The sequence below is a fragment of the Hemiscyllium ocellatum genome, chromosome 9 (assembly GCF_020745735.1).
Source record: "Hemiscyllium ocellatum isolate sHemOce1 chromosome 9, sHemOce1.pat.X.cur, whole genome shotgun sequence".
Taxonomy (NCBI): domain Eukaryota; kingdom Metazoa; phylum Chordata; class Chondrichthyes; order Orectolobiformes; family Hemiscylliidae; genus Hemiscyllium; species Hemiscyllium ocellatum.
In genome coordinates this window covers 33,826,852-33,898,940 of record NC_083409.1, presented here as the reverse complement: position 1 = coordinate 33,898,940, position 72,089 = coordinate 33,826,852, and positions in this window count along the sequence as shown.

Here is a 72,089-nt window from a genome sequence, read left to right as displayed (position 1 = left end):
AATGTAACTGTGCAATACAAATTCACCACACAAAATATATGTGTGCACGTGGGTCTTTACTGTCTGTGTGTGAGTGTCTGTCTGGGGTGGGGGTTGTGAGTGTGAGAAAGTGTGTGTGAGTGAGAAAGTGTGTGTGTGTGTGTGTGTGCGCGCATGCGCGCGCGTGTGTGTGTCGTGGGTGCAGAGTGTCTTAAGTCTGCGAGGGGGTGCATGTGTGAGCGTGGGAGCGTGTGTCTATAAGGGTGTATATGGGTGTCTGTGTGCGCGTCTGTGTGTACCTGTGTCGGTGTGTATGTTAGAGTGTGTGTGTGTAGGAATATCTGTGTGTGTGTGTGTAGTGCAATGGTGATCACCTGTAATGTGACATGAACCCAAGGTCCCGGTTGAGGCCCTCCCTATGGGTACCGCACTTAGCTATCAACCTCTGCTTGGCCACTTTCCTCTGCTGCCTGTCCCGAAGTCCACCTTGGAGGATGGTCACCCGAAGGTCCGAGGCTGAATGTCTTGGATCACTGAAGTGTTCCCCAACTGGGAGGGAACCCTCCTGTCTGTTGATTGTTGTGCGGTACCCATTCATCCATTGTCGTAGCCTTTGCTCGGTTTCCCCAATGTACCATATCACATTACAGGTGATCCCCATTGCAGTACACACACACACAAATATTCCTATTCACACACACTCTCACATACACACCGACACAGGTTCACACAGACGCGCGCACAGACACCCACACACACCCTTATAGACATGCACACCCACGCTCACACATGCACCCCCTCGCAGACTTAAGACACTCTGCACCCACTATACACATACACACCCCCACTTCAGACACACTCACAACCCCCACCCCAGACAGACACACACACACACAGACAGACAAAGACCCACATGCACACATATATTTTGTGGGGTGAATTTGTACTTGTAGAGTTACATTGCACTTTGCTCAAAAACTGCATACATTCATGTAGAAGTCTGAGCTCAAAAACCGTAGGAATTTATGTAAAACTCTGTTATCTCACTTATTAGATTAGAATCAATTTAAACATCAGGTCATAGACAGAGAACACAGGGGGCTAACGCCTTCAACATATTGTCTAGTTATCACCATTGTTAGCAGCTAACCCGAGAATGCAACTTTAAAAAGAAGGGTTTTGTGGTTTACACATGAAAGAAGTGAAACTATCACTGTATTCTAACAGATAAAAGGCTTAACAGACAATCAATTTTTCAATGTATAATTTACATCACACTGCAAATGTTTGCTATAAATTCTGTGTTACGATTGAGCCCTCCACAATCACCTAATGAAGGAGCATTGCTCCGAAAGCTAGTGTGCTTCTAATTAAACCTGTTGGACTATAACCTGGTGTTGTGTGATTTTTAACTTTGTACACCCCAGTCCAACACCGGCATCTCCAAATCATGGGGACTAAATTAGGTGAGCATACCTGGCCAGCTGAGATGAGTTGGATCAAAGGGTCTGTTTCTGTGCTCAACATCTCTATTCCTCTATGACTCTACTAATACAGATATCATGTGTATTATGACTTATTTTAAAACTTACAATCTATGCATATAATATTTTTATTAATATGCTATAGATAAATCTTCTATTCTCTGCACCTTTTAATACATGCTGGGTAACGGTGAGACAATTAGGGTAGCTGAGTCCTTAGTTACTTTTATGTATGGAGACACAGGATACACTATACCTTTTAATACATTCACCAAAAGAAATGGTTAAATGCATTCCTACATTAAAAAAAGAGAGGTGCAGCATTAGTACTGATTTTCCAGAAATTATTATTTCTGTTATGAGGAAGTTCTATTTTTTTGTAATTGGTTTTTAAATGCATTCATAAAATATTGATTGTAGAATGCAGACTGACATCTAACTGAAGAATTTGCTGATCATCCACTTCTTTGTATCCTGTGTCTCAATACATAAAAGTAATTAAGGTTTTAGCCACACTGATTGCCTCGCCTTTACCCGGGAAGTTTCTTCTCTTGTCAACATGTTGAATAATATGATCAGGTCATGCACAAGCAGAGCTTGCGTCTGCATCCTATCTATAGTAAAGCATCACAAAACATGTAACACCTGCCCTTTCACGTCCTCCCTCCACACTGCCCAAGGCCCCAAACAAACCTTTCAGGCGAAACAGCATCTTATGTGCCCTTCCTTCAATCTAGTCTATTGTATTTACTGCTCGCAATGCAATCTCCTCTACATCACTGATATCAAACATAGATGGGGTGATTGCTTTGTGGAACACATCCATTCCCTCTGCAAGAATGACCCTGACATTCTAGCTGCTTGCGATTTCAATAAACCTCTAAGTGCCCATGTGAAAATTTAAGTCCTTGGTCTGATATAATATTCCAAAGAAGCTCAACACAAGCTGGACAAACAACAACTTATTATCCACTTAGGCATTTGACATTTGTCAACCTCTAGGACTCAATATTAAGTCCCACAGCTTCTGAGTATAAATTCTGTAACCCACTTGTCTTATACCTTCCACCTTTCCCTGGCCTTGTCTTGTTCGTATTTTCTTAGCTTTGCTCTCAGCAGAGTGGACCCATTTTCTTCTTCTCACTGCTAACATTTGCATCTATTTTACATCTCTATCATTCATTTATTGTCATTATTGCTGCCTCTGTCTGAGCACCCTATAAAAAGGGTTCAGAATTAAAGTCATAGGGGAGACAAAATATTAACTCTGTCTCTCTCTCCACAGAAATTGCCAGACATGCCGAGTTTCTGCAACATTTTCTGTTTTTGTTTCATATTTCCAGTGGTCCCAGTTTTTGCTTTTACCACAGCACAGTGCCATGGTTCAGGGAGTAATCAAGAATCTACCTTTTGGCAATGAACTCAAGGAAAAAACAAAATCATCCGTGTTTTTATTATTATTGCAGCAAACTAACTAACATTAGAGGTTTCAATTTCTAATTCATTATTTCATTACAATATTGTTCTTGCACTAATGCATTGGCATCATGAAAGTAATTGGTGAAATTATTATGATGTTAAAGTCAAGGAAACTCTTTTCTCATATTCTGATTGTTAAATGAGGACTTGTTAGTCCAATTTGTTCTCTGAAGTGAACGAAGATTGGAGTCTGTGCAGATATTTCCTGTGATGTTCTGGCTTATTGGCAGGAAACTTGATCATTTATAAAGTATTGTGCGTGGTTTCCAAAATATCTTTAACATATTAATGGCAGGAAACATTTCCAGTTGTTATTCTGCAGGCGAAAACTAGTTGTAGCAAAGGGAGGAAAGGTGAGGATGTTTGACTCAGCAAAAGATTCAAAACAGTTCCCACATATATTGCCGAATTGTATTTACCCTTCGAAAAGCATATGTGCAGCAAACAGAAAACATTTCAGCTCATGTGTTACTGATGAGGTCACACACATACACTCCCAGTCTCACTCGCACTCTAACTCTCACTCTCTTACTCTTACTCACACTCACATTCTCACTTTCTCTCTCTCTCTCTCTTGGTCACACACGCTCACATCCTAATTGTTAACTAATCGGTGCTGGCTACACAATGTTTGGTAACTTCAGCAAGAAAAATGAATGACCGCCAATAAATTTGTACTCTGCTCTGTGATTCCCAGAATTATATTTCTGTTGTTGAGCCAGTGTTTAATCTAACGAAACCCAGTTTTGTTATGCAGGATAGGATCGGCCAAAGTGCACTGGGGAAAGGATGAATTTTGAAACGATGGTTTTGAAAAAGAAGAAATGTGCAATGCCAGTATTTGTATCTTGAGTATAAATGTACTGCACTGTGGTTAATGGCTCGTACAGCTAGAAGTGGAGAACTGACAGGACTTTGGTTTCATTCAATATTACTACAGATAGGAAAATAACCAGTTGAAGGGGAGGAGAATGATAACAAGCAAGAACCGTTCAGTACAAAGTGCATTCCTGGCGTCAGTGAAGAAATTCTCATCAATAGGCTATTTCCATTCCTTTCAAAGAATAGAGGTGTCATGCAGGGCACGACAAATTGTCAGAATACCTGATGAACATTTCCAAAGCAACTCTACTTTTGTGAGTTGAATGAACCTGTTTTTGTTGGATCATTATTGAAGATGTTGAGGTAAACATCTTTCTAATTAACTTTTATTCATGTGTTCAAGCATGAGGTCAGAGTCACTGCTACTTTTCTTTAATGCACCTCATTCCCATGTGTCCATGGCATCATCATGATGAAGCTCTGTACTTACATGCTCATTGAAGCGTTAGTTAACATTTCACTCTACAGTTAAGGGAAAACTTCACAGGAAGTCTAAAACGTAAACACTTCAAGGGCATCTTGAAAGCCTCACCAAAGAGTTTCAGAGCTTCAACATTGTTTCTGAGACATGAGAAATCATTACACAGTATAATCAACATGGTGCAGTCTTATCCACAAAGACACCCCGTCCTCTGAATAGAATAGAGGCCAACAGGAAATGTCAGCCTTGCAAGTCAAGAGTAACAAACATATCCTCTGCACTTGCGGTACATGTATCCAAGATGCAGCAGAGATTTTCATGATCAAACTGGACTGATCAGACATCTTCAGCACCCAGTGTCTGAAACTTAGCTCAATTAATCCTCATAGATGTTGTGGTCATCTTTGCCTTTGAAGGAGCATTCTAAGTGACATTCTTGTGCCGAGACCTATCCCAGTTATTTCCCTGACAATGAAATTGTGCAATCCTTTGAGTCTATTTATCTACTTTATAATGAATGTTACCTGAGAGTTGAATCAGATGTTCAGCAGGTTTGTTTGGAAGCACTAGCTTTTGGAGCACTGCTCCTTCATCAGGTAGTTTTGGAAGAGGATCATAAGGCACAGAATTTATAGCAAAAGATTACAGTGACATGCAACTGAAATGATATAATTGAACAATCCTAGGTTGATGTTAAGTTTATCATCTTTTGGAATGGTTTGCAGTTTTCGATTCATTGATATGTAAATCCCAGAACTTCTTTTAAGTCACATTCTCAAAATAACTTAAGGTTTTATAAAGAGCAGGTAGCATCTCAGCTCAGACAATGAATTAAAGGCGTAAGGTTAGTGTCTGTCTATATCCCAACCTTGAGACAGACTGGTTCTATTTCCAAAGTAGGAATTTATAAAATATTACATGGATTGACTACCTTCATTGACTGCCTGCAGATTGTGTACTTTTTGCGCAAAATAGAATGCACCTGCAAATGCGATTCTGCGAATGAAAATTCAACCCACAGACTTATATGTGTGCTTGTGTCCATGTGAGAGAGAGTGTGAGTGTGTGAATGTGAATGTATGTGTGTGAGTGTGAGTGCACATGAGAGAGTGTGTGTTTGCATGTGTGCATGCTTGGTAAAGTGTGTGTGTGAGTGTGATGGGACATAAACGTGTGTGTGTGTGTGTGTGTGTGTGTGTGTGTTTGTGTGTGTGTGTGTGTGTGTGTGTGTGTGTGTGCTTTTGTGTGTGTATGAGAGAGGATCTGCATGAGTACCTGAGTATGTAAGAGTGTGTGTGTATGTGTGAGAGAGTGTATAGTATAGTGGGGTCACATGATGTGACATGAACCCAAGGACCCAGCTGAGGCTATCCTCATGTGTTCCGAACTTGACTGTCAGCGTCTGCTCGGCCACTCTGCGCAGAGCTGAGATGTCACCTTTTTTCATCAAACCTTAAGTTATTTTGAGATTGTGACTTAAAAGAAGTTCTGGAATTTACTTATTGATGAACTGAAACCTGCAACCCATTCCAAAAGATGAAAGACTTAACAGCAATCTAGGTTTGTTCAATATATCATTTCAGTTGCATAACACTGAAATCTTTTGCTATAAATTCTGTGTCTTATGATCCTCTTCCAAAGCTACCTGATGAAAGAGCAACGCTCTGAAGGCTAGTGCTTCTAAATAATCCTTTTGGACTACAAGCTGGTGTTGTATGAGTTTTAACTTTGTCCACGCCAGTCCAACACCGGCACCTCCACCTCATAATCTACAACCTCAGTTATGCTGTGGAAATGATTTCACCTTATAATTCTGAACATGCCCATAAACCCTACCATGACAGATGAGAACAAAGAACAAATTACTGCCAATACTGGGAAACTGAAATATGAACCAGAGGGGGTGGAGAAAAAGTGGAAATAAAATTACCAAATATGGGTATACGCATTTTCATCTGAATCCAGAATGTCTCTAGCCCAGCTATTGCAGGACAGTTCTACAGCCATCTATCTGTGTGAAATCTCCTATCACATTCATGACCTTTGGATCATGTGTACTGCATGTGTCTAATGTTAGGCTGAGGTCAGAGAGCTCAGCTACAGTAATATTCAGTTTAAGATGAGTTGTGTTGCAGGTGAGACCCAGGCTAACAGTGATGGATGGTAAGATTACTCCAAATTTCTACTAATTGTGGTCAATTACTTGTGTCTATTTTTCTGTCCTAACCAACCCATGAAGGAAAATGTCCTGTTCATGTTTTATTGAAGTTTATTTCCATTGAATAATTTAAGCATTTGCAAACTTCTAGATAGAAAAATAAACTGATTAATAATGAATTAGCTTTAATGTCATGGCATCATGAGAAACTGCAATATTAACTTATATGTAGTAAATTTTTTATGGGGGAGAACTCAACCTCTTTCTCTTAACAAAATGGTCAAAGCTGCGCATGCTGGAAATGTAATGATAAACCTTGGAAGTGGTAACAAAGACTCAAATTAGGTCAGTCAGCAGGTTATTTAAGTAAAAAATGAGGTCTGCAGATGCTGGAGATCACAGCTGCAAATGTGTTGCTGGTCAAAGCACAGCAGGCCAGGCAGCATCTCAGGAATAGAGAATTCTCTATTCCTGAGATGCTGCCTGGCCTGCTGTGCTTTGACCAGCAACACATTTACAGCAGGTTATTTACCAAATCATGAGCATCAGGACCTATCCTATCATCTCTCCTCGCGTTCATCAATGTAGGTTGAAATGTATTTTTCTTTGAGTTTTTTTTCTTCAACCAGCAGTTTTGCTCTGTTATCTTCATCAAAATCCTCCATAAGTTAACTATCCCACTTGCCTTCCTTGCTGGTACAAAAACGCTTGGTTAGAGACAGAAAAAACTGCAGATGGGGATTTGCCTTACAATTATAGCTTCTCCCCATTGTTCAGGTGCTGAACCTACACTGCAGGCACTCTGACTTTAATGTCCTTCCTATTGTGGGGCCCAAAGTGCATACAATATTTGAATTGTAGAAGAACCAATATTTGTATTATAAACGGGTGTTAATTTTCCACTGGTTAGACAAGTGGGTGGCACAAAGAATGGGTTACATGCTTAGTACACTTCAGATGGAGAATGACAAAATCTTGTACAAGTGATACACTTTGTAGTTCAGCCCATTGATATTGTTGATGGAGAACTTGGATTACAAGAAATGAATAGATAGACTTGGTTAATATCCAATGGACAGGGAAAGATGAGAATATTTGGTGAGATGTTTGAATTTATGAAGTGATTTGATAGCATGAAGCAGTAAAGAATGGTTGAGGAGTCTTGGTACTGAGTCAACAACAAATAGTGATACATGTAAAATTATCACTAAGAAAGTGCAGAGAAAAGTTAAGGAAAAACATACTTACACAGAGGGTTGTTAGAGCATGGAAGGTTTTTCCACAGGAAAATAGCATGAATAAAGGAACGAGTCAACAGGTATGTGAAGTAGAGTGGGTGAGAGCAAACAGAACAGCATATGGAGTACTCTGGCAATGAGCTAGAACAAACATGATGGTCGAACAGGCTTAATTCTAAGTTATTGCCATCCATGATACTATTGTTTGATTTTATCTTCCAGTACCTTAACTAAGGACAAAAGCCATATTCCCATAAAAAAGACGCAGGTGGGACTCAGATTGGCAGTGTGACTAGTGGTGTCCCACAAGGATCTGTGTTACGACTCGATTATTCAAATTATTAATAAAGACTTGGATAATGGTAAAGAAAGTCTGTTATCCACGTCTGCTAATGACACAAAGTTAGGCAGCATTGTAGGCAGTGAAAACACAAAATTACAAAGGGATATTGACAGACTAAGTGAATGGGCAAATCAGTGGCAGGTGGACATCAATGTAAGCAAGTTAGACCACTTTTGGAACACTGAGTTCAATTCTGGTCTCCCTGCTTTAGCAAGACATTGTTAAAATTGAAAGGTGCAGAAAAGATTTACTGGGATGTTGCCAGGGCTGGAGGGTTTGAGCTACAGGGAGAGGCTAATTAGCCTGGGGCTATTTTCCATGCAGCATCAGAGGCTACGGGGTGACCTTATCGAGCTTCATAAAATCATGAGGGGCATGAATGGGGTGAATATCCAAGATCTCTTCCTCAGGTAGGAGAGTCCAAAACTAGAGGGTACAGGTTTAAGGTGAGAGGAGAAAGATATAAAATAGGCCTAAGGTGTAATGTTTTCACACAGAAGGTGGTGTATGGAGTGAGCTGCCAGAGGAAGTGGTAGAGATTGGTAAATTGCAACATTTAAAAGGCATCTGGATGAGTACATGAATAGAAAAGGTTTAGAGGGATGTGAGCCAAGCGCTGGCAAATGGGAGTAGATTAAGTTACAACATCAGGTCAGCATGGATGAGTTGGATTGAAGGGTCTGTTTCCATGCTGTCCAACGCTATGATTTGATGACTATAAGCGTGAGGTTATCCATTTTGGACTGAGAAAGGATAGTTCAGGGTACTTCATTGATGGAATAGATTTAAATATAGTGGATGTCCAAACAGGTTTGGGGGTGTTTAGGTGCATGGATATTTAAAATGTCACAAACATGTGCAGAATTTGTTCAAGTATGTTAATGGACTGCTGGCCTTTATAACTGGAGGATTGGAATACAAGGATACAGACATTATGCTGCAATTATACAAATCCTTGATTAGACCCCATTTGGAGTACTGTGAGCAGATCTGGGCATTGCACCTTCACAGGATTTTTTGCCCTTGGAGGGAGTACAATGGAGGTTTACAAGAATTATACCTGGATCTCAGAGGTTATGTTACATGGAGAGATTTCACAAATTGGACCTGTTTTCTCCAGATTTAGAAGGAAAATTGATTGGAAGATATTAACAGGAACGGACAGGGTAGATAAAGGTAAACTATCTCCACTGGTTGAAGATTCTAGAACAAGGAGGCATATTCTGAGATTTAGGACCAGACTGTTTAGGAGAGATGTTAGGAAACACTTCGACACACCAAAGGTGGTAGATGTTCTTGCACACATGGTAGCAGGTGCAGCATTAGTTATTAATTTTAAATGTGAAGTAGGTAATCTTTTATTAAGTAAAGGTATTAAGGGATATGGGCTGAAAGAAGATATATGTATATGCAGTTAGGCCACAGATCAGCCATGATCCTATTGAAAGCTGTGACAGGCTCAAGGGGCTGAATGGTCTGCTCCTGTTACTATAACATCTTGAATTTGAAACAACGTGATATCATTTTTTTTTGTTCTCCAAGCTAAACATAGTGTCAGCTCTGAATCAGTGGATAGCAATCTTCTCTCTGTGTCAGAAGGTCTTAAATTCAAGGCAAGCACCTCATCTAGATTGATGGCCATATTGCAGTTCTGATGGTCTGCTGTGCTATTGAATTGTCCTGTCTATCAGAACAAATATTAAACTGACATTTGCCTCTGCTGTATGTAAAAGATTCCATTGCGCTATTTGAAATAGTAAGGACATTCTCCAAAATGTCTGAGCCAATAATTATTGCTTCACCAATGTCAACCAAGCGGATTATCTATTAATTTTCAGGCTGTATTGTTTGTGAGAGCAAGCTGCATGCTAATTGATTGTCACAATTTCTACATAAGTGACTACATTTCAAAAGTGTTTCATTGGTCAAAAAGTGCTTTGTGATATCCTAAGGTTGGAACCAGTTAAATATAAATACAAGTGCCTCGTTACTTTTACGTAAGATACTCCAAAGATGCAAAGAGCATACAGCATGCTCACACTAATATTTCTAAATTTCATCCGTTACAAATATTGGACTGTTACGACAGTCATGTTTTAAACCATCTCTTTTACTTTAAAGACAGGACAAAGTACTCCAGGAGGACTCTGTGTAGAGATAGGCCTGTGTGATCTGGTTGTCATGGATGAGAAACTCAAATAGAAATCTACTGAAAGATCAAGACAGCTTGTAGACTCAGAGTTGCTGCTTTTCAAAATAAGGGGGGAAAATGGGGGAGAAAGAGAAGATACTGCTGTGAAGCAAAGGGGGGGAAGATTGTGTTGTGTTAACAAAAGTAGGATGCTTGATAGATTTGTGTATAAACATGAAGGAACATAACTAACCACACATTTGAAGGTTTCATGAAACCCCTACAATGTGGAAGCAGGCCATTTGGCCCATGAAGTCCACACTGATCCTCTGAAGGGCATCCCACTCAGACCCATCACCCCCACCATGTCCCTTTAACCCCCATGGCAAATCAGCCTAGCCTACACATCCCTGGACACTGCAGGCAATTTAGCATGGCCAATCTAACTGGTCTGCACTTATTTGGCCTGTGGGAGGAAACCAGAACACCCAGAGGAATCACAGCCAGACACGGAAAGGTTGTGCAAACGCCACACAGACAGTCACCCAAGGGTGGAATCGAACCCAGGTCCCTAACATTGTGATAAAAGCAAATTACTGCAGATGCTGGAATCTGAAACCAAAAGAGAAAATGCTGGAAAATCTCAGCAGGTCTGGCGGCATCTGTAAGGAGAGAAAAGAGCTGATGTTTCGAGTCTAACTGACCCTTTGTCAAAGCTAGAAAAAAAAGGAGAAATAGGAAGGTATTTATACTAGGCTGAGAGACGGTGAGTCATGGGTCCAGAAGCAAAGTTGGCAATAAAGAGGTGATAATGACAGTGCATCGAGAGATTATAGGGAGATTAGGAGCTGTGAATGACCAAGGCCGAAGCCAGTGCCATGTGACAAAATATGTGGGGGATGGGGGGGATGGGTGAAGCAGGGGCAAAATGGAAAACAGGGGAGAAGGGTAGCAAAGGGGGAAGAGGAGAGGAGAAAGGTGATGAGAGAGTGGGGAGCGAGAGAGAGACAATCAGATATAAGAGGTACAGAACAGTGAAAAAAAATTAAAAAGATAAATAAAATCAAATTCAACAACTTCAGATGATTATCCCAGCTCGACCTCTCTGTTTTCATTCTGCTCCATAATTTTATTTCATTTATTTTTATTTTTTAATTTTTTTTTCACTGTTCTGTACCTCTTATTTCTTGATTGTCTCTCTTTCTCTTGCTCCCCACTCTCTCATCACATTTACAAGTGATGTTGAACCAAGTTGATTTTAGTTTGTTTCTTACAGTTAAATACTTAAAGTGAGAAATCTCATCCTTCGGGAATGCCTGCCATCACTGGGAAATTCATGTCTTTTCAAATTATTAATCTTTATGAAGGTGATAACACACAGAAAGCACAAAAAAAGACAATAATGTAAAGTTGGGGAGGGTGGGGTTTTGGACTAGACTGGGAAGGATACAATTCCTCATTGTTTGATGGTATAAAATTATTGTTGATCAGAACTAGATCAGAGTACCGTAATTCAAAATCTACGTAGTAATGATTCAATTCCAGATTGAAGAAGGGCTCAGAGGGAGGAGAAATGGGAAGTGGAATAAATACCAATTGATATTCAGGCAGAATGAAAACAATGAATTATAACACAAGAAGGAAGATAGAATCGCAATCAGTGATTCTTTACACAAGCCCACTGTGTACCTTTATAAGGTAAGCAGCTAAAAAGTACAATAGTTTGCACTTCCCTGTTTGTTTTTCATCTATTTGCTGTCACTGAGCTGTTTAACTTTGTTGTTTAAACATTCATGCTGTTTCACTAAAAGTAATTTTTAAACACATGTTCACAACTGATCGACAAAGCAATTTTAATACAATGAATGGAAGATCCTCCGCTCTGAACGTTAGGCTGGAGTAATTGCTAGTCACTAGGTGACATTTGACCATTCTCTATATTCCCTACAGCCATCAGTAAAGAATTAAACATTCCTCAGAACTGCAGAATTGTTACAACAGAGAAGACCAGTGGTCCATCGCTTTGACTGATCAAAATAAGGTTCATGATTGACTTAACCGTTCGCTACCACATCAATCACGAGGTGGGGGGCTTCATTTTCACATCTAAACTAACCTCTACTTCAGGATTTTGCTGGAGAGCAATGATAATCCCCAGCTTCATGTTTGCAACCAAGCCTGAACCATCACCACATTCAATAACAAGTTCAAAGCCCTTCTGGAGTCCTTTGTCACTGAGATTAGGCCATCTGTGTAATTGCTGCTAACATTTTCCTAACCCTCCAGATCCATAAGGCACACTGGCAATGTGAGGGTGGCAAACTCACAGTGTGAGCTCGGCACAATGACAGTTGTGAGACCAGGTGGGCGGCACGGTGGCACAGTGGTTAGCACTGCTGTCTCACAGCGCCTGAGACCCGGGTTCAATTCCCGACTCAGGCGACTGACTGTGTGGAGTTTGCACGTTCACCCCGTGTCTGCGTGGGTTTCCTCCAGGTGCTCCGGTTTCCTCTCACAGTCACAAAGATGTGCGGGTCAGGTGAATTGGCCATGCTAAATTGCCCGTAGTGTTAGGTAAGGGGTAAATGTAAGGATATGGGTGGGTTTCGCTTCGACGGGTCGGTGTGGACTTGTTGGGCCGAAGGGCCTGTTTCCACACTGTAAGTAATCTAATCTAATCTAAAACAGGCCCTCTACTCCCCACCTACTCATGCATTTATCCAGATGCACCATTAAATGAATCTACCATACCTGCCTCTACCACCTCTGCTGGCAACGCATTCCAAATGCCCACCACCCTCTATGTGAAGTACTTGCCGCGTGTATCCCCATTCAACTTTCCACTTCTCACCTTGAAAGCGTGATCTCTCATTATTGAATCCTTCACCCTGGGAAAAAGCTTGTCTCTATCCATCCTGTCTATACCCTTCATGATTTTGTAAACCTCAATCAGGTCCCCCCTCAATCTCCTTTTTTCAAATGAAAATAAACCTAACCTACTCAACCTCTCTTCATAGCTAGCACCTTCCATACCAGGCAACCTCCTCATAAACCTTCTCTGCACCCTCTCCAAAGCATCCACATCCTTTTGATAATGTGGCAACCAGAACTGTACACAGTATCCTAATGCACTCGAACCAATGTCTTGTACAATGTCAGCATGACTTGCCAGCTCTTATACTCAATACCCCATCCAATGAAGGCAAGCATACTATATGCCTTCTTGACCACTCTATCCACCTGTGCAGCAACTTTCAGGGTACAATGGACCTGCACTCCCAAATCTCTCTGCCCATCAACTTTTCTCAAGGCTCTTCCATTCATTGTATAATTCGCTCTAGAATTAATCTTGCCGCACTACCGCACATTTGTCTGGATTGAAATCCATCTGCTACTTTTCTGCCCAACTCTCCAGTCTATCTATATCCTCCTGTATTCTCTGACAGTCCCTTATGCTTTCAGCTACTCCACCAATCTTTGTGTCATCTGCAAATTTGCTGATCATACTAATAGTGCCCTCTTTGAGATCATTTATGTATATTATAAACAACAGTGATCCCAACACTGACCCCTGTGGAACACCACTGGTCGCTTTTCTTCATTTCGAGAAACTCCCTTCAACTAGTACTCTCTATCTCCTGTTGCTCAACCAGTTTTTTTATCCACTTAGCTAGAACACCCTGCATACCATATGACTTCACTTTCTCCATTAGTCTACCATGGGGAACCTTATCAAATGCCTTACTAAAGTCCATTTATATGACATCAACAGCCCTTCCTTCATCTGTCAACTTGGTCACTTTCTCAAAGAACTCTATTAAGTTGGTATGGCACGATCTCCCCCGCACAAAACCATGTTGTCTATCACTGATAAGCCCATTCTTTTCTAAATATAGATAGATCCTATCCCTTAGTACCTTCTCCACAACTTTCCCACCACTGACGTCAGGCAATACCTGGTCTGGAGATACCTGGAATATCCCTACTACCCTTCTTGTGCAGAGGGACAACATAAGCTACCCTCCAGTCCTTCAGCAGCTCACCTGTGTTTAAGGATGCCACAAAGATATCTGTCAGGGCCCCGGCTATTTCCACTCTGACCTCCCTCAGCAACCTGGGATAGATCCCATCCAGTCCTGGGGATTTGTCCACCTTAATAACCTCTAGCCTACCCAACACATCTTCCCTGCTAATTTCAACATGATCCAGACTAATTAAACTTCTATCCCTAATCTCAACATTCATCATCTTCCTCTCCTCACTGAACACTGATGCAAAGTAATCATTCAGAATCTCACCCATTCTCTCAGGTTCAACACACAGCCTTCCTTCATTATCCTTTAGTTGACCAATCCTTTCTCTAGTTAGCCGCTTACTTCTTATATAAGAATAAAATGCTTTGGGATTCTCCTTAATTCTGCTTGCTAAAGCTATTTCATGACCCCTTTTAGCCCACTTGATTCCTCATTTAAGACTTGTTCTACTCTTCCGATATTCTTTATAGTCATTCAAGCGGGCATTAGATAAGCATATGGAGGTTATTGGGCTAGTGTAGGTTAGGTAGGCTTCGGTCGGCGCAACATCGAGGGCCGAAGGGCCTGTACTGCGCTGAATTTTTCTATGTTCTATGTTCTATGTTCTTCCAGGGCCAGTTCTGTTCTTAGCTGCCTAGACCTTATGTACACTTCCCTTTTCCTCTTGGCTCATCGTACAATTTCTCCTGTCATCCACGGTTCATGAATCTTGCCCTTCCTATCCTTTGCCTTCAACGGGACATGTCTGTCCTGCACTACCTTTAACATATCTTTGAAAGCCTCCCACATCTCAAATGTGGACTTCCCTTCAAGTAGCTGTGTCCAATTCACACTTCCAAGCTCCTGCCTCATTTTGATATAATTGGCCTTGGCCCAGTTTAGTACTCTTCCCTTAGGACCACTCTCTTCTTTACCTATGACTATTCTAAAACTTACAGAATTGTGGTCACAGTTCCCAAAGAAATCCCCCACTGCAACTTCTACCACCTTTCCTGGCTCGTTCCCCAGTACCAGGTCCAATATGGCCCCTTCCCTCGTCGGACTATTGACATACTGCTCTAGAAACCTCTCCTGGATGCTTCTTACAAATTCTATCCCATCCAGACCTCTAACATTAAGTGTATCCCAGTCAATGTTGGGAAAATTAAGATGTACCATCACCACTACCCTATTGCCTCTACATCTTTACATAATCTGTTTACCTATTTGCTCCTCTCCCTCACACTCATAGTTGGATGGCCTATTATACAGCCTCAAAAATGTAACAGCACCCTTCTTATTTCTCAGCTCCACCCATAACGCCTCACTACTCAAGCTCTCCATAGTCTCCCTTAGCACAGCCGTGATATCATTCCTGACCAGCAATGCAACTCCATCCCCCCTTTTACTTCCCTCCCTGTCCTGTCTGAAGCGTCTATATCCTGGAACATTTAATTGCCAATCATCATGCCCTTCCTTCAACCAAGTCTCTGTGATTGCAATGACATCATACTCCCAGGCACCAATCCAAGCCCTAAGTTCATCTGCCTTACACACTATACTCCTTGCATTAAAGTAGATGCATTTCATGCTGCCAGTTTGTTTGCGCTCATCTGTTGTCTGCCTACTCTTCCCCTTATTAATGTTATCTTCATGAATCTTACAGTCTCCAGTCTCCACCTCACTGCCTACTTGTTTTATCTTCTCGTTCCCAGCCCCCTGCCACATTAGTTTAAAACATCCTCAACAGCAGTGGCAAAAATGCTCCCAAGGACATTGGTTCTGGACTGGTTCAGATATAGACTGTCCATTTTGTAATAGTTCCACCTTCCCCAGAACCAGTCCTAATGTCCAACAAATCTGGACCCCTCCCTCCTACACCATCTCTCAAGGCACGTGATCATCCTGACTATTTTTTCATTTCTACACATGACACTGGTAGTAATCCTGAGATCACTACCTTTGAAGTCCTTTTTTTTAGATTAGATTAGTTACAGTGTGGAAACAGTCCATACCGACCCACCGAAGTGCAACCCACCCATTCCCCTACATTTACCCCTTTACCAAACATTATGGGCAACTTAGCATGGCCAATTCACCTGACCTGCACATCTTTGGACTGTGGGAGGAAACCGGAGGAAACCCACACAGACATGCATCTGAGTCGGGAATTGAACCCGGGTCTCTGACACTGTGAGGCAGCAGTGCTAACCACTGTGCCACCGTGCCACCCACTGTGCCACCATGCCGTCCTTCTCTTTAACTTCTCTCCTAGCTCCCTGAATTCTTCTTTCAGGGCCTCATCTCGTTTTCTACTTATATCGTTGGTGCCTATATGCACCAAGACAACTGGCTGTTCATCCTCACTTTTTAGAATGTTCTGCAGCCGATCAGTGACATCCCTGATCTGAGCACCTGGGAGGCAACATACCATCTGGGAGTCCTGTTTCCAGCCACAGAACCGCCTATCTACTCCCCTTACAATAGGATCCCCATGACAATGGCCCTACGAGTCTTTTTCCCGCCCTCTGAACAGCAGTGCCCGCCATGGTGCCATGATCCTGGCAACTGCTACCCTCCCCTGGTGAGCCATCTCCCCCAACAGTATCTGCTTTGGAGGGAGATGACCACAAGACACGCCTGCACTGCATTCCTACTCTTTTTCTGTCTTTTGGTCACCCATTCACTGTCTCCCTCAGCAACCCTAAACTGCGCTGTGGCCAGTTCACTAAATGTGCTGTCCACGACCTCCTCAGCATCGCGGATGCTCCAACAGTGAGCCCATCTGCGGCTCCAGAGCTGTCATGCGGTCAAACAACAGCTGCAGCTGGGCACACTTCTTGCAAGTATAAGAGACAGGGACATCAGACATGTTCCTAAGCTCTCACATCAAGCAAGAGGCATGTGCCATGGGTCTGAAGTCCCCTGCTATTGTAAGCTTAGCTTTATATGAACTAACTAAACCCAACCAATGCACTTAAATATATGAAAAAGAAAGATAAAGAAAAAATAAAAGCCTTACTTTACAGAGTCTTTTTCTTCTGATTAGAGGAGGGGGTCGGGAGGGAGATACTACACGTGTAGTATCTCGGGTATAGCCACTGCCCAAATACAAATTAAGCCCTTACCTTCCCAGCAGCCCTCGCTTCACTCCACCTTCTCTCCTCACCTCTGTCAAAATGGAGGCCCGACTCCCGAGGTAAGTCCCTTTTTAAGTGGGAAAACTTAGCCTTCCCGGCAGCCCTCACTTCACTCCACCTTCTCTCCTCGCTGCTCTGTCAAAATGTAAGGTCTGCACATGGCAGTGTAAGGGCAGGTCTCTGGCAGTGTTACATTGCAAAGAGGGGTCCACTGATTGGAAAACTGCTCAATTCTTCATCACTGTAAGCTCAGTTTGCATGTTAAGAAAGCAGATGGCCAATCCTACCATGAGTTTTATGTCCACCTTAGGCGGTGTTCCATTATGTCTTCATGGCTTCTTAACAAAACACCACTTTAATAATACGTACAACCTTAATGAGAATTGTCATTCAGTGCCTTGTGAACCTGATTCAGTCAACTCTATTAACTGTGTGCCACACTCCTAGATGGCTGGCTTGCTGCAGATATAAAGATCTGGTAAGAAAATCAATTCGATCTGCAGTGTACTTCTTCACTCCAGTCTTTTATTTTGGGTCAGGCTTTTGCAAAAGAGATGGTAATCACATACTTGTGCAGTAGCAGCCTAGATATACGAGCTCACTGCAGCATATTGTGGTTAAAAGGCAATCGCATGGGGGGGGGATAGTCAGCGAGGAACTGCAATTTGTCATTGTCGCAGAGATTAAAAGAATTGTTGGGAGTATGAGAGGTAAGCGTGAAGTCCTGGAGAAGTGAGATAGGCGGGAAGAAAAATGTACCTCAAAACACACCTCTTACATCACCTCCACACACATAAAATGCGATGAGCTGAGGGTCATCCTTTAAAAGTGGAGTCTCATCATAAGCAAGGTCACTGGGTTTTGATTTCCTGAGGAAAATCAAATCCAATTGAAGCATGACAATTAGAATCCCATGTAATGAAATCCTAAGCTGTTGTGTGCAGCCTTTATCAACTGACAGCCCTGATGAACAGGGCATTTTTAAAAAAATGAGTCATGCCTCCTTCAAAAATAATGGTTGTGAAGAAAAAAAATAGCATTTTCAAAGTCTTTCCCCTTTACTATCTTTCTGTATGTTTTCGTTGATGGTAAATTGTTGGAAGACTGCTGAGGAAGAGACACCCACAGTACTATTTTATGTGAGCTGAATGGATATGCTTCAACATCAATAGGTTGGACAAGATGGTTCAGAGTGTATTGTACGTGAATCCAACTGTTTCACATTTCAGTGGCTTAGTAACCACTCTCAGTCAGCATCTTTCTTAAGAACGACGACAACAGCAAGGTTCTGGAAATCTGAAATAAAAACTGGAAGTCCTGGAAATAATCAATAACTGGGGCACTCTCTGAGGAAAGAGAACAAAAAACAGTCAGCAATTTAGATCATGATCACGTTTTTCTCTGTGCAGTTATCATTTGCTCATTCATGAAAAATCTGAGCCTGGGTGTCAATTGAATTTGGGCACATTCTTCTTGGGCTCAGAGACTTCAGCACCCTGTGTTTGTAATTCTTAAGTACTGATGTTAGTGGGTGTAACAAAATGATTTATTTAAAAAAGGTCGGTCCTCCCTGTAAAGGAAGATAGTGAGGCAAAATGGGAGAGAGGTTTACAAAGAGAATTCCCAAGAGTTTCTGAAGCAACAGTTGCGACTGTTCTTTTTTGTTTATTCGCCCATGGGATGTGGGTGTCGATGGCTGGGCCAGCCCTTGAGAAAGCAATGATGAGCTGCCTTCTTGACTTGCTGCAGTTGATGCGGCCAAAGACAATTGGGAATACACAGGAGGACTAAACTGGAATTCTGACAGGATTGCATAGCTGGCCAAAATTACAGAAATATGTGGAGGAAGGTCATGGAGGGATTTAAATGCAAGAGTGAATTGAATTGAATTAAATTGAGTTGAATTGAATTTATTATCATTTGTACTGAGGCACAGTGAAAAGCTTTATCTTGTGAGCAATACAGGCAGATCACAGAGTTAAATAGCATAGGTAAGTAAATAAACGGTAAACAATGGCAAAACAGGTACAGGCGAATGTTAAGAGTTTGTGAGTCCACTCAGTATGCTAACAACATTAGGGTAGAAACTGGTTTGAAACCGGCTGGTGCATGTATTCAGGCTTCTGTACCTTCTCCCCGATGGTAGAGGTTGGAGAAAAACATTGCCAGGGTGGGATGGATCTTTGAGAATGCTGGCGGCCTTTCCTTGACAGTGGGCATGGGAGATGGATTCTATAGATGGGAGGTTGGCCTTTGAGAATGTCCAGGCTGACTTCACCACTCTCTGTAACCAGCTCCAATTTTGAATGGTACAGTTGCCGTACGAGGTAGTGATACATCCAGACAGAATGCTCTCGACAGCACACCTATGAAAGTTGGCAAGGATATTCATCATCACGCCAAATTTTCTCAGCTGCCTGAGGAAGAAGATACGTTGTTGGGCCTTTGTAACCAGTGTGTCACATGAAGAGCCCAAGAAAGCTTGTCGTGGATGACCATTCCCAGGAGCTTTACACTCTCCACTCATTCCACTTCTGTGTAGGGGGGCATGAGTAACATCCGGCTGAAAGTCAACAATGAATTCTTTGATTTTGCTGGTGTTGAGAGCTGGGTTGTTCTCAGTGTGCCATTTTTCCAGGTCTTCCACCTCCCGACTGTAGTCTATTTCATCACCATCTGCTATTCAGCCGACTATGGTGGTGTCACCAGCGAACTTGTAAATGGCATTAGTCTGGTATTTGGAGACGCAGTCATGGGTATACAGTGAGTACAGTAGGGGGCTGAGTATGCACCCCTGGGGGGTTCCAGTGTTAAGTGTTAGTGAGGATGAAATATTGTCCCCAGTCTTCACTGATTGTGGCCTGTGGGTCAGGAAACTGAGGATCCAGTTGCAGAGAATGGGGCTGAGTCCGAGATCACTAAGTTTAGTAGTCAGTCTCGAGAGGATAATAGTGTTGAAGGCTGAACTGTAGTCAATGAGTAGGATTCTTACGTAGCTGTTCTTGGTGTGAAGATGTCCTAGGGAGGAGTGAAGGGCAAATGATATGGCATCTGACGTGGATCTGTTGGTCCAGTAGGCAAATGGGAGTGGGTTAAGAGTAGTGGGGAGGTTGGAATTGATTAATGCCATGACCAACCTTTCAAAGCACTTCATGACCACCAAAGTTAGGGCCACTGGGTGGTAGTCATTGAGACATGCTGCACGAGCCTTCTTAGGCACAGGGATGATGTTGGCCCTCTTGAAATAGGCAGGGACAGTGGCCTGCTGCAGGAGAGGTTGAAGATGTCTGAGAAGACCTCTGCCAGTTGATCTGCACATGCTCTGAGTGCACGGCCTAGTGCTCCGTCTGGTCCCATTGCTTTCCTTGGATTCACACGAAGGAAGACAATCTGACCTCTGATGCAGTGACTGTTGGGATAAGTTCATCAGGATGTCAGAATAGGCGTTACCTCTCTGCCGAAATTCTTCTCACAGTGAGCATAGAAGGCATTGAGATGATCTGGGAGGGATATGTCATCATCTGCTATCTTGCATTGTCTCTTTTTAGAACCTGTGACGTCATTCAGTCCTTGCCATAGTTGCCGGGTGTCTGTCTGGGTCTCTAGTTTGGATCAGTATTGGTCCTTGGCTGTCTTAATGGCTCTGAAAAGGTCATATCTGGATTGCTTATATTTGAGTGGGTCTCCTGATCTGAAGGCCTCACGCCTGGTTTTTATGTCCTGCTTCATTCAGGGTTTCCTGTTGGGGAACACCCGGATTGACTGCCTCGGTATGCAGTCCTCCTCACACTTGCTGATAAAGTCTGTGGCGTTGGTGGCGTACTTGTCTAAGGTACCCGTGGACTGTTTGCACATGGCCCTTCCAGCTGATTCCAGACAGCACCAGAGTTGATCCTCTTCCTCCTCCGACCAGCACTGGACCTGTATCTGTGAGGGGGGTCTCCTGCTTGAGCTTTTGCCTGTAGGCCAGGAAAAGAAACACGGCATTGTGGTCGGAATTCCTGAAATGAATGCGGGGGATGGAGCGGTAGGCATCTTTCACAGTGGTGTAGCAGTGGTCTAAAATTCCAGGCTCCTGGTGGGACAGGTAATGTTCTGGTGGTACTTGGGCAACACCATCCTTATATTGGCCTGATTGAAGTCTCCAGTTCCAATAAACAGAGCCTTTGGGTGTTCCATCTCCAGAGTGTTAGTGGTGGAGTACAGCACATCCAGAGCTTCCTCAACCATTGCTTGTGACGGTATGTACACAGCAGTTAGTATTGCAGTGGGAAATTCCTGTGGTATTTGCGGTGGCATTTGATGGTGAGGAATTCAAGGTTTGGGGAGCAGTGGCTGCCCAGGGTTGCAATGTCCGTAAGTTGTTGATTAATAAAAAGCAAAGCCCTCCATCCTTTGTCTTACCCAAGGACGTTGTACTGTCCATATGATGGATAGAAACACCATCTGCCTGAAATGCGCAATTGGGAATGGATGGGTTGAGGCAGGTTTCTGTGAATCAAAATGCACAGCAGTCCCACAATTCACGCGGGAAGTTGAGTCATGATCTGAGTTTGTCAATCGTATTCTCCAGAGATTGTACATTTGCTCTAAGTAAGCAAGGAATGTGAGGGGGGGTAGGGGGGCGTCGTCAGGGGGAGGGGTCTTGAAACTTTACCAGCACCTTTCAGCCTTGGCCGTGTTCTCTACTAATGAAGGTTAGTTCACTATCTAAGATGCTCAAGGATATGTAAAACATCAGTCAGAAAATGGTCTGGAACAGCAACCTTCAGCAAGATTAGAATCCTCTTGACAAAACATAACGCACCACTAACTTCTGCGATGGCCCGAAGTTATAAGCACAGCATTAAGTGTACGACTGAGAGGGAAAGCTTCCTAATTTAACCTGACTTTAGGTTGAACTGGCCAATGACATTCAAAGTAATATTGATGTAATAATTCTGTACTTGGTACTGTGTTGGTGATGGACAAAGCACTTGCTGTGGTTCCCGTATTTAGAGACTGACAGTCGACATGTGCACCTGCCTCCCTTACATCTAGTCTGCCTGGGAGTCAGTGAGGCCAACAGATGCTGGAGATCAGAGTTGAAAGGTGTTGTGCTGGAAAAGCACAGCTGGTAAGGCAGCATGCAAGCAGTGGGGCATAAGCCCTTCATCAGGAATGATGGAGAAGAAGGTGGATGAAAAATAAGTAGGAGGGTATGGGTGGGGCTGGGGAAAGGTAACTGGGAAGGTGATACATTTGGGAGGGGTGATGGTGATAGGTTGGTGGGGAGGGTGGAGCAGATAGTTGGGAAGGAAGATGGACAAGTAGGACAGCTCAAGAGGGCACTGCCAAGTTGGAGGGTTGGATCTGCGATGAGGTGGAAGGAGGGGAGATGAGGAAACTGGTGAAATCAATGCTGATGCCATGTGGCTGGAGGGTCACCGTGCCAGTTGATCTTGATGTGGTCTCCTCTACATTGGGGAGACAGGACGCCAACTCGCAGAACATTTCAGAGAACATCTCCGGGACACACGCATCAAACAAGCCCACCGCCCTGTGGCCGACCACTTCAACTCCCCCTCCCACTCCACCAAGGACATGCAAATCCAGGGCCTCATCCACTGCCAAATTAAAGCCACCCAACGCTTAGAGGTAGAACGCTTCATCTTCTGCCTTGACACCTCCAACCACACGGCATCAATGTTCATTTCACTAGTTTCCTCATCTCCACTCCCCCCACCTCATCCCAAATCCAACCCTCCAACTCGGCACTGCCCTCTTGAACTGTCCATCTTCCTTCCCACCTATCTGCTCTACCCACCCCTCCACTGTAGCACTATCACACCTCACCCTGCATCTACCTATTGTTTTCCCAGCTACATTCCCCAGCCCCACCCCCACTCTCCTATTTATCTCTCAGCCCCCTTCGCCCCCCCTTCCATCCCCCCAATATTCCTGATAAAGGGCTTATGCCCAAAATGTCGACTCTCCTGCTCCTTGGATGCTGCCTGACCTTCTGTGCTTTTCCAGCACTACGCTTTGCAGCATTAGTCTGCCTGGGACGCACACGTAGAAATCTAGGAACTGGAACAACACTTGAACCTTCTCTGCTCTTTAGCTACATCATCACTAGACTGTATCTCAATTCAATATACACACGTTGGCTCCATGTCATGGCCTTTGTATCTCTTACTGAACATCAATCTATCATATCGGAATGGGAGGAGAGAGAGTCTTGAGATGGCAAAGTCCAGAGAGGAAATAATTAGGAGAGTAACTTGTACATAAGTGACTCCCTCCACCTCCATCTCAAGAAAAGTGACCTATGGATTTGACATCTAATTAAAGGAATGTAATCTGTTTACATGATCTACAGACCACTGAACCCTTTATACGAACGTGTAAGCTATTCAATAAGATCATGACCTTACATGGATTGTAACAGCCCAGTTGTAATTACAACAGTCCATTTAAATACAGATAGGAGCAGTGATTTATTTCAATGGTAAAGGCCCACATTTATATGGAGAGATGAGATTGATTGATAGTCAAGGGAAACACACTAATTTACTTGAATCTGCACTGCAGGGGAGCTGACCCAATTCGAAGCCTTTCGGGGGAGATCTATTTATGTACGGCTCTGGGCCAGTAATCTAATAAATACAATTAAGTGACGGTGATTTATTTAAAAGGGGACCCGGAGGCACAGTAGAGGTGGCAAATAGTCTTGTTGATGCCTGGTGTGGAATTAGGACTTCAGCATAAACAGATGTAGTTCAATGTTTTCTTTATTCATTCAGCGCATGTGGGTGTCGCTGAGTGGACCAACAATTATTGCCCATTCCTAGTTGCACTTAAGAAAGTGGTGGTACGCTGCCAGTTTGAACCACTGTAGTTTATTTGTTGCTGGTACATGCCATTAGGGAGGGAAGTCCAGGATCATGCAGATAGTGCAGTTGGTGATGTTCCCTGGTGTTTGCTACTTGGGGTTAGAAGGTGCTGTTTAAGGATCCTGGGGAATTTCTGCAGAACATCTTGTAGATAATGCACACACTTGCTAGTGCGTATCAACGGTGGAGGGAGTGAAAGTTTGTGGATGTGATGACAATCAAGCGGGCTGTTTTGTCTTGGATGGTATCAAGCTTCTTGACTGTTATTGGAGTTTTAATTATCCAGTTAAATGGGAAGTATTGCATTACACATTGACTTTGTGCTTTGTAGAAAATGGACAGACTTCGGGAAGTCAGGAGGTGAGTTAGTCGCTGCAGGATTCCTAACCTCTGAACTGTTTTGGAGCCATATTATTTATATAGTTCATCCTGTTCAGGTTTTGGTCAATGATTAACCTTACAATATTGGTGGGGAAGGAGGGTGTGGGGTCAGTGATGGTAAGGCTATTGAATGTCAAGAGGTAATGGGTAGATTGTCTCTTGTTGAAGATGGTCATTGCCTGCCATTTGTGTGGCATGCATGTTACTTGCCACTTATCAGCCCAACAGGTCAGGCAGCATCAGAGGAGCAGGAGAATCAACATTTCAGGCATAAGCCCTTCATCAGCCTTTCATTTCCTGATGAAGGGCTTATGTCTGAAACGTCGATTCTCCTGCTCCTCAGATACTGCCCGACCTGCTGTGCTTTTCCAGCAACACACACTGGACTCTGATCTCCAGCATCTGCAGTCCTCACTTTCTCCCAATTGTCAGCCCAAGACCGGATCTCATCCAAATCTTGTCACTTTTGGACATGTAGTAGTGGACTGCTTCAGTATCTCAGGAGATGTAAATGGGGCTGAACATTCTGATTTCATTAGTGAACATCCCCCACTTCTGACCTTATAACGTAGGGCTGGTCACTGATGAAGCAATGGGAGATCTTTGGGATGAGGACACTATCATGAGGAACTCTTTCAGAGATGTCCAGAAGATAAATATACGTACTTAGATGACTGATCTCCAACAACCACAACCATTTTCCTATGTATGACATCAACAAGTGAAGTGTTTTTCCCCTGATTCCCATTGGCTCCAGTTTTGCTAAGGCTCTTTGATATCACATTTGGCCAAATGTGGTTTTAATGTTAAGTCCAGTGGCTTACTTCTGGTGTTCAGATTGTTTGTCCACATTTGAACCTAGTTTGTAATGGGTTCAGTAGCTGAATGATCCTGGTTGAATCCAAATTAGGTTAGGTGGGAAGGTTATTGTTAAGGAGATAATACCTCACCTTTACTGATTATGACCCTTTCGGTCAGTTTACTGATGACTGAGTATGAACGATGGGGAGGTAATTGGCCAGATAGGATTTCTGCTACTTTGTGAACAAGACATTGATGGAAAATTTTCCATATTGTCAGGTTGATGCCAATCTTCTTGTTGCGGAGGTCTTCGATTTCAGGTATTGTCAATTCCAGTCCTATTAAGGGTTAAATACCTCTCAAGGTGCATCTGGTCATTAAAATGTAGGGGGGGGGAGTCCAGTTGAACTGGAGAGTGAGTTCCTTATGAACATGAGGTCAAAGGGTAAAGCAGTGTTCCAGGTTGCAAGGTTTTGCTGGATGATCTTTTGCAGCATCCTTCTGAGGGTTTCTCGGGGACATTTATTGCTTTGACCAGACCCTGATGGGGTTCTCCACCGTAGCTCAAATTGCTGGTGAGGACAGTGTGCCCTTTGCTATGTTTGATCACAGTGTTACGACCCTGTGACATCAGAGTCCCGCGTGCTATGTGGTTTTGGCTCATTCTCTTTAATCCTGCAGTGTAGCATGAGTTGAACGGGGGTGTACTCCATCAGAATGGTTCGGGAGTTCAGACTGTTACTACAGGCAAAATGCTGTAACTACCCAGAACATGTTTAACAGATGCTTCTTACAAGTAGAGAGATTCCCTGTTCTCCTGGTGAGCAGGTCGAGAGACAGGTGCTATCAGCCTGATTTATTGTGTCAGTCTTTGAGAAGCTGCCAGTGTGGCATCTGTGACTACAACTACCAAGGTGCTGGGTTTGGTAACTGCAGTGGGGGGTTGGGAATGTGGTGCTGGAAAAGCACAGCTGGTCAGGCAGCATCCGAGGAGCAGGGGGATCAACGTTTCAGGCCTTAGACCTTCATCAGGAGCAAAGGGCTTATGCCCGAAGCTTCGACTCTCCTGCTCCTCAGATGCTGCCTGACTGGCTGTGCTTTTCTAATCTTCAGCATCTGCAGTCCTCACTTTCTCCTAACCTGGGTGGGGGTGTGGGGTGGGGGGGAGGTGGTGGTTGCTGTGCTCGGGCCTGGTTTAATTCAGCAACAGCGTCCGTGTGCTATTCAGTCCATTTCCATGGGGATCTCCTTTTAATGGGGTTGGAGAGTGAGGCAGGCGTTAATGGTGAAAACCATCAATGTGATTCTGACAGTACCTCACTAAGTCCAGAAAGGAACCAATGAACGCCTATCCCTGAGGTGGGGAATATAGGTTATAACCTCTGTACTTCACTTCGATTTTGTGCTTCCCGCAGTCTACCACGGCTCCCAAGTGTGTGAGCTGTGCCTTCTGAGGATTAACTTTTAGTTCTAGGCTGGTGAGGTAGTGAGGAGGGTTGACAGTTCCTTTAACAGTGTCAGGTGTTCACTCGTTGTCTCTGTCTGCAGGACGAGATCATCCACATACTGTAACAAACAGTCCGGTCAGGAAAACCCCTCTGGCCCTTTTGCCAGCCTCTGATCTAATATTGAGGAAGAACCGTGAAAGCCCTGGGGTAAGCAGGTTCATGCATATTGCTGGCCCTAAAATGTGAAGGGGAATTTTGATTGGCAGTGTCAGTGGTAGGGGATGGACCAAAATCCATTACTAACCTCAGGTACGGTGAAATACTTTGCCTGTAGGGCCTACCTCATCGCAGCTTTAGGGCAAGTTACTACCATCAGTGCTGTGATTGGGGCGGTTTTATTGAGTTCCCTGTAATCATTAGTGAACTGCCAACAGCCAACCAGTTTTTTAGCTGGCTGTATTGGTGAGTTATTAGTAAACGCTACAGGGTATTTGACTCGTTGCTTTAGTAAGCTGCAAATGACCTTGGTTACCTCTGTGTGTGCCTGCTTGGGGAAAGTGTGTTGGCTGTGTGTGGCTTTGGGCCCAGTCACCACCTCGCCCTCTGTACAACCACAGCCGTGCTTGTGACTGGTGAGCACACTCTTGTCATCCTTGACGATTGCCTGTGCTACTGGTCCTCAGTCACTTCGATGGGTCAAATCCACACTTCACCCATGGTACAACTTCTTGGAGTGTATGTGCTTTTCACAGTCTCTGGCAGGGCCTCGTTGAACTTGAGTATGTGCCAAATACAACAATTGGCAGGGTCAAATTACACTTCCTCCGAAGGTCCGAGCCTGAAATGTGTTCTGCCTGTGTGTGTGGAGATTAACCAACACTGCTGGGTCAGAATAAATCTCCTAGCTTAACATCTATAGATTCTGACTCCATGTCCCCCACCCCTGATGTCTAGTAAATCTGCTCAGAAAACTTGAGTATTAAAAATCTTGTTGTCCCATTATAATGCTCAATGGGCGCCCTTGTACCTTACTGTTTACCAGGGGCCATCCTATGCTGTCCCCTCTGGGGCTGCACACCCACTGAGGAGAGGCATGGCTTCATCACTCTTTGGGGACTCTATCTAAGCGGGGGCACAAAGAGTTAAATGGTGGAATGTCCTCAGTACATTTAGCTGTGTAATGTCCCCCAAATGACTTAACTACTGTTTCTCTCTCCAGTCTTTCCAGTGCCATGGGCCAGGATCTTCAGCCTGGCTCCTGTGAAGGTGCTAATTGCAGTCCCTTGCAGAGTGGCCTGTGGTCCCACAGTTGTAGTGTATCCCTTGCTACCTTGGAGCTCGCTGCAGGGTGTGCTTAAGGAGGTGGACAGCTCCCATAATAATTCCCTTCGTTTCAGTCATTCCCTTTGAGAAGTGAGGTTTGAGGTTTTCACTGGGTGCATTTCTCCCTTGCCTGATTTGGGATGTCTTAATTCATAAATCTCTTTTGCCCAAGCCCCAACCACCCTCCTTATCACCCATTTTTCTATATGGTTGTTGTCTGTGGGATCAACAGTTTTGCAGGCTTTATCACTGCCTCAGTGGCATATAAGACAAATATTTGGGTCCACTTTACCCTGTTTACTGTGCCAGCACAGTCTGATCATGGTGACCGAAGACTCCTGTGAACTTGAGTCCACAGGTGCCTGATAAATGCAGTTGAATGCCTTCCCTTTGGCTGTCTATACATACCTAATCCCTTCACAGAGTCTCCTCTGCTGTATGCTGCATTATCATGGCTTGCAGCTCCCTTCCTTCCACATCCTGAGGATTGGGGAAAGCCAAATGAATTGTGGGGATATTAACATTAACTTTTGGAGGTAGGTGTGCTCGCTGAGCTGGAAGGTTCATTTCCAGATGTTTCATCACCCTACTAGGTGAAGCCTGAGGCCCACTGAAGATGTTACCTAGTAGTGTGACAAAACGTCTGGACATGAACCTTCCAGCTCAGCGAGTAAACCTACATCCAGAACCCCAACCTGAGCTACAAATCTTCTCAAAACTCATTAACATTAAATTTACCGGATTATTATTCTGGTCATCCTAATGGGTTGTGGTCACTTTCACTTCCCGTGCCCACAATGATGCATGGGTGGATTGTCTACTTTCATTGCTTTTGGGGATTGTAGCATGTTGATACATCTAAGTAACTTGTTAGGCCACTTCAGGGATCTGTGGATGTACAGTAACGATATCACTACTTTCAGCTCTGTGACGTCACAAGTAATGTTAACTGGAGACCACCTTGAAGAGGTTCTGCTCTTCTGTCTGAAAGGATTTCCATTCTAACCTTTCTTCTTATTCACTGGCATTGCTATCATTGTTCATCTTAGTGTTTGGTGAAGTATTTGCCAAAACTTGCTTCCACAGCCACATCTCATTCCTCAGTGACTGCCTCCAGCTCAACTTCACCCCATGTGGATTCTGATAGAAGTTACATCCTTTGGGGTTTGCGCCTATCCAGCATGTGATGTACAGGTGTTGATCTGACTGGATAGCTGTTCTCACTGCATCCTGAGACCCACCCTCAGCACTATGTGTCACCATGTACACACTCTCAAGCTCTCACTCCATCAGCATCGCTCATGCTGTCTCAGACCTGCACTACTTCCCAGTTTTACTTCATCCTGTAGCTCATTCAACTTTCTCACAAGAAACTTTTCCTTTTCCTTTCAGGCATTAAGGAATGCAATTCACAATAATTATCTTCCTATTTGATTATCCTACCAAAGTGTATAACCTCACATTTATCCACATTATAATGTATCTGCCCTGCATTTGCCCACTCATTCAGCCTGTCCAAATCACACTGCCAAATCTCTGTATCCTCCTCATACTTCACTTTTCTACCCATAGAACATAGAACATAGAACAGTACAGCACAGAACAGGCCCTTCAGCCCACGATGTTGTGCCGACCACTGATCCTCATATATGCACCTTCAAATTTCTGTGACCATATGCATGTCCAGTAGTCTCTTAAAAGTCCCCAATGACCTTGCTTCCACAACTGTTTCTGGCAACGCATTCCATGCTCTCACAACTCTCTGTGTAAAGAACCCACCTCTGACATCCCCTCTATACTTTCCTCCAACCAGCTTAAAACTATGACCCCTCGTTTTAGTCATTTTTGCCCTGGGAAATAGTCTCTGGCTATCGACTCTATCTATGCCTCTCATTATCTTGTATACCTCAATTAGGTCTCCAATGAAAAAAGTCCGAGTTCAGTGAACCTCTCTTCATAAGATAAGCCCTCCAGTCCAGGCAGCATCCTGCTAAATCTCCTCTCAACCCTCTCCAAAGCATCCACATCTTTCCTATAATAGGGCGACCAGAACTGGACGCAGTATTCCAAGTGCGGTCTAACCAAAGTTTTATAGAGCTGCAACAAGATCTCACAATTCTTAAATTCAATCCCCCTGTTAATGAAAGCCAAAGCACCATATGCTTTCTTAACAACCCTATCCACTTGGGTAGCCATTCTAAGGGATCTATGTACTGGCACACAAAGATCCCTCTGTTCCTCCACACTGCCAAGAATCCTATCCTTAATCCTGTACTCAGCTTTCAAATTCGACTTTCAAAATGCATCACCTCGCATTTATTCAGGTTGAACTCCATCTGCCACCTCTCAGCCCATCTCTGCTTCCTGTTAATGTCCCGCTGCAGCCTACAACAGCCCTTTATACTGTCAACAAGACCTCCAACCTTTGTGTCATCTGCAAACTTGCTGACCCATCCTTCAATCCCCTCATCCAAGTCATTTATAAAAATTACAAACAATAGAGGCCCAAGGACAGAGCCCTGTGGAACACCACTCACCACAGACTTCCAGGCAGAATATTTTCCTTCTACTACCACTCGCTGTCTTCTGTTGGCCAGCCAATTCTGTATCCAGACAGCTAAGTTCCTCTGTATCCCATTCCTCCTGACCTTCTGAATGAGCCTACCAGGGGAACCTTATCAAATTAAAACTAAAATTGGGCCCTTGAAGACAGAAACAGGGGAATATATTATGGAGAAAAAAGAAATGGCAGAAGAATTGAATTGGTACTTCAGATCTGTGTTCACTTGGGGAAGACACAAGCAATCTCCCTGAGGTAACAGTGGCTGAAGGACCTGAACTTAAGGGAATTTATATTTGCCAGGGATTGGTGTTGGAGAGGCTGTTAGGTCTGAAGGTTGATAAGTCCCTGGGGCTTGATGGTCTACATCCCAGGATACTGAAGGAGGTGGCTCAAGAAATTGTGGATGCGTTGGTGATTATTTTCCAGAGTTCGATAGATTCAGGATCAGTTCCTGTGGATTGAAGGGTGGCTAATGTTGTACTACTTTTTAAGAAAGGTGGGAGAGAGAAAGCAGGAAATTATAGACCAGTTAATCTGACCTCAAGATGGGAAAGATGCTGGAGACTATTATAAAGGATGAAATTACGACACATCTGGATAGTAGTAACAGGATAGGTCAGAGTCAGCATGGATTTATGAAGGGGAAATCATGCTTGACTAATCTTCTGGAATTTTTTGAGGATGTAACTCTGAAGATGGTTGAGGGAGATCCAGTAGATGTAGTGTACCTGGACTTTCAGAAAGCTTTTGATAAAGTCCCACATAGGAGGTTAGTGAGCAAAATTAGGGCGCATGGTATTGGGGCTAACTTGGATTGAAAGTTGATTGGCTGATAGGAAACAAAGAGTAGTGATAAACGGCTCCATTTCAGAATGGCAGGCAGTGATCAGTGGGGTACCGCAGGAATCAGTACTGGGACCGCAGCCTTTTACAATATATATTAATGATATAGAAGATGGTATTAGCAATAACATTAGCAAATTTTCTGATGATACTAAGCTGGGTGGCAGGGTGAAATGTGATGAGGATGTTAGGAGATTACAGGGTGACCTGGACAAGTTAGGTGAGTGGTCAGATGCATGGCAGATGCAGTTTCATATGGATAAATGTATGTTATCCACTTTGGTGGCAAGAACAGGAAGGCAGATTACTACCTAAATGGAATCAATTTAGGTAAAGGGGCAGTACAAAGAGATCTGGGTGTTCTTGTACACCAGTCAATGAAGGTAAGCATGCAAGTACAGCAGGTAGTGAAGAAAGCTAATAGCATGCTGGCCTTCATAACAAGAGGGATTGAATATAGAAGCAAAGAGGTTCTTCTGCAGCTGTACAGGGCCCTGGTGAGACCACACCTGGAGTACTGTGTGCAGTTCTGGTCTCCAAATTTGAGGAAAGACATTCTGGCTATTGAGGGAATGCAGCGTAGGTTCATGAGGTCAATTCCTGGAATGGCGGGATTACCTTACACTGAAAGACTGGAGTGACAGGGCTTGTATACCCTTGAGTTTAGAAGACTGAGAGGGGATCTGATTGAGACATATAAGATTATTAAAGGATTGGGCACTCTGGAGGCAGGAAACATATTTCCACTGATGGGTGACTGCCGAATCAGAGGACACACCTTAAAAATACAGGGTAGAGCATTTAGGACATAGATGAGGAGAAACTTCTTCACCCAGAGAGTGGTGGCTTTGTGGAATGCTCTGCCCAGAGGGCAGTGGAGGCCCAGTCTCTGGATTCATTTAAGAAAGCGTTGGATAGAGCTCTCAAGGACTGTGGAATTAAGGGTTATTGAGATAAGGCAGGAGCAGGATACTGATTAAGGATGATCAGCCACGATCATAGTGAATGGTGGTGCAGGTTCGAAGGGCAGAATGGCCTACTCCTGCATCTATTGTCTAAATGCCTTGCCGAAGTCCTGTACACCACATCCACAGCTCGACCCTCATCAACGTTCCTAGTCACATTCTCAAAGAACTCGATAAGGTTTGTGAGGCATGACCTGCCCCTCACAAAGCCATATTGACTGCATTTAATCAAGCCATGCTCTTCCAGATGGTCATAAATCCTATCCATCAGAATCCTTTCTAACACCTTGCAGACAACAGATGTGAGACTTACTGATCTGTAATTGCCCGGGATTTCCCTATTTCCTTTCTTGAAGAGAGGAATTACATTTGCCTCTCTCCAGTCCTCAGGTACGACTCCAGTGGAGAGCGAGGATGCAAAGATCTTCGCCAGTGGCGAAGCAGTTGCATTTCTCATTTCCCAAAGCAGCCGAGGACAAATCTGGTCCGGGCCTGGCAACTTGTCAATCTTAACGTTTGACAAAATTTTCAGCAGATCAACTTCCTCTATCTCTATCCATTCCAGCATGCACACCTGCTCTTCAAAGATTTCATTCTCTACAAAGTTCATTACTTTCATAAAGACAGAAGCAAAAAATTCATTTAGGGCTTCCCCTACCTCCTTAGACTGCACAGACAAATTCCCTATGCTATCCCTGATCAGCCCTACACTTTCTTTGCCCATTCTCTTATTCCTCACATAAGTGTAAAATGCCTTTGTGTTCTCCCTAATCCGTTCTGCCAAGCCTTTCTCGTGCCATCTCCTGGCTCTCCTCAGACCATTTTTGAGCTCCTTCCTCACCTGCCTGTAATCCCCTAGAGCTGAGCTTGACCCTAGCTTCCTCCACCTTATGTAAGCTACCTTTTTCCTTTTGACGAGAAGCTTCACCGCTCTCGTCATCCAAGGTTCTTTTATCTTACCCCTTGTTGCCTGTCTCAGAGGGACATATTTATTCATCACTTGCAACAACTGTTCCTTAAACAGTCTCCACATGTCTATAATGCCTTTACCATGGAACAATTGCTCCAAATCCATGCTTCCTAACTCCTGTCTAATCGCATCATAGTTTCCTCTTCTCCAATTAAATATCCTCCCATTTTGCCTAATCCTCTCCTTCTCCATCACTACGTAGACTGTGAGGTAGTTGTGGTCACTATCACCAAAATGCTCTCCGATCACAAGATCTGAACCTGCCCTAGCTCGTTTCTGAGCACCAAATCTAGAAAGGCCTCTCCCCTCGTTGGCCTGTCAACGTACTGAGTTAGGAAACCCTCCTGAACACACCTTACAAAAACAGCTTCATTCGAATCTTCTGCTCCAAGGAGATTCCAATCAATATTGAGAAAGTTAAAGTCACCCATTACAACAACCCTACTACGTCCACACTTTTCCAAAATCTTTGTGTTGTCTGCAAATTTGGAACTATTCAGCTTTCTCATCTAAATCATTAACATTTATTGTGAATAGTTGGGTTCTAATACCAATTCCTGCTGCTCCCCACTCATCACTGCGTACCATTCATAAAAAAAGGTCGATTTCATCCTACTCTTTGTTTCCTGCCTGCTAACTAATTTTCTATTCATCTCAATACATGACCCCAAAACCCTTGCACTTTCGTTTTACTTATTACTCTCTTATGTGGGTCTTTGTCAAAAGCCTTCTGAAATTCCAAATAAACCATATCCACTGGCTCCCCTGCTCAGCTCTACCAGTTAAATTCTCAAAGAATTATAGTATATTTGTCACGGGATCAATTTGGATTTCAACAATTTCCTTATTTCCCCTCCCCTCACATTATCCCAGTCTCAAGCCTCTAATCCGGCACCACCCTCCTGACCTGTCCATCACCTTTCCCATCTATACGCTCCGCCCTCCTCTCCGACCTACCACCCTCTCCACCGCCTTCATCTACCTATTGCATTCTCAGTTGCCTTTCCCCCAACCCCTCCCATTTACCTCACAGTTTCCCCAGCCCACAAGTCTCATTCCTGATGAGGGGCTTATGCCCGAAACTTCGATTCTCCTGCTCCTCGAATGCTGCCTGAACTGCTGTGCCTTTCCAGTGCCACACTCTCCACTCTGATCTCCAGGATCTGCAATGCTCATTTTCTCCTTGTATATTTAACAAGCATGATTCCCCTCATATAAGTCTATGCTGACTGGAAACAGATTTGACTAGGAGAAAGTGAGGACTGCAGATGCTGGAGATCAGAGCTTAAAAATGTGTTGCTGGAAAAATGCAGCAGGTCAGGCAGCATCAAAGGAGCAGGAGAATCGCCGTTCCTGAAGAAGGGTTTATGCCCGAAACGTCGATTCTCCTGCTCCTTTGAAGCTTGGAACAGATTTGACCACTGTTTCCTAAGCGCTCTGCTATAAAATCCTTGAAAAAGGACTCTTGCATCTTCCCCACTGATCACATCAGACTCACTGGTCTATGATTCCCTGATTTCTCTCCAACTCCCTTTTTGCATAATGGGTTACCCTAGTTACCTTCCGAACTGCAGGAACGGTTTCAGCGTCTAAAGAATCTTGAAACTTGGCCACTAATAGTGGTCTCCATTATTTCTAGGGCCACTTCCTTAAGTACTCTGTGTTGGAGATTATCCTGGGGATTTATCCGCCTTCAATGTCAGCAATTTCTCTAACACTATGTGTCCACTGAGACAGATTCAGTTGTTTGGTCTCACAGAACCCTGTGTTCTCCATCCCCTTTGGTACGTTATTTATGATTATCTTTGTAAAGGTAGAAATGTTGTCTGAATTTCTCAACCATTCTTTTGCTATCTATTATAAATTCCCCTGTTTCTGACTGCAAGGGATCTACATTAATTTTCACAAGTCTTTTTCACTTTACACATCTACAGAAGCTTTTATAGTCAGTTCTTATGTTCCCCACAAGCTTACTCTCATTCCCGATTTTCTCTTCTTAAACAATCCCTTGGATCTCATTTGCCGACTTTGAAACTGTTCCTAATCCATGGGTAAACTATTTCTTTCTTGCCAAGAAAGCAGAAGTAACTGGTGAGGGTGACACACAGGAAAACATCTGCAGACAGACCGGTTAAGCAAGTGGGCGGAAACTTGGCAGATGGAATACAATGTGGGAAAATATGATGTTATGCACTTTAATAGGAAGCATTGAGAAACTGAATCTTATTTAAATGGAGAAAGATGACAGAAAATTACAGAATAGAGGAATCTGGGGGCCCTCATCTCTGGATCGGCACAGTTGTTAGCATTTCTACCTCCCAGCGCCAGGAACCTGTGTTTGATTCCAGCCTTGGGCAACTGTCTGCGTGGAGTTTGCACTAACTCCCTGCATCTGTATGAGTTTTCGCTGGGTGCTCCGGTTTCCTCCTGCAATCCAAAGACATGCAGATTAGGTGGATTAGTCATATAAGTGACCCCATATAGTCCAAGGTTATGCAGGCTAGGTGGATTACCCATGATAAATGATGGGGAGGGGGAGGGGAATAGTTGGAGGTAGTGCATAGGACCTGGTGGGATGGTTGGTGCAGACCTGATGGACCAAATGGTCTCTATCTGCGGGGATTCCAGTGAATCACAAAAACATTGCATCCATGTTGAGTATCTGATGGGGAAGGCAAATGAAATACTGGCTTTTATTTCAAAAGGAATAGAGTTTGAGAGTGTGAGTGAATGGTCCTGATTCTGCACTTAGGTCTTGTGATGTTTGGTGTCTAAAGAACTGATGCAAGATGAAAAGAGGTCAAGTACTGGGTCACTGGGGTTGATTCTAGAACAAAAGTGGGTGGACCTCATCAGAGCTAAATAGAGGCCAATGTCCTTTCCAGAACAAAATAATTTAATCAATAACAGGAATTGGAGGGAAGGCAAACAAAGCTCAGGAAAAGGAAAGGCTAGACACAGAATGGTTAAAAGATGTAAAAGAAGGAAACATAAATACAATAGAAAGAATTAAAGATAGGTGCAAGTATTAAGCAGAAATCAAGTTTTAAGCTGAGTAATGTGAGAGAGATTAGAAACATCGGTTGCATAAGAGGTGTAGAAGAGATATGGAGATAATATAGAGATTAAGTATGCAGATATAATAGAGTCATAATAATGCTTGACTAATCATGTGATGATAGACTGGAGTTAAAGTTCTGGAGATGGTTTAGGGGCATAGAATTCCTACAATGAGCAAGACATATTTCCTTGATTGAGAGAGAAGGTATTGCCAGATTGGTTTCTTACAAAATGAAGTGAGTTAAGCACGTAATTGCAATGATGAGTCACAACTAGACTGTAGCAATCATGATATCATACATAGAAATTGAAAATGGCAAAGAACAAATCAAGAAAAGGGTACTTAAATGAAAAATAGCAAAAGGAATCTGGGTCAAAAGGATATTGAGAGCTATAATTTTGGACGAACAATGCAAGGGTAACAGAAAAGGTAATGGATGTGGTCCACCAGCAATGCGAAAAGCATGAGGAAAGGTCTGTGATTAACAACAAAACTCCAAGGAAGTGCGTGAAAAATAAAGGAGAATGGAATGAATAAAAAAGGAGTGAACACACTAAAGAAGAGAGAACAGAGGAATACTGGAGATGGATGGATTTCATTGAATTTTCATTGTTTGTTGGAGGGGGTGGTACGGTGGCTCAGTGGTTGACATTGCTGCCTCTCAGCACCAGGGACCCAAGTTTGATTCCACACCTGTGTGACTGTTTGTGTGGGGTTTGCACATGCTCCCTGTGTCGGCAGGAGTAACCCCAGCTGCTCTGGTTTCCTCCTGAAGATGGATTGGCCAAGCTAAATTGCCCATAGTGACCAGAGATGTGCAGGTTAGGTGGATTAGGGATATGCAGGGTTACGGGGTGGCGGGGGAGGCGGGCAGGGTAAGGGATAGGTCTGGATGGGATGCTCTTCAAAGGGTTGGTGCAGACTCAATGGGCTGAGTGGCCTGCTTCCAACTGTAGGGATTCAACGATTCTATAATACAATGCTTTCTACTCTTAAATACTTTTTATATTAGGTCTTCAAATATATTCCAAAAAGAGGTGAAATTGTGATATATTGTTGTGCATTTTTGTTATATAGTGGACTCAGGAATTACAATGTTATATGTAAGTGTTTCAATTAGGAATATTTCACAGCTGTGCCTGGAAAAGCATGTCATGGACATTGGGAATAATGGGTACCAGTCTGATACTATCTAAAACAGGAGTTTATCCTGTACAAACAGTCTTCAAGATTTACGCAAGATAGTGTTCACCAAACCTGAAATGTGATTATTTTACCATCACAGAACACATGTCAGCTATGGAGATAGGAACACAGAGAGAGAAAGAAAGAGAGAGAGAGACAGAGAGAGAGAGAGAGAGAGAGAGAGAGAGAAAGCGAGAGAGAGAGAGACTGTGAGGAAAAGAGTGACAAACAGAGAAGCAATAGCACAGAAGAACTTGAACTGAATGTATTAAACTTGGCACGGTGGCTCAGTGATTAGCACTGCTGCCTCACAGTGCCAGGGACCCGGGTTTGATTCCACGCTTAGGTTACTGTCTGTATGGAGTTTGCATGTTTTCTCTGTGTCTGTGTGGGTTTCCAGAGGACGGTCCAGTTTCCTCCTACAGTCCAAAGATGTGCAGCTTATGGGGTTGGCCAGGCTAAATTGCCTATCATGTCCAGGGATGTGCAGGCTCGGTAGATTAGCCCTGGGAAATGTGGGGCTATGGGGATAGGGACGGCTGCTCTTCAGAGGTTCGGTGCAGACTCAGTGGGCCAAATGGCCTCTACCTGCATTGCAGGGAATCTATGAGACCAGAGGTAAGTTGTATTCTATCTAGAATGCAGTAAGAGGAATAAATGAATGGTTGTATCTCAATATAACTGAAAACTCTTGCTGAATAATGCAGCCTGAAGCCAATAGATGGAAGACAGAATTGCTCCAATTTGCATCACTTTACAATTGAAATATTGAATTGTCCAGCTTTTTGCTGGTTGATTATTATAGACCAGCAAATGTGACCCACTGAACCATATTTCACAATAGACGCTGAAATCAAAAATGAACTAAAGCTGACTCAGAGATATTTTCTGGGACAATAGAGAACTTACTCATTGTATGCCTTAGCCACACTGTACATATACTGAGATTCCTTGATGGAGCATTATGTAAGAAACGTTAGTTTATTATTGGATATTCCTTCTTCATACTGGGACCTGAAAGTGTACATATTTGTATTACCAATATAGTAATCCTTCACTTTTGCTGAACACAAAAAAAATGTTTGAAATATCTCCACAGAGACCGGTAACTCGTCACCAAGTTACATTTTATTTACATATAGAGAGTCTTTGACTCTGATCCAGGTTCCTCAGAGTCAGCTGTCAGTGTGAACAGGATGTTTGACCCTCATGTTTATTTTTTTTCTTTCTTTTCCAGCTCTCAGAATGAGCAGAACCTCTAACACCCCTGTTTACCTTCTTTTCTTTCTCTTCTCTTTTTCTTTTTTTTAACCCCCACACTACCACCTAAGTGCGGTAGCACTTATTTTTTCCCCCGCACCCATGTTGTGTGTGTGCAGGTGTGAGACACAGTCAAAGACACAAAGTGCATAAATCTTTATTTAATTTCCACCACCAGGAAGAAAGGAAACACCCGAGTGGCCAGTGACAAGCAGTGCCCTTCACATCAAAAAGGGCAATGCTGTGTGATCAAACAGTGAAGGGGAGGGCAGGGATTAAATCAAAATAGAGTTGGACTGGGAAATAATGCACTCCAGTCCCTGATGAGCCCACCTCTACCCTCCTGTTTTTTTAAAATTTTACCCCCACACTGCCGCCTAACTGCGGTAGTGCTTATTTATTCCCCCTGCACCCATGTTGACCTGCCTGTTTATATCTGTCAGCCATGGCTCCTTGATTTTGCCAGATTAACAGCCCCAATCAAAAAACTCATATTCTATGAGATCCACCTAGCTGACCTTGTTACAATCACTACAGTGATCAAGTTAACTGTTCAGCTTAAAGACACAGATTACTGGGCATAACGTTCAGCATTTTGCATCTAAAAGCATTGTGGCCCAGTGCAAAATATTTTGTAGATCTAGTACTCCGTGGAGTTAGGGATGGACCTGACTATGCTGGGCCTGTTTGATCAGCACCTGTAGGTTCAATGGGTTTTGTCACAATTTCATTCAACTAGTGTAACAATATTAATGAAGCATCTCAACAGGCTTTCGTCTAAGTCTGGCTCATTTTGTATCAGCTCCAAGTTTGGAGGTCAGAACTCCATTGTCGGGACTAAAGTAGATTAAAGCAGGACCACAGCACAGCAGGCAATTCACTGACTGGATTACAGATATTAGATGCTGTGGTTTTAGTGAGATAATGATCAACCCTGCATGGCTTATTTCTGAACCATGGGCTTCTTTTCTAAAAATCGGCTTGCACTCACTGTGTTAGTTATACTGTCAAATCATGTGCACATGAAAGAGGGTGAGAACAAAGCTTTCCAATTGCTTCCCACTTTGGGCTGGAGAGTAATATGGAGTAGGGGTGGGATGGGTTGTGATAGGGTGTCATATATTGGGTGGAGAGGGGTACCATCATCTAACTTGTCGCTTCCCATGTGAAGTTGCTTTGATCCTCCCGGGGAAGTTACAAATAATTAGTCTTTCAACCAGCCTCTGGTCTCTAGTATGCCTGTATTAGATTACTAATGGGATTCCTGTCATCTCTCAAAGTAATAACGGGTAGAGATTCTGTTACAAATTGAACACTGCATTGGAGTTCATGGCCTTGAATTCAAAGCAATCGGAAACGATTTCAATCCTGTGTGTGCTGCTGAGGCTTGGAGGGCTCTTCGGAAAAGTTGGCATAGTGGCACATTACATGAATACAGTTTTACCATAGACCATTAGGTAATATGTATCAGTTTAAGTCATCATAAAAATGCTAAAATCGTAGATAAGTTATGCTAAATGGCTGTGAAGCAATTGATTCTTGAAGAAGAAATTTAGCTGATTCCAAATAACCATCTCACCTCATTTGCTTCACTCTAGCTTTCTCTTCCATGGATGGTCATGAAATAGCAAAACAACTGATTTGCCTCTACCTAAAGAAGACAAAAATCTGCATTCATTTTTAATTTGAAGTTTGATTAAACATAGCAAGTGTAACCAGTGTAATATGTTGTAATAGTCTCTTTCTCTGGAATCAACCCTGGGGCGTTAGAGCTGTGAGGCAGCTGTGCTCGCCACTGGGACACCATGCTACCAGACGCCACTGTACCATCTTAAGCTTTCTCCTAATCTAAAAGAAAAGTTGTGTCTGGAAATTTCTAGCAAACAAAAACTGCCACTTTTTTTTTTAAAACCTTGGTCAATTGTAAAATGTGCAGAAAAAGCCAATTAATTCTGAAAGCTGCTTCTCTCTTGATTGATTTATAAAAAAATCAATGGCGACAGAAACAGTGACAAGTTAATCATTAAACACCACAGAAAAAACCATTAAATCAAAACTCAATCACTCAAACTCAAAAGTAAATGGAATTCAAAATATTTATAGATCACGTGGCCACATCACAAAGGAGAAATAACAGCTGACAATGTTTTTAGAATTCTCCGAGGAGATGCCAAGCAGGATGGATAAAAGTGAACCAGCAGATGTAAGATATTTAGATTTTCAAAAGGCATTTGATAAGCTACCACAACTTATTAAGTAGAGCCCATTGTGCTGTGTAATATAATAGCATGAATACAAGATTGACTAACTAATAGAAGACTGACAGCTAGGTTAAGGGGGAAATTTTAAGGATGGTAACCTGTAACTAGGAAAATGCCCGATGATCAATGCTGGAACCACAATTACACTTAAGACTTTTTTAAATGATTTGGATGAGGGAAGTGGGAACACTGCAGCCAAGTCTGTTGATGGCACAAAAGTAGGTGAGAGCCCATCGAGGGATATAAGCCGATGGAAAATGATGTGGGAAAATGTGAGGCTAGTGGGGCTGATTTTATCACATCAGCCGTGATCTCTTTGAATGACAAAGCAAATTCAACAAGCTGAATGACCTTCCTCTACTCTTACATCTTATAAGAACACAAGAAACAGGAACACGTGTCAGCCATTTGGCCCCTGAACCTGCTCCACCGTTCAGTAAAATTGTGGCTGATCTGCCCTAGGTCTCAACTCCCCATCTGTATAGCTTCTTATGGCTCTCAGTTTCATGATCTTTCAAAATCTATCCACCTCCTCTTCAAATATTTTCAAATATGCAGCCACCACAGCCTCTGGGTTGACAATTCTGGTCAATCACTGTCATTTGGGAGAAGAAATTCCCTCAATCTCAGCTTTAAATTAGTATCACTTTATCCTGTATCAATGTCCCCTTATTCTAGGTTCCATCATAAGTGGAAACACCTTTTCAACATCTAGCCGGTCAAGCCCCTCTGAATGTTGTATGTTTCAAGAAGTTCATCCTCATTCTTCTAGACTAATGAATAGACTGTTTGGCAATTTTTGATCAATGGAAATGTGGAGCAGACCAGACCAGACATGGGATAAAGAGAAAGGCGTTATAGAAACCTAGTTTTTACAGGGAAAGTTTGAGTTGGACAGAATGGAAAGTATGGAAGCAAATGTGGCATTGGCATAATTTGTGGTTTGTGCATCTGGCATTCATTTTGTATTAGGAAGCCCTGCCCTCCCATCACTTATTACTCATATAGATCTGGACTGAATGTTACAGGGCACCATGACCTCTCCTCGGTCTGCAGGCACTCTTTGCCTTCAGTATGAATGGAGTATCTGCCTCTCTTGTGTTACTTACAGCCAGTCAATATTGGGATGTATTTCGCTACAATGGTGGTGAGCTGGCTCATGAAGCTTTTAAACCTTCTGCATCAAATTGCTGTTGGGCTTATCAAGATTTTAGCCCAGCATGCCACTGCTAGTCAGCAGGTTTCTTTGTCTCCTTGAGCAGTAGGAACAGATATTGTTCATGCAGCCTTCAGATACCGATACTAGGTGGGTTTCGTGTTTGGCAGAAAATCCCTTGCTTATTTTACTTTGGAATCCATTGGGCTATCAGCATTATTTGATTAGGATGGTTTCCCGATAATTCTTAGTTAGCTCTTAACCTTGAATTTTCCTGCATTTGAAAATCGATACATTAAACTTTAAAAGGTCCATTTCCTGAGTTAAGTCAGTTCAACTACATGCACAGCATGTACAAGAGATTGAGTAGACTGGGACTATACCCATTAGAAGAATGGCACCGGAGAACCTTTGAAAAACATACAAATTTACGAAGGTAACAGAAAAAGATAGAAACAGGGAGATTGTTTCCACTGGCAGATGAGACTAGAACTAGGGGACATAGCCTCAAAAGAAGGAGCAGCAGATTTAGGGCAGCAAATTGTGAAGGAAATTCTTCAACTAAAGGGTTGTGAATCTGAAATTCCCTGCCCAGTGAAGCAGTTGAGGCGACCTCGTTGAATGTTTTTAAGGCAAAGATAGGTTTTTGAACAGAAATGAATTAAGGGCTATGGTGAGCAGGTGTATAAGTGGAGCTGAGTTCATGAAAAGGTCAACCATGATCTCATTGAATGGCAGAGGAGGCCTGATGGGCCAGGCAGTCTACTCTGGCTCTTATTCCTTATGCTCTTACAATTAGTAAACAATGAAATGTGTTTTAATAAAATCACCTCAACAGAGTTTTGTTATAATAATATTAAAATCAAACTAATTTGAAGTCATGATGATTAGAGTTATGTTGAGATTTAAACAGATGACTTCCTGTGCCACATTGAGTTTTCTTCAATATGATCTTATTTTTAAGAATAAATCAGAATCATGATTTAAACCAGAAAGCCATGGATAGAAAACTACAAGTAATGTGAATCAGATATAGTGGTATCACCTTGTGGATAGGGGTGTTGTTGCTAGAACAATCTTGCTTCATCTGGAGATAAACCATACAGACCAGGAATGTTTGAGCTGTGATTCATGGGTTATGCTGCTAGTTACTCTCAGTGGAGGCAGTAACAGCACCTACTGATTCCTGGTCTAAGGAAGAGTCATTTGATATTCCCAGGCTCTATTCTGGCTCGTAGAATGTGTGGGTTTGAGGATTCAGTTTCAGTTCCTCCCTCTGTCATTCAAACAGCCCTCCACCACACCATCTCCATTCCCCATTCCACTGCTCTAAACCCACCCGCCCCCCCTCCAAATGCAATCAATTTCCTCATCTGCCATCCCACCAGTCTCTGCATCCAACATATCATCCTTAAATCCTTACGCCAACTCCAACTAGACCCTGCCACCAAGAATATCTTTCCCTCCCCACCTTTCTCTGCCTTCCGCAAGGACCGTTCCCTTCAACAGTCCTTGGTTTGTGCCACTCTCCCCACTGAACCAACCCCCCCCCCCCCCCCCCCCCCCCCCCCCAACCCCACCAACACCCAGATACCTTCCCCTTCAACCGGAAAAGATGCAAAGCCTACTGGTACACCACCCCCTCACCTTCCTCCAGGGCCCCAAACAGTCCTTCCAGATGAGACAGAGGTTCACCTGCCTCTCTTCCAACCTAGTTTGCCACATAAGGTGCTCCTGATGTGATCTTCTCTACATCGGAGAGACCAAACGTAAACTTAGGCAATGGTTCAACGAGCATCGCAGCCATGCCCACAGGGGCCAACCTGACCTCCCAGTCACCGCCCATTTTAATTCCCCTTCCCACTCCTTTTCCGACATGGCCTCCTCCATTGCCACAATGAACCAAACCGCATATTGGAGGAAAATAACCTCATCTTCCGCCTGGGCAGCCTACCTGGAGGACTCAACATTGAGTTCTCCAATTTCAAATAACTTCCCTTCCCATCCCATCCCTGTCCTTTCCACCCCTCCCAGCCACCAACCGGATTCATTCCTCCCATTCACCAACCAAGTCGTACTCTCTAGCTGTTTTCACTTATCCCACCTCCCTGCCCCCGCCACCCCTTTGATCTACAGCTCGCATGACATCCACCTCCTGGTTTTGAAGAAGGGTTACACCTGAAACGTTGTCTTCTCCACCTCCTGGAGCTGCCTGACTTGCTGTGTTATTCCAGTCTCCTGCCTGTCTGTTGAGGACTCAGTTGGCCTTAGGCATGGAGGCAAATCAAATGCCCAGCTGCCGCACATATTTCTATCCTTAGGCATGAATAACAGCCACAACAAAATCACTCAGACTCCAAAGTGAATCAACACCTTCGGAAGAAATGTAGGAGCAACTAAAAATCATTTGATTCCAACTGCAGCTCTCAAGGGACCATGAGCCACTCTTTGCCAGCTGCTGATAATGCCAGCAGCAGTTATAGCTCCAAACTCATCAGGTGAGAAACATGACTTTAAATGACTAAACATAACTTTAATTATGTGCTTTGTCTGGGACTGCATCACTGAGCTTAATGATGCTGTGGGGCAAATACAAGTACTGTAGGTTCGAATGTCAAACCCCACATATAAAACCATCAGGGAATGCAGAGACCTTTTATGAGCAGATCCTAAGGGCAGCATTGCTTTCATACTTCTTGTCAAAAACAAATAACACAACATCACTTCTATCAGCATATGGTCACTGGAGGGGCGAGCTGTGTCGCGCTTGTTATTGAGTCTCCTATGCAACGTAGCAGAGCCCTATTCGTGTTCAGTCAAGTGCAGCCGTTGACATTAGTTGCAGCAGGATTAAGCATGATGTACTGCAGGCCTTGGCACTCGCGGTTCCAAAAAAACACAATTAGCCGAGCTACCAGATGATCTTCTGGGGCCCTTTCTGTTTTCCTGCGAGCATGAATGATGTGATTTGTTCAGTTTCAGTGCTTAGCACACCAGTGAGGATGGATTTACTGCATCCTGGTTACTTGGGCATGTTGGTTGCTTGAAGTGAGGTGAGACTGTGAGGTTTCAAACAATGAGGAGAACTGATGGGAAATGACTCTTCTTTCTCACAAATGGGAATGTGATGGTAAAATTCAAGGTAAGCTGATCAAAAGCGAATAATGAATAAAACCTCAGCACAAAGTGACTGCCAAATCCACTTCCTGCGGCTGCAAAACTGAATAATCATTTCAAAGGGGAGATGGCTACGAATCGGGGCAGTCAAGGAATCGTTACCATGACAACGTGCTTTTGTGGTGCTTTTAGCCTCCAAATGATCCAAGGCAATTTAGAGAGTGGCAATAACAGAATAGGATCATCAGGCCTTTGGAAACTGCTGAGGGAAGGATGTTTCGGAAAAAAGTTTCGAAGAGGAGAGAGTGTCAGATAATTGGGCCTCAGTGGCTGTAAGCCAATGCTGTTGGGAAGAGAAGAGTCAATAAAGGGGGCAGGATTTCAAATTTGAAAGGCAGCTGCATTGAATGAGGGCATGAGAACATTGAAATAAGGGGACAAGCATTTTCACTTTAACGCATTGCAACATAGGCTGGACGAAATTGATGGGCGAACAGGATTTTATACAGATTAGGAGACCGCTTATGCATTTTTGAATAACTTGGAGCTACAAAGGATGGAGAAAGAATGGCCAGTGAATTAAGTGTAGGGAATGATCAATTCTGGACAGGAAGAGGGACTGGAGTTAGAGTGAAAGGGAGCGATTTTGTTGATATGGTAACTCAGCACAGTTCGTGGCTGATGGGAGATGACAGCAAGCTTTCATGCAATCTGGTTCAACTTGAACAAACCGAAAGAGGGGGCTGGTGTTGGTGTCAAAGGAATTGAGTTCCTGATAGTTCTTGATCACAATGGTTTCTGCTCTTTTGATGCTTTGCTGAAATAAGTTATGACAAGTCAGTTTGACAGGATGCAATGCTTGTGGGGTCAAATGAAGCAGTGCAGATTTAGAATTAGATACCACCAGCCTCCATTTGAGTTTCTGCTTGACTGCGGAGGATCAAGGAATTGTTTGTGGAAAAGGATGGTCCCAAAGTTAGACACTTGGGAATCTTTGGACGTTCAACAGTGCAGTTGCTGGGCTGAGTCTGTTGTTCCAGATAGGTAAGAGTAGAACCGCACAAAGATAGCCCAATAGAGGAAAGATTCTGTAGTAGACAATATTATCAAGCCTTTTAAACATGGTGGAGAGATTAAGGAAGGGAAATCATAGCTATAAAAGATCACAGTGAGGGATAATTAGAAAGGAAGAGAACTAAGGCTAAATAAGTAGAGATTTCATGGTACACAAAATGGATGGCAAACAGACAAAAAAAAACAATTTTATACATAGTCTAGCTATTGGATTTTTACATATAACACCCATACATGAACCGTCACCTGCAGCTTAGATGGATTGGCCATGCTTAAATTGGCCATATTGTCCAAGGATGTGTATGTTAGGTGGATTAGCTATGGGAAATGCAGGGTTATAATGTGTGAGTTGCGGGGTGGGGTGGTGGTGGTGGTGGTGGTGGTGGTTGTGGTGGAGGTTGGGTTTGAGTGCAATACTCTTTGGACAGTCAGTGTGGAACCAGTGGACTAAATGATCTGCTTCCACACTGTAGTCATTCTATGATTCTATAGAATCTTTTCGAAGTGGTATGCTGAATCCTTCAAATTGGCTTCCTTCAATGACCAATGGCGTTAATACATTCTTCTCTTATTCAATTTACATTGTTTTCCTCTTTTACTTCCACTATCCCTTCCTTTGTCCCATTTGTGTGTTTTCTCACTGTCCTGGGGCCCACAGTAGAATATCGGACACTTTTCTGGGGTACTGGAGGAATGCTGGGACCAAGGCAGCTGCAGAACAGAAAACAGAGTGTTAACAAAGTAAAACAAAACAAGCTCTGATTTGCTCAATGAAGTTACTGTTTATTCAGCAAGAAAAGGATTAAGTATCTGATTGCTCTTCTTGTCTCTTGGCTTCTTGTCTTCTTATCTCAAAAGGCATTGTTTCAGGAATTCCAGGTTCAGTTCCATTATCAATCGATAAAGGCTGGCTCTGATTGATCAGACACCAATGAGACTTTGTTTCTTAACTCTGGTTTACCAAAGGTATATATGTGGGTGTAAGTGTGATTCTTGTGCAATCTCAAGATTCAAATCCTGGAGCAATTCATTACTGGTTAAGCTAGGCTTCACTGCTGCTAAATGTAAGGATTATTCATACGGCTATCACTCACACAGATATTCAAATGGAATTTGATGGTGCAGATTATAAATCTGACTAACATATATTCTTTATCATTCGATAACTCTGTCCTTAGTCCCTGTCATCTGCAGTATTCATTAACTCAATACTTCTTCAGCCTTATAAACATGAGTGACTTATATATATGTCTATCAGGCAAGGAAAATCCCTAAGATCCTTATAAGTAATATGTCAAATAAACTAAGTATTCATGTTGTAAAGTCATTCTATATCTGCACAATACTAATGCAGCATACACAGTATTAATCCAAACTGTGGAGGTGAGTTTGTTTTATATATATAATTCCAGTTGCATGAACCTGTAATCTTCTGCTTTAAATTCTGTGCCTTATGATCCTGCTCCATAGCTTCCAAATAAACTGTTGGACTATAACCCAGTGTTGTCTGATTTTCAACAGGAAACTTGAAAGGGTTCAGAAGAGATTTGCAAGGATGTTGCCAGGGTTGGAGGGTTTGAGCTACAGGCAGATGCTGAATAGGCTGGGGCTATTTTCTCTGGAACATTGGAGATTAAGGGTGACCTTATAGAGGTTTATAAAATCACGAGAGGCATGAATAGAGTGAATAGACAAGGCCTTTTCCCCAGGGTAGGTGAGTCCAAAACTAGAGGGCATAGGTTTAAAGCGAGAGAGGAAAGTTTTAAAAGGGACACAAGGGGCAACTTTTTTGTACAGAGGGTGGTGAGTGTATGGAATAAGCTGCCAGAGGAAGTGGTGGAGGCTGGTACAATTGCAACATTTAAAAGGTATCTGGATGGGTATTTGAATAGGAAGTGTTTAAGAGGGATATTGGCCAAATGCCGGCAAATGGGACTCAATTAATTTAGGATATCTGTTTACCATGGATGAGTTGGATTGAAGGGTCTGTTTCCGTGCTGTACATTTCTATAACTTTATGACTCCGTGCTACATTTCCAGATGGAGCTTATATTTAGAACAGAAAATAACCTGGTTTATAATATAGGTACATCTGTAGCTGCCCTAAAATTATTAATGCCAATAAATTGTATAACATGCATCTTCTACTTCCCATTCAATATTAATAATGTATACAATATGGCTATACAAAATTATTCACAAAGGTATGGGGCCATATGAAATGCATATTGTTTAAGCAACCACTAACTTCTTTTCATTAGAAACAAGATTGAGAATGATCATGATACAATATTTAGAATGTCGGACATGGAGATGTGGATGATTCAAGGTGAATTCAGTTTGCAGAGCAAGAGAACCTGAGTATAAAATGAACAAACCTCAAATATGAGGGATTAAAGATTTGAACAGCTTTTTGCCTCTGCAGACTTGTGCCAATGCAGCAGGGACAGTTAGTTAGTATCTGTGTCAATCAACTCCTTTAAAAATAGCTGGATAAGGACCTGGCTCAGAATGGAATTGAAATCTTTGCGAGTAGGAACAGTTATCAGTGATTGAATGCTCTACAAAACATATTGGTTTCTGAACAGCGAGACAATGAATACATTCTCTGTGAAACAGAACTGATAACAGCTGAGTCCTGTGGAACATATAGTTGGATGAATGTGCGTGAGGTTTTGGTGCACTGCTTTTCAGGGTCAGGGAGACATTTTCCAGTTTTAGAACATCGAGCACAGATCTGTACAACACAGGAATGGGCCTTTTGGCCCACGTTGTTGTGCTGACCATGATGCCAAATTAAACTAATCCCTTCTGCCTGCCCTTGGTCCGTATCCTTCCATTCGTTGCATATACATGAGCTTATCTAAAAGTCGATTTTCTATTGTTGGAGATGATAACTGTGATTGGTGTACCGAGTGCAAGTTATTTCCTGTGTCCTGGTAACTAGTTTATTTAATCATTGTCCATAGAATGCAGGAATATTCTCATTGCACATGATGCTAACCAATGTAGTTCAGATGAAAAACTGGAAGAATTAAATGGTTTCAAAATCAACCACAAATCCAATACCTCATGTTTGAACTTCTTTGAAATTTGGCTCTTAGTATCCAAGCACAATGTTTATTCAGAGTTCCTTTGTCTTAACAGAGATAATAACACTTTTAAAGTAAAGAGTTTGCATTTTGGTCAAAATAATAGTGAATCATAGAAATATAGAGCACTGGTGGAGGCCATGCAACCTCTTGGGTCTGTGCTGGCTCTTTGAATGAACTATCCCATTCATTCCTCTCCTCTACCTCTTTCCCCAAATCCCTGCATCATTTCTCCTGTAACAATATTTAAATCCATTTTGAAAGACTGTATTTGAGTATAAAGATCTTCTCATTAAATTGGCAAAGGTCTTAAGCAAATAATATCAACACTGTTTTGAGATCTTCGTTGTGCAGATTTGAAATATGGACTTTGAGAAATGTGGGCATTCAAAGATTAGGAAGTTGTAGCATGTGGTTCTGAAGAAGATTGGAGTGATTTAGCTGGAGAGCACAAGACGGGGAGAAATATCATGAGTATTTTCAACTTCAGATTCAAGAATACTCTCAGGTCAGAGACCTTCCTGAAGGAAGTGATTGAAGGAAGGTTAGGGAGAAAGAGAATGATGATTTTAGACAGCTTGAAATGGGAAAACGAAAAGCTTCTGTCACCAATGAAGAGGAAAACATGAGGTCTGGAGAAATATGCAGAAGGTTTGTCCTTCATTATATTATCACTACATTTTTGAAAGTTACCATGAAAACTGCATGCAATATTATTGCACAGTGCCATCTGGATCAAAGCAATTTGCTGTGTAAGAAGAAAAAATATCCTCATCGTCTCTCTGGTCCCATTGCAATTTCACATAAATGATTAAATGTGTGTCCCCAGTATTAATTCTTGCATAACCGTTGGGATGTGTCCAACAATGTTGGGATGTTTGCTCTTGCTGAGTGAGCTACAGGGCACCGGACATTCTAAGCTTCAATCCAACTCCCTAATAAATTTATATTCACTAAGTATTTGAAATGACTTCTCCCTCTGAAATTCCTGGCTGGCATAAAAATATCTAAAATCTTACTTTGAACTCCTCCATTTCCAACATTCATCCAATTTCCAGCCTGCGATTTATCTTGGGGAAATTGATCTAAATTCTACAGACCCCATGCACCAATCTCGCCATCTGGGGTGAGTGATCATGCTCTTTCCCACCACGGTCAAGAGCAAGTTGCAAAGGCCTTGCCTTTTCATTTCTGTGCTTCTTAGAATTGTGGACTGAAATGAGAAATAACTGCTTTAGAATCCAGGGATTTTGAATGATGTCAACATGTTTTGAAAACAATGGATCTGAGATATTTTGTGAACCATATTTTGTGTAGCTTATGGGTTCCATCAATGTGCAACCTGGGTTGGAACATCAGATAATTGGGGATTTTCAGTATTTACTTGGAGAAACTACCACTTTTCTAATGACTCCAGAAATAGAAGGCCTTGATTTCCACTATGTTACCTCAGTGAATCGTGACAAAGTCCACAGGAGCGAATGTTTGCTTCCCTGAACAGTAGTGTCCGTACATCAGAAATACATCCTAAGGGATCACCACTTCCAGACACTGGTATAAGACCATAAGACCATAAGACATAGGAGTGGAAGTAAGGCCATTCGGCCCATCGAGTCCACTCCGCCATTCAATCATGGCTGAGGGGCATTTCAACTCCACTTACCTGCATTCTCCCTGTAGCCCTTAATTCCTCGAGACAACAAGAATCTATCAATCTCTGCCTTGAAGACATTTAGCGTCCCGGTCTCCACTGCATTCTGCGGCAATGAATTCCACAGGCTCAAAACTCTCTGGCTGAAGAAATGTCTCCGCATTTCTGTTCTGAATTGACCCCCTCTAATTTTAAGGCTGTGTCCACGGGTCCTAGTCTCCTCGCCTAATGGAAACAATTTCCTAGCGTCCACCCTTTCCAAGCCATGTATTATCTTGTACGTCTCTATTAAGTCTCCCCTTAATCTTCTAAACTCCAATGAATACAATCCCAGGATCCTCAGCTGTTCCTCATATGTTAGACCAACCATTCCAGGGATCATCCGTGTGAATCTCTGCTGGACACGTTCCAGTGCCAGTATGTCCTTCCTGAGATGTGGGGACCAAAACTGGATACAGTATTCCAAGTGGGGCCTAACCAGAGCTTTATAAAGTCTGAGTAGCACAACGGTGCTTTTATATTCCAACCCTTTTGAGATAAGTGACAACATTGCATTCGCTTTCTTAATCACGGACTCAACCTGCATGTTTACCTTTAGAGAATCCTCGACTAGCACTCCCAGATCCCTTTGTACTAGTCAGCCTAAGGCAGGACAGGATAGTGGTGATGCTTTTTCACTCTGTAATGCCCAGATTGTGGTCACAACACTAAGCTCAGATCTAGGGCAACTCAAAATGCTTAAGAAATTATGTGAATCCCACCTGGACAATGAAATGTTAATGGAGCTCAACTCTCAGGTACAAGGCCAGTTCTACCAATGCTGGATAGTTCTGCTTCTCTTTATTAATATTTTCTCTTCAAAATTTCATGGATAGGTTAACTGGAATCAAAAGGAATGGGAAGTCCGAGCCCAAACTCCCTATACGTACTTGACGGATCCTAAGGTCCATTTAAAATTCACAGTTAATTGGCCGGGTTGAATATTTCATTAAAAAAAACAAAGGAATATTTTAGCTTAAGGAAAAGCTGAACTGCAATTTCATCAAAGAAGTTACATTTCTGCTCCTGGAAGTGACTGATAATGTTCAATGTTACCGTGGAAATTGGGAGTGCTCTGGTGTACATCAGTATCATCAGAGCACATAATATTATTCAATTAACTAGGCATGTGGGCTGTCTAGAAACTTGCTGCCATACTGTATAATCAGCAACCTTGCTCCCTGTCCTTTTGAGCTGCAGACAGAGCTCTCTTGAGTTATTAGGAAGTTCAACTCTCCTCAGTAGGGGCCAGTATAAACTTCACCAGTTTCTAAACTGTCCATGGGCATTCAACACAGGTGACAAACAGCACACAGGTACAGTCAGATCAATAACAACAGTTCTATCACTCCACTGTCAGTTCCAATGAGGATCTGTGGAAACTGAATTTAGCAATCTCTCTGTCTCATTCACACAGCAGAGGAACTTTTAAAGTCCTTGTCAAACTTCCTGACAGACATCTCCCCTCAGCTCTTTTCAATCGGGCAATCTAATTACGCGTCAGAATGCCTTTATAATTCCTGGTTACCCTCAGCTGTACTTCAGCTGTCCTTCCCAATGCTGTTCCTTCATCACATGCATCAAGCTCCCTGCTATTACACTGTGTAGTCGGCACTATAGGATTTCTGAAACTGACAACAAACCATCACTTTTGCCAACTAACCAGTCACCCTCCAATCTCGCTTTAACCCACGTTAAAGCATGTTTTGAGACCCACTGACAGGATGTCTGATTTGAAATACTCCTGGCTTTTCCTCAGTTCCATGCGTCCCTAAAGCTCTCTGCTATGAGGCGTCCAGGAGACCGCATCGGGAGCAACAGATACAATAAATGACATTGATGGATGTGCAGGTAAAACTTTGATGGATGTGGAAGGCTCCTTTAGGGCTTCGGATGGAGGTGAGGGAGGAGGTGTGGGTGCAGGTTTTGGAATTCCTGTGGTGTCAGGGGAAAGTGCCGGGATGGGAGGGTGGGTTGTAGGGGGGCTTGGACCTGACCATGTAGTCACAGAGGGAGCGGTCTTTGTGGAAGGTGGAAAGGGGTGGGGAGGGAAATATATCCTTGGTGGTGGGTCCGTTTGGAGGTGGTGGAAATGTCGGTGGATGATTTGATTTGTGTGAAGGTTGGTAGGGTGGAAGGTGAGCACCAGGGGTGTTCTGTCTTTGTTACGGTTGGAGGGGTGGGGTCTGAGGGCAGAGGTGTGGGATGTGGATGAGATGTGTTGGAGAGCATCTTTAACCACATGGGAAGGGAAATTGCGGTCTCTAAAGAAGGAGACCATCTGGTGTGTTCTGTGATGGAACTGGTCCTCCTGGGAGCAGATACGGCGGAGGTGGAGGAATTGGGAATGCGGGATGGCATTTTTGCAGGAGGTGGGGTGGGAAGAGGAGTAATCCAGGTAGCTGTGGGAGTTGGTGGGTTTGTAAAAAAATGTTGGTGTCAAGTCGGCCGTCATTAATGTAGATGGAGAGGTCCAGGAAGGGGAGGGAGGTGTCAGAGATGGTCCAGATAAATTTAAGGTCAGGGTGAAATGTGTTGGCGAAGTTGATGAATTGCTCAACCTCCTCACAGGAGCACGAGGTGGCGCCAATGCAGTCATCAATGTAGCGGAGAAAGAGGTCGGGAGTGGTGCCGGTGTAATTACTGAAGATGGACTGTTCTACGTAGCCAACAAAGAGACAGGCATAGCTGGGGCCCATACGGCTGCCCATTGCTACCCCTTTGGTCTGGATGAAGTGGGAGGATTTGAAAGAGAAATTGTTAAGGGTGAGGACCAGTTCGGCCAAATGAATGAGAGTGTCGGTGGAAGAGTACTGTTGGTGACCTCGGGAGAGGAAGAAATGGAGGGCTTGAAGGTCCTGGTCATGGTGGATGGAGGTGTAGAGGGATTGGATATCCATGGTGAAGATGAGGCATGGGGGTTCGGGAAAACGGAAGTCTCGGAGGAGGTGGAGGGCGTGGGTGGTATCTCGAACATATGTGGGGAGTTCCTGGACTAGGGGGGATAGGACAGTGTTGAGATAGGTGGAGATGAGTTCAGTGGGGCAGGTGCATGCTGAGACAATGGGTTGGCCAGCGTGGTCAGGCTTGTGGATCTTGGGAAGGAGGTAGAACCGGGCAGTGCGGGGTTCCCAGACTATGAGGTTGGAAGCTGTGGGTGGGAGATCTCCTGAGGTGATGAGTTTCTGTATGGTCTGTGAGATGAAGGTTTGGTGATGGGGGGGGTGGGGTCATGGTCAAGGGGACGGTAGGAGGAGGTGTCCTCGAGTTGGCGTTTGGCTTCACAGTATAGAGGTCAGTGCGCCAGACTACCACTGTGTCTCGTTTATCTGCTGGCTTGATGGTGAGCTCAGGATTGGAGCAGAGGGATTGGAGTGCTGAGCATTGTGAGGGTGAGAGGTTAAGGTGGGGTAGGGGGTAGACAGGTTGAGGCGGTTAATGTTCCGACGGCAGTTGGAAATAAAGAGATTGAGGTCAGGTAATAGGCCAGCGCAGGGTGTCCAGGTGGATGCGGTGTGTTGGAGGTGGGTGAAGGGTCCTTGGAAGATGGGCGGGAATCCTGATTGTGAAAGTAAGCTTGGAGGCAGAGGCAGCGGAAGAAGTGTTCGACGTCACAGCGTGTATTAAATTCATTAATGCGTGGTGGAGGGGGATGAAGGTGAGTCCTTTGCTGAGGACTGATCATTCGTCCTCAGTGAGGGGGATGTCTGGAGGGATGCTGAAAACTCGGCAGGGCTGGGAGCTGGGATCAGGTGTGGGTGTGGAGCTGGGAGTGGGGGTGGAGCCAGTAACTGGAGTTGGTGTGGTGAATGGGGGTGGAGTCTTGAGCAGGGGTGGTGTTCCTCTCAGCATTTAGGGGGGGCAGGGATGGTGACAGTGGGATCTGTGGGGGCCATGTCAGCAGAATGCAGGCGAGTGGCGCTGGTGGGGACGGAAGTGATGGCAAACGTGGCAGTGGGGGCGCGGAAGTCACTGAGCGTGTGACATCAGCGATGATGTGAGGGGCAGACGTGATGTCATGTGTGGTTAATGAGGAATTGTGAGGGTTGGAAGTGATGTCATCATTCAGCGTGGGGATGGTGACTGCAGCAACCGCATGGCTAATGGTGTCCGAGCAGTTCCAGAGGCTGGAGGAATCTTCTGGATTGTTTGAGGAGTGCTGGTTATGGAGGGGGGTGGATAAAAGTTTGTTGCACTTACAGTTTTTGATGTTTGAGATGGAGTTGAAATACGGTTTGTTGAGAGTATGATTTCTCCTGAGGATATAGTACAGAAGGGGTCCTTTGCAATTCTTTAGATTAGATTAGATTACTTACAGTGTGGAAACAGGCCCTTCGGCCCAACAAGTCCACACCAAACCGCTGAAGCGCACCCACCCAGACCCATTCCCCTACATTTACCCCTGCACCTAACACTACGGGAATTTAACATGGCCAATTCACCTAAGCTGCACATTTTTGGACTGTGGGAGGAAACCGGAGCACCCGAAGGAAACCCACGCAGACATGGGGAGATTGTGCAAACTCCATACAGTCAGTCGCCTGAGGCGGGAATTGAACCCTGGTATCTGATGGTGTGAGGCAGCAGTGATAACCATTGTACCACCGTGCCGCCCACTGAGAGAGTGTAGCCCTCAGCTGAGGCAGGGCTGACTGTAGAGAGGTTAGGTGCCGACGCATTGCTGCGAGCGTGGAGCGGATGATCTTGAAGGAGAACCGTTGCTGGTGTTTTTGAATCTGTAGTCTGTACTGTTTGTCCTGTTTGGTTTTGAACTCTGCTGGTTTAAAGGTGGTCCGGAAACCATGTGGGATGAGTTGGTTACGGAGGCAGGCACTGAGGAAGCAAATGTGACTGTAGTAGCGAGTTTGTTTCAGGACATGGTTGAAGAGCTTCAAGGCAGAGGAAATGACCTGGGAGTTGCAGTGGGAGAGGGACTCCCTGAGATTCTTGTAGAGAGAGGAGGAAAATTTCTTCAAGGCAGGCATCCTTGCAAGAGGATTCGCAGTAGGGTTAAAATCAACGAGGTAAAAACAATGACTGCAGATGCTGGAAACCAGAGTCTAGATTAGAGTGGTGCTGGAAAAGCACAGCAGGTCAGGCAGCATCCGAGGAGCAGTAAAATTGACATTTCGTGCAAAAGCCCTTCATCAGGAATACAGGCAGAGTGCCTGAAGGGTGGAGTGATAAATGAGAGGAGGGTGGAGGTGAGGAGAAAGTAGCATAGAGAACAATAGGTGAGTGGGGGAGGGGATGAAGGTGACCGTTCCCTCCGTGACTATCTGGTCAGGTCCACGCCCCCCTACAACCCACCCTCCCATCCTGGCACCTTCCCCTGCCACCGCAGGAATTGCAAAACCTGCACCCACACCTCCACCCCCAGCTCCAACCAAGGCCCTAAAGGAGCCTTTCACATCCATCAAGGTTTTACCTGCACATCCATCAATATCATTTACTGTATCCGTTGCTCCCGATGCGATTTCCTCTACATTGGGGAGACTGGATGCCTCATAGCAGAGCGCTTTAGGGAACATCTCTGGGACACCTGCATCAATCAACCACACTGCCCCGTGGCCCAACATTTCAACTCCCCCTCCCACTCTGCCGAGGACGTGGAGGTCCTGGGTCTCCTTCACCGCCGCTCCCTCACCACCAGACGCCTGGAGGAAGAACACCTCATTTTCTGCCTCAGAACACTTCAACCCCAGGGCATCAATGTGGACTTCAACAGTTTCCTCATTTCCCCATCCTCCACCTCACCTCAGCTCCAACCTTCCAGCTCAGCACTGTCCCCATGACTTGTCCTACCTGTCTATCTTCTTTTCCAGCTATCCACTCCACCCTCTTTCCTGACCTCTCACCTTCAGCCCCTCCGCCACTGACCTATTGTACTCTATGCTACTTTCTCCCCACCCCCACCCTCCTCTCACTTATCTCTCCACCCTTCAGGCTCTGTGCCTGTATTCCTGATGAAGGGCTTTTGCCCGAAACGTCGATATTACTGCTCCTCGGATGATGCCTGAACTGCTGTGCTCTTCCAGCACCACTAATCCAAAATCTGTTTTCCAGCATCTGCAGTCATTGTTTTTACCTAATTGAGGATAAGAGTATTTGATGACCAAGATATCAGACCCACGATTAAAGTCATGGTTTACTAAACAGGAGTGACCCTGTTGGTCTTTGTCCAACATTGTATTACACATCAATATCCAAAGGACCATAACCAGGCTAGTGAAACAATATCCCACAGCAGACAACATTCCAGAATATACTCAAAGGAAAAGTTCACGATAGATAAGTGATGTGCATTTTTGCATCTGGCAGGTTAGTTTTACTGGTGCAGTAGTGTTTATGTTATCCATCACAATAAGAGAAACTAGTACATGGGTAACATGGTATTAAAATATCCAGTGGATATTTATTGGAAGTTTGTTGGATATCAGTTAGTACTTTTCTGTTTATCCACCAAAAGTTGAGCCTGTTTATGATGTGTACGTGCCGGTGTTGGACTGGGGTGTATAAGGTTAAAAATCACACAACACTAGGTTGTAGTCTAGCAGGTTTATATGGAAGCATTGGCTTTCAGAGCACTGCTCCTTCATCAGGGAGCTGTAGAGTAGGATCATAAGGCACAGAATTTATCACAAAAGACCACAGTGTCATGCAACTGAAATGATATATTGAACAAACCTGAATTGTTGTTAAGTCTTTCATCTTTTAGAATGGGTTGCAGGTTTTGGTATACTATATGTAAATCTCAGAACTTCTTTTAAGCCACTTTCTTGAGATAACTTAAGGTTTTATAACATAAGATGACATCTCAGTTCAGACAATGCATTAAAGATATGAGGTTAGAGTCCATCTGTATCCCAGTCTTGAGTCAGACTGGTTCTATTTCCAAAGTGGAATTTACAAAATATTATGTGTGATTGACTGCCTGCAGATTGTGCATTTATTGAGCAAAATAGAACGTATCTGCAAATATCATTCTGCAAAAACAAATTCACCCCATAGACTTATATGTGTGTGCACGTATATGTGAGAGAGAGAGAGAAAGAGAGAGAGAATAAATGTGTGCAAGTGAGTGTGTGAGAGTTCACATGCAAGAGTGTGTGTTTGCATGTGTGAAAGCTTGGTAAATTGTGTACATGTGGGTGTGATGGAGTATAAGCCTCTAAGAGGGTATATGCTTGGGTGTGAGTGTGGGGGGTGTATATGTGTGTGTGTGTATGAGAGAGAGCATGTGTATAAAAGAGAGTCTGCGTGAGTGTTTGAGTATGTAAGAGTTTGCGTGTATGGGTGCTTGTGGGTCTGTGTGGGAGAATGTGTAGTGTGGTGGGGTCACCTATAGTGTAACATGAACCCAAGGTCCCAGTTGAGGCCATTCCCATGGGTATCGATTTTGGCTATCATGGTCTGCTCGGCCACTTTGAGTTGTTGCCTGTCCCGAAGTCCACCTTGGAGGATGGTTACCTGAAGATCTGAGGCCAAATGTCCCTGATCACTGAAATGTTCCCCAACTGGGAAGTAACACCCTGTCTGATAGACAATGTTGGCTGAATCACATGAGTACCTGCCACATACTTGATGGGTTGCCTATTTCATACCCTGCAGACAAGGCATGGTACATTGGCGAGACTGAGCAGATAGTAAAAAATGAGGTCTGCAGATGCTGGAGATCACAGCTGCAAATGTGTTGCTGGTCAAAGCACAGCAGGCCAGGCAGCATCTCAGGAATAGAGAATTCGACGTTTCGAGCATAAGCCCTTCAGCAGATGCCATAACAATGGGTGAATGGATACCATGTAACAGTAACACATGGGGGATGGGGAGCTTGAAGGGATCGAATAGAGGGGTTTGTTTGGAGGTTTAGACACTGCCTCCAAAACTACAACTTTGCTTCTGCAACCCATCTAACAAAGTCCTTCTTGTGTTCAGCATCTTCCTAAATAAACCTCCTCCCATTTTGAATGGTCTTAAGCCACAAATAACTAGGAATGTTTGACTTCTTCGGGAATGCTCTAAGACTATTCCTGAAGCAAGTCCACTGTCCTTCTGGGAGAGTTCTGCTGCTGAGTAAGGCATTTGCTTCAGGAGTCTGGTGTCTGAGATTTTCTAGCCATTTGGAGCTGGTTTTAGTGATCCATACATCATGCTAGACACGTCAGATTGGGAGAGTTTGCTGTTGGTAACCTGCCTTTTTGGTCATCAAATTTGGAGGCTTTCACTAAGGCACCACTGGAGCTATTTCTCCTGTGCATTGAAGCAGCTGCTGGAGAGCGTTCAAGACTCCAACACGTTTAGGAGTAATCTTAGTCTAGGGTTGGGGATCCTTATCCTCAAATACTCTTTATTTCAGCCAGCTGAAGGCTGAGCTGGCTTGGAGGTGATGATGCATTTGGTGACCCATGTCTGCCCTTATTGATCGGGACAGATAGAGAAAATCGGCAACATTTTCCAAAATACTTATATTGAAGTGATGGGTTGACTGTGGGAGCTTGTTGGAAGAGGATCTTAGTTTTCTGGGTGTTACCTGAAAAGTCCTTCTTCTTATGTTCCAGGAAGGAGATGAAAGTGACTTAAGCTCACTTGCTTTGGGTGTGCACACACATGAGTCATCTCAACCTTTTACATACCCCACCCCACTAAACCTGTATGCCAATGATAATCAGTAATCTGGTCAGGCAGCATCCAAGGAGCAGGAGAATTGACGTTTCAGGCATAAGCCCTTCCTTCCTGATGAAGAGCTTATGCCCGAAGATGTCGATTCTCCTGCTCCTCGGATGCTGCCTGACTGGCCGTGCTTTTCCAGCTCCATATTCTTCGACTCTAATCTCCAGATCTGCAGTCCTCACTTTCTCTAAGTAATCAGTGAGCTACCAATCTCTGCCTAAAACATTGTCAAACCATACTCCATAGCATTTTGTGATAGAGAATTCCAAAGTTGCACCAAGCTCAGAGACAAAATGTTTCTTTTTGTCTCAGACAAACCCCTCTTATTTTGAATTGTGCCAGCACTCAAGTTTTAGAATCCCCACCCAGAGGAAACATTTTACCTGCATCAACCCTCTGTCCATCTTTAAGTATTTTGTAAGAAGGAGAATTAGAATAATCTTTATTGTCACATGTACTCAAGTACAGAACTGCAGGAGTACAGTGAAAATTTTACAATGTCGCTTCATAAATGATCTGGAAAAGGGCATTGTTGGTCTGATCAGTGAATTTGCAGATGGCATGAAGATTGTTGGAGTAGCAGAAATCATAGCGGGCTGTCAAAGAATACAGGAGAATATAGACAGATTGGAGAGTTGGATGGAGAAATGGCAGATGGAGTTCAATCCAGGCAAATGTGAGGTGATGCATTTTGGGAGGTCCAATTCTAGATCGAAATATATTGTAAATGGAAGAGCATTGGGAAAAGTTGTTGAGCAGAGGGATCTGGGAATTCAGGTCCATTGTACCCTGAAGGTGGATACACAGGTGGATAGAGTGGTCAAGAAGACATATGGCATGCTTGCCTTCATCCGGGGGGGGTGGTCTTGAGTATGAGAGCTGGCAGGTCATGTTAAAATTGTACAAGACTTTGGTTCAGCCGCATTTAGAATACTGTGTGCAGTTCCGGTCGCCACATTACCAAAAGGATGTGTATGCTTTGGGGAGGGTGCAGAGAAGGTTTACGAGGATATTGTCTGGTCTGTAAGGTGCTAGCTATGAAGAGACGTTGAGTAGGTTAGGATTATTTTCATTAAAAAAAAGGAGATGGGGGGGGCGGTTCTGATTGAGGTCTACAAAATCATGAGGAATATAGACAGGGTGGATGGAGATAAGCTTTTTCCCAGGATGAGGGATTCAATAACGAGAGATCATGTGCTCAATATGAGAGGAAAAAGGTTTAAGGGGGATACACATGCAAAACACTTTACACAGAGGGTGGTATGTGCCTGGAATGCATTGCCAGCAGAGGTAGTAGAGGCAGGCATGGTAGATTCATTTAAGGTGCATATGGATAGATGCATGAGTAGGTGGGGAGGAGAGAGATACAGATGCTTAGGAATTGGGCGATAGGTTTAGACAGTACATTTGGATCGGCTCAGGCTTGGAGGGTCGACAGGCCTGTTTCTGGGCTGTAAACTTTCTTTGTTATGGCACCATCTTATATACAAATAGCTAGGTACAACTCTTAGTTACAAGCAGAGGAATAGAAAAGAAAAAAATAGTTGCATTTTTTTATAGTGATTTAAAGAATAAGTTAGAAACAAGACAGTTGAAAGTCATTACACTCCTCGAAACAAATTACACATAAACATTACATTGCACTAGCTGAGCACAGGGTTTGGTCACCTGACCACCTATTCCAGACTCCAGTCCAACAACCATCCCTGCTCCAAGCCTCCAGTCTGCACTGCACCAGCTCTCAGCCATTCAAACGTAAGTTTTGGATGTAGGTTAGCTCGCTGAGCTGGAAGTTCACTTCCAGGCATTTCATCACCCTACTAGGTAACATCTTCAGTGGGCCTCAGGTGAAGCACTACTGATAAGTCATGTTTTATATTTATATGTTTGGGTTTCTTTGGGTTAGTGATGTCATTTCTTGTGGTGAAGTCACTTCCTGTTCTTTTTTTCTCAGGGCATGGTAGGTGGGGTCCAACCTGATATGTTTGTTGATAGAGTCTTGGTTAGAATGCCATGCTTCTAGGAATTCTCGTGCGTGTCTTTGTTTGGCTTGTCCTGGGATGGATGTGTTGTCCTAGTCAAAATGGTGTCCTTCCTCATCTGTATGTGAGGATACTAGTGAGAGAAGGTCATGTACTTTTGTGGCTAGTTGGTGTTCACGTATCCTGGTAGCTAGTTTTCTGCCTGTTTGTCCAATGTAGTGTTTGTTACAGTTCTTGCACGGTATTTTGTACACGACATTAATTTTGCTTGTTGTCTGTATAGGGACTTTCAAGTTCTTTAACTGCTGTTTTAGTGTGTTGGTGGGTTTGTGGGCTACCACAATCCATCCCAGGGCAGCCTATTCCTCAGCCTGTCTTGAAGCTACTTAGTTTTGCATCATTCACAAACTTAGAAATATTACATTTGGTTCCTGCACTGGTTGTAGCAAGCTGGACAATGTGAGTTCCCTGACTGGGGTTGTTAACCTGGTCCAATTGGGGAATCCTGGCTGGCATCAAACAGAGAATGCCATGGATGGAGCCTCCCCTGCCCTACCCCGGCTAAGTGACAGGCATTGCTGTTGTTAAAGGCCATGTATGTGTAAATGAAGGGTAATTGTTGATGGGCTACCATCTATGAAGAGTTATTTCAGTCCCCACATCCAAACTATCAATATAGATTGTGAGTAGCTGGGGCTAAAGATGAGTTACTCCACTCATCTCACTTGTGAATATAAGAGTTATCTATACATTTTGTTTTGTTCACCCATGCAATGTGGGCATCACTGGCTAGCCAGCACTTATTACCTAATTGCCTAGAGGGCAGTTTAAAAGTCAACCACATTGCATGTGGGTCTGTGGTCACATAAAGGCCAGACCGGGTAAGGTTGGCAGTTTCCTTCCGAAAAGGACATTAATGAACCAGATGGGTTCTCAAACAATCAGTAATGGATTCATGGTTATCATTAGCCCCTTAGCTCCAGATTTTCTTTTACTGAATTCAGATTCCATCACCTGCCACGGCAGGATTCAAACCTGGGTCCCTTAAGCATTGCCTGGGTCTCTGGATTCATAGTCGAATGAGAGAAGCGCTAGGCCTCACCCTTTGAATTCCTAATTTCAAGTTTCAGCCTGTTGGCCAAATATTAATCCATGTCTGAACATTACCTCCTATCTCATACACTTTAATTTTTCTAACTAGCCATCTGGTGGGGAGACTTTCATCAAAGGTTTTTAGAAAATCGAAGCACACCATGTCCAGCAGTTCCCATTAATCAATTTTGTAAGGAACTTCATCAAAAATGTCTGACAAGTTCATCAAATATGATTTCCCATTTTCAAATCCATGCTATGTCCAATCAGTATATTATATCTAATTGTCTATTTATCACACCCTTTACAATAGATTCTCAGATTTTGCCTACAATTGATATAAGGCTAACAGATGTGTTGTTCAAAGTTTGTGAGAAGATTTGTAGCTCGGGTGCTCGTTGTTGTGGTTCTGTTCGCTGAGCTGGGAGCTTGTATTGCAAATGTTTCGTCCCCTTTCTAGGTGACATCCTCAGTGCTTGGGAGCCTCCTGTGAAGCGCTTCTGTGCTGATTCTCCGGCATTTATAGTGATTTGTGTTGTTTCCAATTTTCTTGCTCACTCCCTTCATAAGTAGTTGGATGACATTTGCTAGCTTCCAATCTGCAGGAATCATTTCAGAATCCAGGTGATTTTGGAAGGTAAGAGCCAATGCATCAACTATCTCTGTCGACTCCTCATTCAACAGTCAGATATAGAATTTCAGATCCTGGGGATTTATCAACTTTCCAGACCCATGAATTTCTCCAATACAATGTTTTACTAACACTAATTTCCTTCAACTCCTCATATTCCCGAGCCACTCGAATCTCCGGTTCTAGGACTGTTCTTGTATTTTTCTCAGTGGAAACAAACACCAAGGGCAGAGCCATATTGGGGGCTGAGCCATGAGGGCTATGGGACGATGGGTGGCAGAATTAGACGAGAAGTCCCATGATGCCCACCTCAATGCCAGGTCGTCGTGAATTGATGGCGACTCTTGCTTGTTAACTGCTTTGCTCCTGGATCAGTTCACTTCATTAATATTCAGCTTCCCATCTCACTAAACTCCCCAAGCAGGCTGAACATGTGGAAAACCCCATATAGAAATGAGAGCAGTTATCTGGTGGAGTCAGCTAGCCTCTTGCTCTAGAGGGTTGATCCTTGGACACAACCACACACCAAATCCATCTGTCCATGATAGTGAGGATAAGAGTGAGCTTGCTTGGTCTTTGTGGAGACAAAACCCCGTCATCATACTAAAAAGGCACTGCACTGTGCTGTGTGGTGCTACAACTGTATTGAATAGGGTGGACTGTGAACAGATCTCGTAACTCAAGACTGGGCATCCATGAGGCTTTGTGGGCCTCCAGCACAATCTGTGACCTTATGGCCCAGCAATGTCCCCCACTCAACCATTATCATCAAGCCAGGGGATCAACCCCAGTTCAACGAAGATTTCAGGAACATATGCAAGGCTTTGCATTCCTAAAAATGAAGCTTCAACTTGGTGAAGCTACCAAACAGGATGACTTGCATGCCAAACAGCATTAAGCAGCAAGAATTAGATATAAGCTGTACTTTTTCTTTCTTTATTCTGTAACAGAATGAGAGTGTCACTGGCTAGGCAGCATTTATTGCCCATTCCTAATTGTCTAGAGGGCAACTGAGAGTCAACCACCTTGTTGTGGGGAAAGAGTCACATGTAGGCCAGATCAGGATAAGGATGGCAGCTTCTTTCCCTGAAGAACATTGGTGAACTAGATGGGTTTTTCCAACAATTGGCAATGGATTGAGAATCGTCATTAGATTCTTAATTCCAGATATTTATTGAATTCAAATTCCACCATCTGTCATGCTGAGATTTGAAACTGGGCCCCGGAACATTACTAGGGTCTCTGAATTAACAGTAAAAAGTGAGGTCTGCAGATGCTGGAGATCAGAGCTGAAAATGTGTTGCTGGTTAAAGCACAGCAGGTCAGGCAGCATCCAAGGAACAGGAAATTCGACGTTTCGGGCCAGAGCCCTTCCCTGATGAAGCACCTTTTCAAGGGCAACTCGGGGTAAGGAATAAGTGCTGACCCAGCCAGTATTGATTGCATCCTGTGAATAAATTACAAAAAAAGGGGAAGAGTTTGAGTTACAGATTTAGCAGTTAGCTATCTATATTTCTTTTTTGTCAGTAGTTTATTGATAACTTGGATTCTATAGTTCTTTTCCTGTGAATACAGACATTTAGTAGGAGTTTTCTTTTAATATAAGTCCACCAGTCAGGTAAACTGGGGACTTTGGATAGCTAATTGATATATTTGTTGATACTGTAGGAATAGCAGAACTTGTTTTCCTGTGCATTACCTTAATAAGCCATGATGCTATTTCCCTCACTTTCAATCCACAGTCCAAACAGAAAAAGGTGTACTCTTCTACATCACACGACAACATTTTCAACTCCATCTCCATCTGAAGCATTAACTCTTCACTACTCGGTACCATCACAATCTGCCTACCTCTCTTTCTGCACAAGAATAATATTTCTGTAAAGGTACGTGAGATGGCTGTCCTTCAGTGAAAACGAGCCTGTCAGAAGCATGCAAGTCCTGTCCTGTCTGTCCCTCAGCTCCAGAGTTGGTGCTTGAAGCCCTGAAGAGTTTGAGTTGGGTGGAGATCAAGTATGACGTAGCTGTGAGGCTGCTGCTTTGCTGATCCTGAGTTTCTTGGATAAAGCGTCCAGGAAGGATGTGTCCATTGACTATGGAGGCATCTTGGGCAGAAGAAGCAGTTTCATGTAACTGTAATAGCCATTCCATGAGCTATGTTGGGTGTCGGTGAGCCATGTTGCTTGCTTTATTTTACCAGTTGGTATTTTGTGCCCAACTTCTCAATTGCTGAGTGGAAACTTGGAAGTATGATGTTAAATTGAGTTACAGTACTAAGAATTCAAATGCCTGAAAATATGCTTCTTGTCACTCAATGTTGAGATTCTGAACTCACTGCCTCAGATCTGAACACTTAATTGGGTGTCAGCCATCTCATGTACCTTTACAGAAATGTTAACACTGATGTGTGGTCAATTACAGTCAGGGATTATCTGTGATTCAGGCTGCCTTCTAGTTCAGAAGGAGGGGTAGGCAGCTTGTGATGGTACAGAACAGGGAATAGTTAATGTTTCAGATGGAGATGGGGTTGCACATGCTATTGTATGATGTAAAGACTACACCTTTTTCTTTTTGAACTGTGGCTTGAAAGTGAGGAAAAATGGCAGCATGGCTTATTAAGATAGTGCAGGACTTAATTGGGTGGTTTGTTGCAAGATGGAGAGCCTGATTTAATTCTTTTTATGCCCACCACTAATCTCCTGACTCTTGATTAGAAAATTATACCCATTAAATTTATCAATCTTCAAATATAATGACGGCAGATCACACAATAAATTTAATTGTGAAAGAAGGCACTGATAGAACATGTTTAAGGGCTGTTTCAGATTTTTGTGGTTTTCTTTCTGTATTTGTGCTCTACATTCCTTATAATGACTTTATGTAATACTCATAAATATATAAACTTGATTTGCATTTTCAGCTGACTTGTACAGGCTGACATTATAATGTTTCTGTACAGATGATAACACAAGCATGCAAGCCTATGAAATTTCTGGTGTGTAGTATCTCAGTGATAGAGCAATAGTTAATGTTACACAGCATCTTAGGCTGCTCGTATAATTTCTGATCCTAAAGGAACATTTCTGCTTCGGGAAAACTGCAATTCACAGTGGACATGAAGAAAAGAAGCAAGTTAAATGAGCCAAGTTATAATAGTCCTGTATACAAGGCTTTATGAGTTGTTAAAGAGTCAGAATTTGAAGCTGAGAAAGCTGTTTATCTTCTTTTGCATGCCATTCATGTTTGTCGAATCATGGTGCAAGCTTTCTGGAAGAGAATCTAGTGTGACATGAAAGTTTTAGATATCACAACACCATTTATTTATGACCACTCCCGTCCCTTAATGGCAGGGTTCTGAAAAGATCCCTTCAGCAGTGGACTCCATACGCTCTGTTTGTTTCACTATAGCTTAGCAACATTGCACCAATGAAGGTAGATGCAATATAGCTGAATAAAGACAGACAAAATGGACATAGTGAAATTTATTGTATAAGATCAAACTGGAATAGGTAAATGATAGCTGGAAACACCATATAAATCATATAGACCTCGGAAATGTTTGCATTAACTTTTTGCACTTGGTGTATAGACAGACAGTTTTCTAAGCTATTTTCACTGCAACAGAAGATTATTTTCCAGGTTGCTGGAACTCTATAATTCATGCTTCACTCCTGGGGGCTGACTTTTAATATACTTTTGCCATCCCTCTGACTGCACTTTACTGCAAGACTTAAGGTTGGTGATGTATTCCTAACCTTTTAGTCAAGCGACCAGTCTTCTTTTTGGATTGTTCTTTTGAACTCAATAATTTGTACTCTGCAGCCTTGGCCAAACCCCAAGTCGTAAATATTTCACGGCCTTTCCAAATATTATTGATTGCAACTGGAGTAAGAACTAGATGTATTCAATATCAAGGGCAAACTAACCAATTTACGTTGCTGCTAATTTCCAATCATCTTACAGTGTGCAATCAAACTAACAGCTCCTGACAAGAGATTCTTTAATAATGTCTGGCACCTCAGCCTGAAAGAGCTTTCTTGGTGATTTGCTAATTGTATGGATGCTTCAGAAGGTGTAAACGTGAAGGAAGCACATTATTGGCAACACCTACATGAACTTGTCACTAAACACTTCTCTGACGGCAACTGTACTGGTAAGGCCATATGTGTGCAGTTTTAACCCCTCTTTTTTTAAGAGCGGATATCATTTCATTGGAAGCAGTTCAAAGAATATTCACAAAGGATAATTTCTGCTATGACAGATTTGCCTAATGAGCAAAGATTAAACAGATTGTGACGTGACTCACTGGAGTTTAAAAGAGGTGATCTCATTGAAAAATATAGGAGCCTTATAGGGCTTGACGGGGTAAGTGCTGAGAGAATGTTTGCCTCATTTCCCTCTCATGAGAGAGTCCAGGATCAGGAGGCATAGTCTCAGAATAAAGCAGTTCCACTTTAAGATTAAGTTGAGAAGGAACTCCTTGACACAGAGAGCTGTGGGGGCAGAATCCTTGTGTATATTTAAGGCTGAAATAGATACACAGATTCTTGATCATTTGGGGAATCAAGTGTTATGGGAAAAAGGCAGGAAAGTGGACATGAAAAATGTTGGATCAGCTATGATCCTTTGAATAATGGAGGAGGTTCGGGAAGCTGAATAGCCTACTCCTGTTCCTAATTCGTATGGCCTTATGGGAGATAAAATTCAAAGTTAGTTTGCCTTCTTTTGTCGAACTATGTGGCCACCAATCAAAATAGTTTATTTCAAGTCATTCATGGTGAAGACTGGCACAACAGGCGGCTGGTGATGCCATACTTCTCAAACACCAAAGTTAACCTGTAATGTCATGAATGGCAATTGCTTTGCAGATCCAGTTGCAGAATATAGAGCGTGATATCAATGTGGAGGCAATGACTCAGCATTGTAATAGTGTTAGACTGTTCATCCAGCGTGCTAGATAATGTTCTAGGAACCCAGGTTGAATCTGCCAAGGCAGGTAGAATTTGATCTCAATAAAAATCTGGAATTAAAAGTCTAACAATGACCATGAATCCATTGTTAGTTTCATTACTGTTCCTTAGGGAAGGAAGCTGACATCCTGATTCATCTAGGCGACACGTGACCGCAGACCCACAATGGCTGACTCTTCCCTCTGGGATGGGTAATAAATGCCAACCTAGCCAGTAATGCCCTCATTGTGTACATTAATTCTAAAAATTCAATAGTTGTTTACTGCAGAGATTCTGTTGCATTGCATTGCATCAATGTATTCCCCTCACTCGTATCTTCAATCAGCATCGACTCCTGCTCACAGCCTACTCAATGAACAGATTGGTAGCTAGCAGCAGTGAATATACATGGGTCATGACCATTTGTTTCAAATGCTGGTGAATGAAATAAACATTTTCACACAGAGAATTAAGGTTGTGAGTTCTGCACATGATTTGCAAAGAACAAGTAAAAGCAGGAGAACTCTTTATAAACATACTGACAATGTCACGACACACAGTCTAATCTTCGGCTCCACACTCTGATCATTCTCACTTTGGAAATGATTATGGGAGAATCACAGGCTGGCAAGAACATAAGCAGAGAACCCCTAGGATAACATCGAGAGCAAATACTATTATTTTTGTGAAATAGTAAAATAGGGCAAATATATTGAATTATTCAATAGTATCTTTTTATTGATTTCTATACCATAATTGGACTTCAAGCCCATGAAATGAAAGAGACAATAACAACAAAGATTCATGGATTCAAACAGCACAGAAAAGGCCCTTTAGCCCATCGATTCTGCACGAACATAACTATCACTAAAAGTGCGCTCATCCCAATCAAAGGTACAAACTTAGCAGAGAGACAGGAAGCAGAGTAATGGTAATTTTGTTTTGGATCGGAGGACTGCATACAGTGATGGTTCCCCAGGAGTTGGTATCAGGAACGTCATTTTTCTTCATATATATAAACAACTTAGATGTGGGTGTGTAGGGCATAGTTTCTAACTTTAAATATGACATAAAACATGGAAGAATTGTATAATGTGAGGACGACAGTGGTAAACTTCAAGAAGCCAGAGAGATTGAGAGTGAGCAGTATTTCCGACCATAGCCCCAGATCACCATTGGACATACTGAACTTTTAGTTGCAGAATGTCTTTTTTTAAAAGAATGTAAATACAGCTGAAATTACTGCAACTATATATTGATTGGCTACCTGGAGATGAAGTCTGAAATGTCACATCTTTACAGAGTCAGGGAAAAGGTCAAATTGAAACACTAAAAAGCAAGAGGTATTGAGAGACTGATGACCCCAACCCTCTCTTAACAGGAGATCAATTCCTGGAGACATGTTTGTAATTCACTCTTTTAGAGTCATACAAATAACGGAATTAAAAGCAATCATCAAACCTAATCTGTGTGTGTGTTAGTGACCTGATGTCCTAGTCTGTAAGCCAGTGTGCTGTCATGGTCATAGCTTTGAGAAGCCATGAGACAACCCTGCAATGCAGGTAAAGGGAAGAAACAAACTTGTGTACACTGAGTTCTACCAGCGAGCCACTGTTGAAAGGAACAAGGATGAACCAGGATTAAGGCTGGAAAGACAAAATCTTAAAAACAACAGTCAATCCTACCACTAACAACCACTGTAATGGCTGCAACAATCAACTATCCACTCTTTATGAACACCTCGTCAACTGATCTGTATTTTTTTTTATCTTTTAACATAGTTGCGGCTCACTTCTAGTTCTTAACTTTTGTGCATTTATGTTGTATCACTGTTTCTTTTCACAGTTGGTAACTGATAGACTCACTCTTTTGCTAACTTAAGAAAGCTTGATTTAACTGGTTGCATTAGAAACCCATTTGTTTTGGTCTGAGAGAAAGATATCCAAAAAGGAAATTAAAATTGTGCAACGAACTTTGGGGTGAATGATGAAGGAGAGCTGATTCATCCCACCATAAACAGCAGCATAATAATTTGGTGCTGACTTAGAGTTGTAGAGTCATGGAAATGTACAGCATAGAAACAGACCCTTCCATCTAACTTGTCCATGCTGTCCAGATATCCAAACCCAATCTAGTCCCACTTGCAAGCACTTGGCCAATTTCCCTCTAAGTCCTTCCTATTCATATACCTATCCAGATGCCTTTTAAATATTGCAATTTTACCAGCCTCCATCATTTCCTCTGACAGCTCATTCCATGCATGTACAACCCTCTGCATGTAAAACATATCTCTCAGGTCTCTTTTATATCTTTCTCCTCTCACCCTAAACCTATGCCCTCTAGTTCTGGACTCCCCCAATCCAGGAAAAAGACTGTGTCAGATTATCCTATCCATGCTGCTCATGATTTTATAAATATTTATAAAGCCACCCCTCAGCCTCCAACGCTCCAGGAAAGACAACCCCAGCTTATTCAATCTCTCCCTGTAGCTCAAATCCTCCAACCCTAGCAAAATCCTTGTAAATCTCTTCTGAACCCTTTAAAGTTTCACAATAACCTTTGAAGTGCAGGTTCATAGCTCCTTGAAAATGGGGTTGCAGGTAGATAGAATAGTGAAGGAGACAATTGGTATACTTTCCTTAATTCATCAGATTACTGAGTATAGAGCTTGGGAGGTCATGTTGTGGCTATACAAGACATTGGTTAGACCACTTTTGGAACATTGCGTGCAAATCTGACATATACTTCTTTCATTTTTCTTAACCAAATGCTCAATTTCTTAGGCATCCCACATTGCTTACACCTACCAGTCTTTCCTTTCACTCTAACAGGAATATACTGTCTCTGGACTCTTGTTATCTCATTTCTAAGGCTTCCAATTTTCCAGCTGTCCCTTTACCTGTGAACATCTGCCCCCAATCAGCTCTTGCCTAATACCGTCAAAATTAACATTCCTCCAATTTAGAACTTCAACTTTTAGATCTGGCGTATCCTTTTCCATCATTATTTTAAAACTAATAGAATTATGGTCGCTGGCCCTAGAGTGCTCCCCTACTGACACCTCAGTCACCTGCCCTGCCTTATTTCTCAAGAGTAGGTCACGTTTTGCATCTTCTCTATTAGGTACATCCACATACTGAATCAGTAAATTGTCTTATACCCACTCCATAACTTCCTCTCCATCTCAACTCTTGACACTATGGCAGTCCCAGTCTATGTTTAGTAAGTTAAAATCCTCTACCATAACCACTCTATTATTCTTGCAGATAACTGAGATCTCCTTACAAATTTGTTTCTCAATTTCCCTCTGACCGTTAGGAGGTCTATAATACAAACCCAATAAGATGGTCATCCCTTTCTTATTTCCCAGTTCCACCCAAATAACCTCCCTGGATGTATTTCCAGGAATATCCTCCCTCAGCACAGCTGTAA